Source organism: Bidens hawaiensis, unplaced genomic scaffold, assembly GCF_021521415.1.
Source record: "Bidens hawaiensis isolate Kalapana, Puna unplaced genomic scaffold, B.hawaiensis_p1.1 tig00001575_1, whole genome shotgun sequence".
NCBI classification, from domain to species: domain Eukaryota; kingdom Viridiplantae; phylum Streptophyta; class Magnoliopsida; order Asterales; family Asteraceae; genus Bidens; species Bidens hawaiensis.
The window spans coordinates 332535-399810 of record NW_027491088.1 but is presented as its reverse complement, the minus strand read 5'-3'; the positions used below and the strand labels follow the sequence as shown (position 1 = coordinate 399810).

At 37.7% G+C, this 67276-nt stretch overlaps 3 protein-coding genes and 1 pseudogene across 3 annotated transcripts in view; 1 reads left to right on the top strand and 3 right to left on the bottom strand.

Moving 5' to 3' along the window:
• Positions 1 to 35709: 35709 nt before the first annotated feature.
• LOC143585217 (3-ketoacyl-CoA synthase 4 pseudogene) lies at positions 35710 to 37529 on the bottom strand (annotated as a pseudogene).
• A 15431-nt stretch (positions 37530 to 52960) lies between these two features.
• Positions 52961 to 54527, top strand: LOC143585206 (uncharacterized). Its single transcript, XM_077067048.1, has 3 exons — positions 52961 to 53132; positions 53835 to 54055; positions 54325 to 54527. The coding sequence occupies exons 2-3, from the start codon at positions 53927 to 53929 to the stop codon at positions 54415 to 54417; spliced, it is 222 nt and encodes a 73-aa protein (XP_076923163.1). The 5' UTR covers positions 52961 to 53132; positions 53835 to 53926; the 3' UTR covers positions 54418 to 54527.
• A 2640-nt stretch (positions 54528 to 57167) lies between these two features.
• On the bottom strand, positions 57168 to 58231 carry LOC143585196 (protein RADIALIS-like 1). The gene is made up of 2 exons (XM_077067040.1): positions 57481 to 58231; positions 57168 to 57372 (listed from the first exon to the last, which is right to left on the bottom strand). The coding sequence occupies exon 1, from the start codon at positions 57732 to 57734 to the stop codon at positions 57492 to 57494; it is 243 nt and encodes an 80-aa protein (XP_076923155.1). The 5' UTR covers positions 57735 to 58231; the 3' UTR covers positions 57168 to 57372; positions 57481 to 57491.
• An 8208-nt stretch (positions 58232 to 66439) lies between these two features.
• The window catches only part of LOC143585186 (glycine-rich RNA-binding protein GRP1A-like), a 13476-nt gene continuing 12639 nt past the window's right edge, over positions 66440 to 67276 (bottom strand). Inside the window, exon 2 of the mRNA XM_077067033.1 lies at positions 66440 to 66949. Within this exon, the coding sequence (XP_076923148.1) occupies positions 66611 to 66949 (339 nt within the window). The 3' untranslated portion in view covers positions 66440 to 66610. The remainder of the gene's footprint in view (positions 66950 to 67276) is intronic.

The following is a 67276-nucleotide window of genomic DNA, read 5'->3' as shown; positions in this document are numbered from 1 at the left end:
CCATACAAACTGTGTTGGAAACTCAGCATATGATAGCTTCCTTGCATGCTCGTAGTTTCTATTTGCTTTCATCCAACCAGTAAACATTGAAACTGAATTGGAAGTCTTGGTAAGAACGTCTTCAATATCGTCCTTAGGACCATAAATTACTTGTTGTTGACCAGGTAAATGAAAAGGAAGTCTCGTAACAGTCGGGACCCTGTAATGAACATCAAAAGTAAATATTCTCCAAGCAGCCTCACATGCAGAAAGATATCTACAATCGTAAAAAGCTTTAATCTCATCTACTTTAGGATCTTCATTGTCGGCGGTGTTATTTTGGACAAGGGAAATTGTAGCTCGATCTGGACCCTTATTTATATATTTAAACAAATACTTGATTGCACTACTCGACATTTATATGGGCTTGATACTTTCATAAAAGAATTTTGTTGTAAGGCACAACACTTATATTATCTAGATTTATACCTTTTTTAACGACGTAACGCCCATTGTCTCTTCTTTTATAAAGCGGAAAACTGTTGGAATCTATACTTGTCTCATTTTGAAATCGTTTTGGGAAATTTTTTGAACATTCTCTATCAATCATGTAGCTACAGCTCGGATTAGCCTCACCACAAGGACCATGAAGCATATGATCTGACACAAGTTGGTATAGGTCTGGTTCAGTAACCTTGTCAGGAATTTCACTTGAAATAAAATTATCTATATGTGACGGATTGTGAATTCTATTCTCTGGAGCAATGAATAGGCAAATATGGGCATGAGGCAGACCACGTTTCTGAAACTCAATTGTGTAAACGGCTGCATTTGGAATCAAACAAATAAATTAGCAAAAATTAAATAAAATAAATATCTTTAACAAACAGTAAACAAAATATATAAAAAAACATAGGAAACCGAACCTGCTTTAATTTTTCCAAACAAAGCCTTATCCTTCAACAACTTAATCATTGAATCAAGCTTCATTTTGAAAATCCGACATAGTATATCTGGCCTGTCTTCAGAATTTAAATTGGTATCCTTTAAAAAACGTTTTACTTCTGGCCAACAGGGATTGCACGTAACGGTTAAGAAAAAATCTGGATAACCGTACCATCTACAAAGACACATAGCGTCCAAGTAATTTTGCATCATATATCTACTTCCACCAGTAAAAGATGACGGAAGAATTACACGCTGCTCAGATGTTGAAAAATCTGACTTTCCTGCCGTCTTAAGGTTTCGAAGGCTTTCATAGGTGTCAGACCTAAGTTCACTCTGTTTTCCACGTATAAAATGCAACCTTTGACTCTCAACCATGGTATATTTGTCAACCAAAAGCTGCTGAAAAAGCCTTCGTCCATTTAAGGGTAGTGAGAATTGGTTCGGCCTATCTTGTAACCTATATGCAAAGAACTCTCACATCGTGCACTTCTTACGGGCAGCCGTAGACGAAGGAGCGACATTCCTATGAGGAATGTCTACTTTATAACCATCCTCACCAAAAGGATAAAGCAAAATAAATTGTAAAGGAGTATAAGAAGGACGAAGTTCACTAATTCGTCGAAGACCACCAAACCTGGAATTAACTATAATATCTCTCTTGTCCATTGCCTCACCAAAATCTCCAACAATAAGAGCGGCAACCTCAGAGGCAGTTGGTAAGTTATAAGTCCTACCATCGTTGTATCGGCAGTTCTTTTTTCCTCTCCTAGATTCAACTTCCCACAAGCAGGTGTTGCAAGACTGACATTTGAAACTTTGATCACCATGATCAACGTAATCTATACAATAAATGAGACATATAAGTTTAAGACCAATATTTGTAATATTTAATGTAAAATTATATAATGTATTAAATAATAACCTGTTGATATGCCTTTAAAAACATCAACAAACTCAAAATCGTTTAACTGCTGCATAGGTATATGAGTAGTATTGGTTGTTTTCCTTGGTCATCCAACACGCCTTTTTGATGACGTACTTCCAGAGTTTATGTAGTTAGAAACAGAACCGCTCAAATTTGATGTTTTATTAGGGATGATGTTAGAGGAAATAACACAACCTGTTAAAAACAATATTTTATAACTAATAAAAAAATAGATTAATATTACAAATGTATGACTAAAAGGAAAAAGGTTTTACTTGAAGAAGACGACATTGTTTGAGAAGCTTGGTTTAAGGAGTGATTTAATTTATCATGTTTAGTATCAACAATTTGCTTTCTTTGTTTTCGATTTGAAGAATAAAAACTACCAAGTTGCGTAGAGGTATCATCTGGAAATGTATTTATAATATAAATATAATGAAAAATGAATAATGACTATAACAGTAGTTAGAGAATTAGAATACTTATGAATGATAAAAAGAGAAACGAACGTTGGTAGTTTGGGGAATTATTGTTTACGCTTGGTAGAGTTGACGGAGATAAGTTTTCCTTCCCTTTGTGAATTGTAGTAACACAACTCCTTTGAACTGCATACTGCGTACGGGTTCTAATGTTTGAATCTACGTTTATAATTTTTAAATAAGTCCAATAATGTAGTATAGATAAATTTACAAATATATTATAAATATAATATATATAAAACTTACTTGAACCGTGTTTTGATGAATAGTATTTGATGTGTAATTTTGAGATATACTAACTGGTGTATTGCTTAAAACGTTACCTAAATGGCCGATTTGAGGTTGACCTTTATTTCAACAAACATAGGATACGAAAATAGATTAATTTAAAGTAAATGAAAACATTAATATTACAAAACAACCAAATTAAAGATTGTTAAAATTAATATTAAAAGGTTGACGCCTTGAGGTTTTACCGTATTGATTGGAATGTAGCATTCTCGTTTAAATAACGTTCAAAGAACTCATCTTGTGAACAAGGGGCATGGGTGGCTTTAGGGGAAAGGGTTCGGTCGAATCCGTACAACATTTTGTTTTAGTTTTATATATTAGTATATTTTGACATTGAACTTGTAGAAATTTCAACATCGAACCCGTAGAAAACCCAAATCTAAGTGATAAACAATCGGTCGTTCGTCCCTCGAAATTTTCCGAACCCATAGGAAAAAAGAGTCTGGCTACGCCATTGTTGTGAACCCTCATCATCAATCAATAGGCCGTAGCCACTTTATCCCAACTTGTGTGAGCCAAACGAACTCATACTACTTGCGGTGGTGTTCTATCTCATCTTTTGAACCCCCAGACCCATTTCTCCTTATTTTCCTCTCATCTAGAGCGGGTTTGTACTCAGAAGAGATATCGAAATGACCCCATCGAATATGATGGTGGCAGTTGTGGCGGGTCTCCCGACTTCTCACTCAATCCTTTCAACCCTAAACTTCATCTAGTGAATGCCCCGTTTCCCCTACCTTTTTTTTTGACTCTTTTAATCTAAGTTAAAATTTTACTCTCTTGATATTTTAATGTATAGTATTATGTATAAATTCGACTATGCCCTTATAAAACTACAGCCAAGTGGTACCATCTAGGGATGGATATCGAGACCGTACCGGTAGCGACCGGTCCCGGTCCCGGTCCCGAAAATCCCGGTTCCAAAAATCAAGAATTCTTGGTACCCTACCGGTACCGAAATATTCGGTTCGGTATCGGTACGGGACCCTGATTGAAGGTAAAATACAGGTCCCGTACTGTACCGTGTAAGGCCCCGTTACCAGTAACCCTACTTTCGTGTTGGATTTACTCATAAACACAGTTCTAAATATCAGAGTTAATTAAAACATTTATGTGGAATATAAAACTTTTATAAAACATTACATAATTCATAACTTGTCTCAAAACATTCATTGTCTTTCACATTAAAGCATTAAAATTAACACATCATAAGTCTTCAGATGCCAGATTTTTATTCAGTGCCATGTGTCTCCTCAAGCGAGCTGCCTCATCCTACTCACCTGCGTGCATACTAAAAGTCAGCTACGCTGAGTGAGTTCTAGTTAATCACATAATCATACAATACATTCTTACCTTTCATACTTAATCTCTTAACTTTCTTTCATATACACCTAAGTGCTTTTACTTTCATTTTTACTTTCATACTTTCTTTACATACATAATCATACGTTCATTTTTACCTTCATACTTTCCTTACATACATAATCATACTTTCTAAAGAGCCTTTTGCCCTATAACCTCACAGATATTATAAGGGTCTGGTCCCTAGTTTTCGAATATTAGAAGGGTTCGATTCCCTAACATCACAGATATTATAAGGGTCTGGTCCATATCATCACAGATATTATAAGGGTCTGGTCCCTAGTTTTCGAATATTAGAAGGGTTCGATTCCCTAACATCACAGATATTATAAGGGTCTGGTCCCTATCATCACAGATATTATAAGGGTCTGGTCCCTAGTTTTCGAATATTAGAAGGGTTCGATTCCCTAACATCACAGATATTATAAGGGTGTGGTCCCTATCATCACAGATATTATAAGGGTCTGGTCCCTAGTTTTCGAATATTAGAAGGGTTCGATTCCCTCTTCGTTACCATTCAACCATACATCATACATCGAGTCTTATTAGGGCTCGGTACCCTTTTCGTAACCATACAACCATACATCATTATTTCCTTCCTTTATTAACTTTATCACATTTATACGCATGAGCATACATATCATACTTACCTTATACTTAACATTACAACCTGACAGTACGCGCCATATCCGAAGACCGTTCACGTACCATCAAGCAATCATTCATACATGTCACATATATCACATAGGGCATACACTTATCACTTAGGATGAATGTATTAACAACACATCAAGTATGCACACAGCCCCGAAAGCATAACAAGGAATGGGGCTAGAAACTCACCTGAACACGGTTACATTCACCGTTGATCGTAATCCCTTTCTTCAGTTGTGCACGGCTGACTGTATAACAAGTATACGTATCAATTAACTATCACTTCTCATAATGTATTTCTATGTTTATATGACCCACAACGAACGGGGGTCCGGGGGCAGCGCCCCTGGCAGCGGGGTCTAGGGGCGGCAGCCCCTAGCAGGGTCCAAGGGGCAGAGCCCCTGGCTGGGGTCGAGCTACCAGGTCAGCTTGAAAAAATTTTATTTTCTAAACGAACTTGGCTTTAGGCGAAGTTACCATTTAGGCGAACTTGGCTTTAGGCGAAGTTACCATTTAGGCGAACTTGGCTTTAGGCGAAGTTACCATTTAGGCGAACTTGGCTTTAGGCGAAGTTAAACCTCAGGCGAACTTAGCTCTAGGCGAAGTTATCAGGCGAACTTAGCTTTACAGCGAAGTTGTCATCAGGCGAACTTAGCTTCAGGCGAAGTTGCCAGTTAGGCGAACTTAGCTTTACAGCGAAGTTGCCATCAGGCGAACTTAGCTTGCAGGCGAAGTTCATCAGGCGAACTTGGCTTGCAGGCGAAGTTCATCGCTTTGAAGGCGAAGTTGCCCAGATGAAGGCGAAGTTGCCCAGATAGCCGCAGTTTCGGTTTCTGTCCAACATTTCGAGCGATTTTAACACCCTTGTTACGGTTCAACATCACCCACTACGCTTCCCGACCATTTTCGGTCGTTTATACACTAAAAGCTCTGATCTTTAAACTTCAAAGATCAAGAATCATACCTTTTTGGGCTTGTTTGGATCTCGTTTACTTGCTTAATCACAACCAACCGCTCTCTCTCTCTCGGACCTCGCTCTCCCTCTCCTCGGCTGCCGCCGGCGGTTGTAGGTGGTGTGTATGTTTTGGAGTGTTTTTAGGAAAATGATGGAAATGAAGATACTTTGGGGTTTTGGGGGTATTTATATCCCTGAAATCCCATTCTCATTTAACCCATCTCAATTAATCCAAGTCCAAGACCCGCTCCTTACCCGATATTAATTAATTACGCGAAATCACTAGACATACCTTCCTTTATTCATCATTAAAATTTTAGGATGTTACATACCGGTACTGAAACTCAAAACTTTGGTATCGATTTCAGTACCGATACCGGTTAACAGTATCGATTTTATTCATCCCTAATACCATCAACATATTTTATATCGGATACGTCTTGTTTTGTAAAAAAAAACGGAAAGTTTATATCAAGTTATAGATAAAAATAAGGTATCACAACTATCCAAAATGATATTAGGAATGTATTAATCTCATTAAAAATTTACTAGCAATACTGAAAAGGACATTCATGCATATCGTTATATTATATCAAAATGATAGTTTTAGCATAAAATATATACCCTTTTTTAAGGTTGAGGTTCGAATCTCATGATAGATATTTGTATTAGTATTATTTAGATATAAATATCCCTATCTTAAAGGTCAAGTGTTCGAGTAATCGACTTTTATAGTGAACATTGATGTAGTATTAATATCTTGAGTGAATTAGCTTGTCGTTTGAAAATGAAAAAAATTTATAATAGCTATTTATATAAAAAGATATTATAACAAAAAGAAATAATTAAGCAATCCATCAAAAAGACCCGTAAACTAGTTTATAATATAAGTTAATAATAAGTTAATATATCCGGTAAGTGAAGTGAAAGTTGTGGGGAAGTGGGGTCCATAAAGGATGGCGGGTGGCTCCGGTTCCTCAACGTCCATGGGTCACCCGGAGCATGGGGGACGAGGGTTAATGTACACGTGGCAGAAGGATATTGGTGTGTGATGCTAAATTAATTACATGGTATCTGATGAATGATCTTTAAGAAGAAAGATGCCATCCTTTGCGGCTTCTTCCACCACGCGCATCCATGCTTGGATGCTATCTCCTAGAATACTAAAGATGCATATGTAGTTCATATGATATCAGTCAAATATTATATAAAAAACCTAACTCTATTTCACAACAAACATACACAAATCTTATAAATAATTATTAAAACTATATATGCATATGTGTGGTGTATATGAGTATGTGAGAGGGAATGACTTTGGGGCCATTATTGAGGTTTGAATTAAGTTTGTAGAAGCAAACTTTAACTCACAGACTTTGTTCCATAATGGGTGGAGTCTACGAGCATCAAGTTTTCCTCATGTTACATCATTTAAATCTTAGAGAATGTAGCTTGTTGTGTGTGCTCTTATGCCAATGTGCTAGAATGGTTCACTAACCGTGTTAACTTAAGTTGCCTATTTTCATTTTAACCCAAGTCAAAAGAGCACATGTAGTGTCGCGAAACCAGACCCTATATCACCGCCACCGCCCACCTTTCTCCTCCTTTTTTATTTATTTATGTCACTTCCTTTCTCTCTCATTCCAGTCACACCAGTCGGATGAAGAAGCTTGCTATGTCGGATTTCAATCTCTCTCTCTCTCTCTCTTCCAACAAGGCGCCACTTAATTAGGCCACGAAAGAACAACTGAAGCCTCGTTGTAGGTGCTTTATATGGCCCGTCGGAAACCTTTTAGACGGTTCATCTAAACTAAAAGTTGCCTATTTTCAATTTAAACCATGGACTTTAACTTTAGCATAATTACCAATTGGCCCTCCAACTTTTAAAGTTGTCATAATTGGCACTTAATTTTCAGGCTTTTACACCTCTTCATAGTTAAACAAAGGTAATCACGACATTGAAATAATCAAAGGATCATAAAATTTTCATGTGTTAATACTTTTAAATAAACTATAAAAATAAGTATTTAAAAATTAACATGTTACGTGATTCTGAGGGTGAACGTGTGTACATCATATCACGTGGTATTTATACATGTACAACTATTTATGTTCGTCTAGTTTCAAACTTCTTTTCTCAATAATGTCCCAACAATTGCATGATAAAAATCGTGGATGGTAAAAATATAGATTTGATATGTTGGATATGATGTGTTATGAGTAATCATTTAGATTCTCATTCTCCAGCATAATCATTCAGATTCTCATTTATATTCTCGGTATTTGATTTTAACCAAATGTTTCTGTAGTACATATATAGATTATAATTTCGGTTATATTTCATCAGGTCAAAAAACTAAATTTTAAGCACTTAAAAAGGCATGCAATTTTTAAGTAGTTGTAGTCTTTACATTTTAAAGTGGTTTTATATTTATTATATCTACTTTATAATATTTTTTTTTAAATAATAAAAAAAACCATTTTCATGAATACTATTCTTGATGTATTAAAAAAGTGCTTGTTTAGTTACCATCCCCATCTTTATGGCTCACCTCGAAAAAGAAAAGGCCAAAGGACCTTCTAAGCATAATCCTGACCGGAACCGTTCAAGACCTAACTAGTATAATCTACACCGGGTCCGGTTTTTGACTTAGGAACACCCCTAAAATCTAGTGTGAAAAAAGGTAAGAACTACAAAAATCTATACATATATTAAAAAATAACTTTAAAAATATGATGTGAACTAAGACTATGTATGCGGTGTGGTTCATGGGATGTGAAACGTACTACCACGTACGTAGGCGCCTAATCGTTTCTACACCACTCACATACGGAGCCAAGGGGGGCCAGGGGCATGGTTCTACTCGCACACGCACATTGGAGCAGTGTTCCATGCCACATCAGCTATGCTTAGGTTCCACACACACACACATCGGTCTATGTAAATAAGTAATACTATGTACTTAACACATAAACTGATAAACATGACCCTTAACCATTATTAATCAATATCTTTCTTTCCTTAAATCCCGTTAATTATGTATGAACTTTGTGTTTTATCTAATCATTTTTTCTTTCAAAATGGTCAAGAATAAAGATTTGAACAATGAAGTGATGAATGTGAATTTGAATCAAGGATGTAATCATAGAATTGTAACAATAATAGTGAAACAAAATGAATGGTAGGTGATTGGATAGTCAAAATCTCAATGACATGCTGACATCCTTAGGTTCATGGGGGCCAAATTCTATGCAACTCTAGCGACCCCCCTTCTTTACTTGCAAATTAAATTCATATCATGACCACACATACAAGCCGTTCATTTCCATTTTTCTTATAGGGCAAAAATTTTCATTTACCTTGCACTTATAAGGATTTAAACTATCTCATATTTATTAAGAGATGTCATTTACAAATTTAATATACGGTTTGATGTATATAAGCTATGTGTACTCTTGTATTATTTATTCACAACAATAACCAACGTATGATATATGCATTATTAGGAGTGGAATCAAACAAACATGACATTTCAGATAATCTTATTCATTGAGAATATAATCAAGAAGCGTATCTTTAACAGGTTAGATGTACTTGTGTCATTTAGTGTACGCTGGTATGACACCGTCTAAAATGGTAACAACACCTTGTAAGTATTTAAGTGATCAAACCACGTTTAAGAGTCCGGCACACATCTTCACCGTAACAATTCGTTAAGACACATATATGATATGACTGGTAAGCATAAATGTCATAAACACATAAAATGATATGGGCATGTTTTTGCCCACTTTTGAATTAAAATGATCAAGAATTGCTTTTTAAAACGAATCATGTTTATGTTAATTGCCATGATCCAAGTCTTTCGAATTAGCGACCAAGCCTTAGCCAATGCTACCTCTGCTTGCTTGATTCACAGTTTTGTCTTTTGTCTCGCTTGTTGTTGTTATGGAGACACTTTTGGTGACTAGCTTGTTGTATTATTTGTTCTCTTGAGTGATTATTGTCGGATCATCTGGGCATTGGTAGTATTTGGTGTATTGTGGGTTTTGGTTTCGAAATGGGTCACACGTGAGGTCACTAAAGAAATCGAGAAATCTAGTAGGTTGGGTAGGGAATTGTCGGTATTGTTGTGGCGGAATTTGTTAGTGTTGAGATGGGAAATGTTGGTATTGTGACGGAAATGGAACGTTGTGGGCATGATTGCGAAAACCACCTGTGGTAAAAATAAAAAATAAAAATAAAAATTCTTTTCTTTGACTCGAACTTGACTATTTGCGAGGGTAACGATTCATTTCTAAAGTGTTAAAAAGTGGAGGGTAATAATGAGAGTAAAAAAAAATAGAGAGAGTTGGAGAAAGTGGGCGAATTGTGTGAAAAAAATATTTAAATTGTTAAAAAAAAACTAACCGTAGGGTGATAAAGAAATCACATGCATATTATATACCACTTAAAACTACTACATAAAGCATAAAATCTGAAAAATAATGTGATATAAAAAATAATATAGTTGATAAAGAAGTCACTTCCATATACTAAAAATATGACATCAATTATGTAAGATAAGAAATGGACATAACAAAAAGAAGTTAAAATATGCATGTGAGTTGTCCTTCAAACCGGAACAAAAAAAACTTTCTCCATAACTCAAGCCCAAAAAAAACTTTCTCCATAACTCAAGCCCTAAATCAATAAGTAAAATTTTCAATGAACTTAACAAAAATATAAAATTGGAGCTAACATACGCATATTGATTTTGTTTAACTTGATTGAAAGATGAAGTTTATAACATTATTACAGGCACATTGGTTATTGAATTTAAATGCTATCAGTTTTCATGCTTGGGCTGACAATAATCTCAACTAAAGAAAAGTTACACGCCATTCTTAACCTTCACCTTATTTTCTTCTGTCACGCCCAAACCAACACTCCTTATTTTCTTTATAACTTTCACTGATGTCACGTGATCAATAAGTTAGTGTCCTGTTAGTTTGGGAGTAGCAAAAGAAAATAAGGTGAAAGTTGAGAGTAGCGTGTAACGTTTCTTCAATTGGGAGGGTTGATGGACAAAGAGTGAAGTTGAGAATATTTGAATCCAATAACCCTATGTTCATTAGCATGCCATTAAGAATAAACACATAATCATATAGTACTTAGTAGGGTGCCGAAGTTTTAACATGTTATGATAGTTTATCGTGCATGGGTTGGGAATCCCACCTTGCACCATTTTAACCTAAAACTCCTGATCGAACAACTTTCAAAGTATTGTATTACCTCAAATTGGTGTGCAATTAAACTTATTTCTAGTGCAATGTGTATGGGTATGAGGAGAGTGGTCTCGGGGTACGTAGCTTAGTAAGGTCTCGGGATTTTCCGGAACACTGCCTCGTGTCTCTTTGGCCCGACAAAAAACACTCCGAATTGGGTTCGCCACGCTGATTATCCCAAACCATTATTTGAATTCCAACGATAATTTGACACTTCAATGGTCCAACTTTAAAAACATAAAAAATAAAAAAAAAATGTTTTTAACCTTTATGTTTAACCATTCATTTAATACTTTTTCACAAAAAAAAAAAATCCATCTAATCTTTTGTAGTCATTCAATACACCTATATCTCTCATTCAAAATTGCATTCGATCTTTCTTTCTACACACTTATGTTTTTTGGTATTTTTATTTTTTTCTAAATGATGTAATTTTTATTTAATTAATGAATATTTAATTTTTAAAATAATTTTAATTTAGATTTTTTTTTTGTAATTTTAATCATTTAAAATGGGTGAATGATGGATTGGGATAAGAAGAAGATCATTTCCGCATTTGAAAGATGAATTAGATGAGATTGTGGTAATCTGACGTGATACTGATGTGGAGAAAAAATAGGTGAAAGATGGATTGGGATGAGATGACAACTTCCCCACACTCAATAATGAACCGTTCCTTATTCGACATATTAATCATAATGTGCGCAAAAATCACATTTTAATGTTAAGAAACTAAAACTCTTACACACGCATACAAAATGTATAACCACCGTAATCATAACAATATTGCTCCTTAAGGAATGATCAAAAGTTACCAACATAAGAGCAATCACATGGAATCTCAAATCAAATGACCAATTTAGGTGGATAGGTGTCTGGCCGCACAACTTTATGTATCTTGTCTAGCCAGTAGTATTACCATTTGATTTTATCATCCAATGTATACCAAAGGGATTAATTCTAATTAAAGAATTGACATTTTGTATGCAGTAACTTGGAACAATTTGGTAAATTATACGTAACTATAACAAAGCCAGCTTATTGTGTATCATACGTGATCTTAACATACAAATATTACCGCGTATACATTCAACGTAAGTAACCATATGATAGTTGTCTAACTACACATAAACTATAACATTATAATATTAGTCTACCTTATTATATATGTTGTAAATGTTGGAAAAAAATAATCATGTTACCATATTTCAGAGTGTAGTTCAGTTTATGGAGAAGTATAGGTATGAGATATGTAGACATGGATGGGGATACCTCATGAACCATGAATGAATGCAGCAGATCCAATGTCAATTATTTCTTTATTCCTCTCAACTCATTTTATTTATAAAATATAAATCGTTAATAGTTTGCTATTATGAGTCATAGGGAGATATGATAAGAGATTCTTATGTTGAAAAATACATTTAATACACATTATGTTATCCCATGTTTTAGTTTTATATTTATGAGTAGTGTTATTTTAGTAAATGTGGTTTGTTCAACTACGAAACTTTAATACCGTTTTTTGAATTTTTCGCAACCGGCTACTCTATGTTTTAAAAACTGGCTATTTTACTTTTTTCTAGCCTAATTTAATTTGTCCGTTAAGTTAGGGGCATAATAGTAACTTAAGTTATTTTATTTATTTATTTTTTTCTTTTAAACTCCTAACAAAAAACTCATTTTATATCATCCAAGCCCTAATAATCAAATCATAACACATCCCCTTTATCTATCATCCAAGTCAACACCCGTCATCCCTTCTTTCTCCTCAGACGATCTACATTTTGTTCAATTCCCTTCATCAATCAGCCATGGTGGTTTGCTCATGCGGTTCGCCAAACATTATTCGAACCTCCTGGACATTGTATAGCCCCGACGGATGATTTTATTGTTGCACGAGACCGGTATGTTATTATATTCCCAAATGTATTGTTTCTAACCAAATTATTGTTCATGTATGTGTTGTTGCTACAATATCTAACCTAATTATTATGAAATTGGAAGGAACAAAATCGTGGGTTTGTTCTATGGCTTGATCCTCTAATGTGCCAAAGAAAGAGCGAGTATTATTATATTGGGCCTTTTGAAGTCAATAAAATAGGTTTATTATTAGGAGTTTAAAACAAAAAAGAAAATAAATAAAATAACTTAAGTTATCATTATGCCCCTGACTTAATGGACAAATTAAACGAGATTAGAAAAAAAGTACTAAAATAGCCAGTTTTTTAAACATGGAGTAGCCAGTTACGAAAAATTGAAAAACGGTACTATAGCTGTGTTGTTAGACAAATCATATGTACTAAAATGACAATTAACTCTTTTAATAAATTTATTAAATTAAATATCTTTTTAAAATGTAAAAAGTATTGGTTTCACTCAATATCATTTATCATGTGCCTTCAATAATTTCCATCAAAAAAATATCCGTAACGGATATTTTCTATCTTAAAGTATATCTCTCTCCTTTATTTTAACTAAACATATTCTCTATCTTAAATTTTATATTAATACGATTTAAACATTTTTATTTTTTTTACTATTTTTTTTTATTATCATTATTATTTATATAAAAGTTCTTTTTCTTAAAGAGTTCTTTTTCTTTAATTTCTATACTATAAGATATTTTTTTATTTTTTTTAAATATCAAAAAATAATTTATGTAAAAAACGTTATTTTATCTTATTTAAAAAGAGTAAAGTGTCATTTTTGTCCTTGTGATTTGGCAAATCATGCGAATTTAGCTCAAAAAGTTTACTTTTTGCATATGGGTCATCCACGTTTCCCAATTCTTGCCAATTACATCCAAATCACTAACCACGTTAAATTTATTCGTTAAGTCAGGGGTAAACATGTCTTTTCACTGTTTCTTTATTATAATACTTATTTCAGTGAACTGCGTTTTTCGTCCTTGTGGTTTGTCCAAATATGCGATTTTAGTCCAATAGTTTCAAGTTTGCAATTTCCGTCCTTATAGTTTCATTTCACTTGCAATTAAACCCGAATTTATTAACATCGTTAAGTCTGGTCGTTAACCCATCTGAGGGGCTGGAGTGTATTTGGGGAAAAAGAAAAAAAGTATGAACAAAATTGTCTCTCATGACGTGAAGGGCATACTGATGGGCTTAACGATCAGACTTAACGAGATTAGGGATTCAGGTTTAATTGCAAGTGAAATGAAACCATAGTTAAGAAAATTGCAAATTTGAAACTATTGGACTAAAACCGCAAATTTGGACAAAACACAGGGACGAACACCGTAGTTCACTGCAATAAGTATTATAATATTATAATAAAGAAAGAGTGAAAAGACATGTCTAACCCTGACTTAACGATTAAATTTAACGGGATTAGTGATTTGGATGTAATTAGAAAGAATTGAGAAATGTGGATGATCCATATGCAAAAAATAAACTTTTTAAACTAAATTCGTATTATTTGTCAAACCACAAAGAAAAATATGACTACTCTTTATAAAAAATTAATGTTTTTTCTTAAAGTTTTTTTTAACATTTTTTTGAGTGTGTGTATGTATGTGTTTTAATATTTTTTTCCGAGCTAGCTTACCTTTAAAAAAATCGTATTGGCTTTTAGTAAATAAAAAAAAAATTAAATAACATAGACTTGTCAACAAGTTGGTTCTTTAAATACGTTTTATAATGTATTTAATAATAAATACTATGATCAAGAATAATAAACATAAAAAGAGAGAGAAAAAAAAAAGAAACTGCATTGTTTTTAATTTGAGTTTTTTTATAGAGAATCTGAAATGACAAAAAATTTTAGAGTGGAGTATTATGTCAAATAAAAGTGTTAAAGAAGTACGTTTAACCAAACCCAATATTACATAACCTCAACTTTTAGACACGTAATCACAACTAAAGAGTAGGGATGAGCAAATGGTACCGAGTACTAGTACCAGTACCAAGTTTTAAAAAAAATCATGATCGATACCAGTATGGTAACAAGATTATCCCTGTTTAAGGGTAGATGATTGAAGAAACACTAAGTGACCCCTGGCAGATTATGGGTAATCTGGGGGCTAAGTAATGTTTCCCACGAAGGTTAGGTCCAGCAGAGTAAGTTGTACTTCAAGGAACCTGCAAAACAGACACCGTAAGCTCGTCACTGAGAAGGGGGGGGTTCCTCCTTGTGACCACCCTCCGGCGTGAGAATCAGTCTATATTGCTCTTTAAATATAAAAGTATATGAATACTATTAGAGCAATTATCAAGTAAGTTATACGAGATAGTAGATGATGAAATGATAATACCATTTGCTGTCTTTTATAGCCGAATGTGGGTTTCCAAGGGGTTTAGCCGGCCCAACACGCTACCAACTGTAACCTATGCACGTGCCCTACCTGTGAGTGGTGGATAGGTAGCGGCTGACACAGAGCAGGCGTGCCGTGCACTCTTCGTCTTCTACCCACTGCAGGCTAGGCACGTGGTCTGGCAGGAGTTGGTGGGCAGGCGGCGGCTATTGGTCACAGTGCTGTGGCGTGCTGTCTGCCACGCTGCTGTCAGTGAGCTGTCGCATTCTTGGTCAGATCTTTTGTCTTTACCTCGTCAGGTATCACGCAAAAGATCCTCCATCATACAGACTGGCCCATTTTGGCGGGAGTTTTCCCCCTCCCGCCTCTGCTCATTCTTTCAGGTGACACTGAATATTTGTAAGTGTTAAGCCTTATGCGTGTAGCTATGCTGTGCGGGTAGCCTTCCCTGATGGCTTGTATCCGCAACTGCGGGAACAGGCGGGTTACTTTACCATTGGGAGGTTTTTCCCTGCGTATGCAGCTTGCATACTGCGCGTAGGCTTCTCTGAGCATGGTGGGTCCTGCGGGAGTAGATGGTCTTTGCGCAGACATCCCTGTTCAAGGTGAGTCATGCGGGACCAACTGAGCCCTGCTGGGACCTACCTCTTCAAGCCCCCCCAGTCCAATGTTCTTTTCACGAATGTCTAATAAAGTGAGGTGAACTTTTGGACTTATAAGCAAAGGGTTTTGAAAAGGGGTTTTTGTAAGGTTTTCCATGGGGGTTCTTCCCGCGGAAGTCCTTGTCACTTGCAGAAATTCCCGAGTTTCCTGCTTGGTCTTTGGGTATGATGCGGGTAGGTCTGTAACCTCCTCGCAAGTCAGGAGCATTGAGTCTTAGTTGTGCGGATTCTCCCTGTGGTTCTGGTAGTTTTTTGAACATAGTGATCAATTATGTTTAAACCACCAATTCCATCTTGGAGCCTCAAACAACGTAGTACTCGATGTTCCCGCTATGCGGGGATATTATTTCCGTTTTCACAAGCATTGCCCAGAAGATCCTTCCTGGTTTCAATTCTCAGCGGGTGCTAGGTATGTGAAGGGTTTTGCCTTTACACTGTACCTGCATCCGTCTTATGGTTACTTTACTTCCAAGGTATTCCTGGCGTCCATTCCCTGCGGGTGCTAGGTATGTGAAGGGTTTTGCCTTTACACTGTACCCGCACCCGTCTTATGGTTACTTGGTTGCCAAATATTTTGGCTTCAATTCCCTGCGGGTGTTAGGTATGTGAAGGGTTTTGCCTTTACACTGTACCCACACCCGGCTTATGGTTACTTGTTTGCCAAGGTAAGGGGTATTTTCCCGCTTACTTTTTTGAACCTTAGTCTTCAAAAAATTTTTTAAATTTTGAAATTTGAAGAGTTGGTGGATGGATAACAACCCAATACCTCAAACGTCGTGCGACGGTTTCTTCTGACTGTGTCAGGACGTGCCAGAAGTTATGGCGACATGACATTATGTGGTCATTCCAGTTGCTTTTTCAGGCGCGTGGGCACGGGATTCCGGGCGCGTAGCCGCGAAATCTCTGGCACACGTCCTTTTGACAGCTGTTGCCAGCTTGCCTTTGCCACGTGTCATAGTTTCATTGCACCTTTGACTTCTCTCTCTTCCGTATTAATTTCATCGCATTAATTGCGATTACTATATAAAGGGGGAGAGGGTTATTTGCGATTCACACTTTCCACTTTCATCTCTTCTTCTCCAGTAATTTCCGGCGAATTTCTCTTTTCAGTAAAGCATTACTCTGAAATCTCTTCTTTCTTCCACCATGCCTTCTCATGATGCTGATGACCAGAAGACTGCTGGCGAATGCCAGTGCTCTCTTCCTGTCGATCTGTACCAGTATATTGTCAGGAAGTTCATGCTCGAGTCTCTCGAGCCTGAGTTTCCTGAACCCCACCATACTGTGTACGATGCCCCTAGTGGCAAGATCGGGGTTTATGCTGCATTCTTTGTCTACGGAAACCTTAGGTTTCCGTTGACAAAGTTTGTGTACCGTGTTCTGGAGAGGCACGGTGTGCACCTGACAGAGGTGCACCCCATGGCCATTGCCAAGGTCCGGCACTTTGAGTGGGTGTGCCGGATACTGGGCCTTGAGCCCCTCGTTGACCGTCTGATGACCTTCTACACTTGGAGGTGCATCCAGGGGTGGTACACTCTTACAACCCGTATCAAGGGTTTAAAGATTTGTACCACCGAGCGGAGTCTTCGCTCGTGGAGAAGAGAGTTCTTCTTCATATCCGCTCGCGCCATCCCCATCGCCATGAAGTTCAAGAATGGCCAGGCGCTTCCGAACCTTCCCGCCCTCAACTACGAGGAGGCGGAATGGTTCTCGAAGATATCCCGGGTCCAGTCCCCGGTTTTCCGTTTTCCGGAGTCGGCGATGGTGATGCTGGGGATGAGCCGGGTGTGGAAGGCGGCGAATGCGGATAAGGTTCCGATCGTCCTTGAATATGGTTCGAACTCTGTCCCTTATGGTACGTCTTGTTTCATTTTGCTGACTTCGATTTTTTCTAACTTTCTTGTTGATTTCAGAGGGGAACGATCTTCAGTCGCTCCTGAACCCGCGGGAGGAAGATGGTCCCGCGCGGATGGGTACTCGTGCTCTGGACGAGAACGAGTTGCCCATCTTAGAGCAGACCGCGGGTCGGTTCGTGGAGGTTTACCCGCCAGGCCAAGAGATCCTGAGCCACCGACGGCCAGGTAAGCCTATCTTCTACCCTGAACCTCTCAATGCTGTGCCTGCTGCTGGAGTTGACATTTCTTCTTCTGAGGAATCCGCAGAAGGTCCTCCACTGGTGCGGAAGAAAAAGGCTGCCGTCGGGAAAGGCAAGGAGAAGGTGGCCTCTACGGCCGACCCGGTAGTCCTATCTGACTCGGAGTCAGATAGTGCAGAGGTGGCGGGGGAGCCCGGTGGTGAGGAGACCACCGCTCCGGAGGCTGTAGCTGTTACCTCCGGGGAGGCAGCGACGACGACGGTTACCGGTGTCAAGAGGCCGGCTCCATCGGGTTCGCCCCCGCTCGTCCGTACGTTCAATCTCAAGAAACCCCGTAAGTGCCCCCATAATTCTTGTCTAGATTTGTTGTTTCAAATAAATTTTTCTAACACTTTTGCTTGTGCAGGTGTGGATGTTGACGCATTCCAGGGTGGAGTTGGAGCAAGTATTCCCCCGCCAATGAGGGAAGGCTCGGTCAGCCTTCCCGAGGCGTCGACCCAGGCGTCTGTGCCTGCTTCCGCTGGTTCCAGCCTTCCTGAGGCTGTTCCAGCTGAGAAGTTGTCTCCGCCGGCCGTGAGTGCAATTTTTACAGCATCTTTCACGGAGCCGGCGGTTACTGTTGCTGAGGAGGTGGCGCCAACAATGGCTACCACAGCGGTTGCCACTATACCTGCGCCACCGGCACCGATGGCCGGACCATCAGGTACGCGCCGGGCTTCCCGCCGATCTATGCCACCTTCCCGTCTACCTGACCTGTTGGATGGATTTCCTTTAGGTTCAGGTGATGGGTTTGGCGGCTATCGGCCTGTTATTGACCCTACAGGTACGTAGGGTTCTTTTTCCTTTGTATATTTTTATCATCTTTTCCTAACTGCCTTTGTTTCTTTTGCAGTGTCGGATTCCAATGAAGTGTATGTTCCAAGATGGAACATACGCCGAGGAACAACCCTTCGTACCCCTGTGGAGTGCGTGGACTGGGCTCGCCACGCTGCTCCTCATGGTGCGTTGGGGGAAGCCATGGCTAGCTACCAAGAGGGTAGGCTAACCAATGAGCTTCGGGTTCTCCAGGCCCGGACGCAGCCCCGCGTCGAGCTGCTTTGTCGTGAAAACGACAAGTTAAAAGCAGCTCGCGCCAAAGATGTATCTGAAGCGCGGGCTCTTCGGGAGGAGAACCGGCAGTTGGCCGCTGCCGCAGCCGAGAAGGAGAAGGCATTCAAGGCCCTCGAGGTTGAGGTCCAGGCGCGACTCGAGGCCCGCTCCAAGGCTGCCCAAGCTGTGAATGAACAGCTTCGGCTGGCTAAGGAGACTGCGCGAAACTCAACTGAGAGGGCTGCCAAGGCTGAAGCTGTTGCTGAGCCGCTTCGCGAAGAGAATGAGCAGCTTAAATGCAAATTAAAGGTTCTTCAGCATTCTCATGACGCCTTGGCAATGGAAGATGCCAAGAAGCTGCAGGAGATCCTTGACCAGAGGGGGGTGCTTGACCGCACTGAAAGGAAACTCAAAAGCGTCGAAGAGGCTGCCGCCAAGGAAGTTCAACTTGCCAACCTTAATAAAAGCGGAGCCGAACGTGCTTACAAAGAAAGTCAAGCTACCCTCCAATGGCTGCTTCGAGAAGCGTTGCCTCAGGTATCTTTATCTTTTTCTTTACGCTTTCCGCTCGTAATTAGAAAATGTTCTAACTTGTATTCTTTTGTAGGTTGTGCGTCGGGTCCTTTCAGAGACCTCTTATGACGATGCGATGAGCGCAGCCCTCAACGCTTCTCATGAGGATGGGGAGAAGACTGGCTTCCTGCTTGGTCTAGGGTTTGCTGAGAGAGGCTTTCCGCCCTCCAACTTCCCTTTATTCAATGTTAATACTGAAGCTGCTTATGACCAAGCTGTGAACCAGTACGCTTCCTTCCCGCATCCAGTGGTGGAAAAGGTGAATGAAGCTGCTGCTGCTGATGATGGGCTAAACATCCTTAAGGCTTTCCTTGGGCAGCCGCGCTCTGACGGTGCTGGTCCAAGCGGAGGTGGCCCTGAAGCCTGATCCTGAAGATCTTTTCCCACTGCTAGGATAGACTTGGCTTTGTATAGATTTCTTTTAGGCGGGTAGTTACCCAGCCATTCTTGTAATAGATTGTGAAATATTAATCTTTTTGCGTATAAGATTGTTATTTCCTTCCTTGGGTTCCTTGCTTTATAAACTTATGACTTGCATACTTAGTTTGAATTAGCAATTTTCCAAGTGTTTAGAATAAGGACCTTTGAACGTGGTTGATGATGGGTTAAAGTTTTGCCTCCTCCTTCGTGATTGTGCGGTTAAAACCATCACTTGCACTTGGTAGGATGGCTAATCTTTACCCTCTATCTGACCTGCGTGTAGGTTTTCCTTTTCGAAATTTCTAAGGCATTAAGTTAAACCTTTGAACGTGGTTGATAATGGACTAAAGTTTTCGCTTCCTCTTTCGTGATTGTGCGGGTGCAACCGTCACTTGCACTTAGTAGGATGGCTTTAACTTTAGACCTATATCTGACCTGCGTGTAGGTTTTTCTTATCCTTTTTTAAGTGTTCATAAGTTAACCTTTTAACGTGGTAGATGGTAAGTTAAGTTTGGCTTCCTTGTTTGTGATTGTGCGGGTAAGACCGTCACTTGCACTTACAAGGATGGCTAAACTTTACCTACATCTGACCTGCGTGTAGGTTTTCCTTAGAACTTTTTAACATTTTGGCGTTGTGTTTATGCGGGTATTGCCGCCTTCCACACGCAACTACTTCTTCCCGTAAGGGAAGTTCATAGGTTACAAGCTATCAATACATCATGAAAGGAGAATCATTTCCATTAGAAGTGGCTCTAGGCCTTTTCTTTACAAGTTGGAATTGATCTACATATAACATTTGCGTAATTGAGCTCCATTCCATGTTCTAGGGATGGGAGTGCCATCGAGCCTTTCGAGCCGGTATGCGCCCTTTCCCAGAACTTCTTTGATAACGTATGGCCCTTCCCAAATCGGGGCCAACTTTCCTGGGCGTTGTTGGTTCGAAGCCTCGTTGTTACGCAGTATGTAGTCTCCTTTATTGAAATTGCAGAGTTTTACCCGCGTGTTGTAGTATTTTTGCATTTGTCGTTTGTAGTTTTCTTCACGCACGGCGGCTAAGTCTCTGCGCTCTTCGGTTAGCATAAGGTCTAACCGTCTTTCCGCATCATTGTCTTCTGGTTGGATTAAGACCCTTGGTGAGGGTAAACCGATTTCGACTGGGATCATGGCTTCAGTGCCATAAGTGAGACTGAACGGGGTTTCTCCCGTACTGGTCTTCTTCAGCGTTCTGTTTGCCCAAAGGACGTGTGGAAGCTCGTCCACCCAACCGGATCTATGTTCCAAGAGTCTTCTCTTTATGCCTTCGACGATGCTCTTATTTGCTCTTTCCACCTCACCGTTACCTTGCGGGTGTGCCACTGAGGTAAAGGTGTGGGTGATTTGAAGTTCTTTCAGCCACTGCTGTAGCTTCTTGTCAGCAAAGTTGGTGCCATTATCGCTTACCAAATTCTGTGGAAGTCCAAAACGACAAATAATAAATTCCCAAATAAATTTTTTGATATGCTTTGCGGTTGTTTGGGCTAAAGGTTTCGCTTCTATCCATTTGGTGAAGTAGTCAATGGCTACCACTAGGAACTGAACATTCCCAGCTGCTGTAGGAAATGGGCCTGTCACGTCAATGGCCCACTTCTGAAATGGCCACGAGGAAGTGACAGGAACAAGTTCATTTTTCGGGCGATGCGTGTTGGGTGCGTAAAGCTGGCAAGATCTGCATTTTCTGATGTATGCCAACGCGTCCATATGCATCCCCGGCCAGAAGTATCCCGCGTTGTTTAGCTTGGCTACCACAGCGCGGGGGCCTGCGTGTACTCCACAGATGCCTTCGTGAACCTCCCTTAGGAGGTAGTCGGCATCTTGGTTGTCCACGCATCTTAACAATGGGCCAAGAAAGTTACGTCTGTAAAGGATGTCATTGACCAGCTGATAATTCAGTGCTTTACAGCGTAGTTTTCTTGCCTGTGACTTCGACTCTGGTAACGTTCCTGCTTCAAGGTATTTTATTATTGGGGTCATCCATGTTTCTGTACCGGTTTGGATGACACAGATTTCCTTGTGCGGGACTGATGGTGTTTCGAGGAGTTCCACGCGGATGTCCTTTCCCAAGTGGGTGAAGGCCAGTGATGCAAGCTTGCTTAACGCATCCGCAGATTTGTTTTCGCTGCGCTTGACGTGTATCACTTTACAATCATTAAAATCGCGCATGATGGCTTTGGCCTGGGCAAGGTACAGGGCCATTGTGTCGTTCACAGCCGTGTACGTCCCGTTTATTTGGTTTGCCACTAGCATGGAATCTACATGGGCTTCCAAATTTTTTACACCCATTTTACGCGCAATCCTCAATCCGGCCAGGAATGCTTCATATTCAGCCTCGTTATTCGTACTTGGAAAATCCAGCCGAATAGCATAAGTATATTCCTGGCCTGCTGGATTTGTTAATTTTAACCCTGCGCCTGAACCCTCGTTACTAGCTGCTCCATCAGTGTAGAGTCGCCAGACCTCATTGATTTCGTGTGCTGGGGAGGGTTGAACCTCCTCCTGGCACTCTTTCTCCCGTGAAGCGGGGACTTCTGCAATAAAATCAGCCAGGACCTGGCCTTTAATGGCTGGTCTCGGCTTGTATTGAATCGCATATTCTCCCAATTCAATTGCCCACTTGGCTAGACGTCCCGATAACTCGGGTTTGCCTAGAACATTTGAGAGTTTGAAGTTGGTGAGAATAGTGATTGGGTGACCCTGGAAATATCGTCTCAACCTGCGTGAAGCGTGAATAAGTGCCAAGACCAGTTTTTCCAGGGTAGAGTACCGGGTTTCCGCGTCTGCCAGCACGCGGCTAACATAATAGATTGGCATCTGGATGCCTTTTCGTTCTACAAGCAGGACTGCCCCGGTTGCTCTATCTGTTGCGGAGAGGTATAGGATTAACTCCTCCCCCGCTTGTGGTGCTGTGAGTGTTGGGAGTTCGATCAGGCGTGATCGAATCTCTTGAAAAGCTGCTTCCGCTTCTGGTGTCCAGCGGAAGTGCGTTTTCTTTAAACAATTTCTTAGCGTTGACACAAATGGGAACGACCTATCCGCATGGTTTGCCAAAAAGCGGTTAAGCGCGACTAGTCGTCCATTCAGTGTTTGAGCCTGTTTTATGGTGGTAGGTGATTCCATTTTGACAATGGCTTCGACCTTTTCAGGGTTCGCTCTGAAGCCATCTTTAGTAATAATGACTCCCAAGAACTTCCCTTCTTCCACCCCAAATGAACACTTGCTCGGGTTGAGCTTCATGTTTATCTTTCTAAGTGTGTTGAAAGTTTCCTCAATGTCTTTCAACATCGCCTCTGGCTCGGGGCTTTTGATGACCAAATCATCCATATAGACTTCCAAGTTTCTCCCAATTTGGGCGTGAAACTCTTTGTCCATTAGTCGTTGGTACGTGGATCCCGCGTTCTTAAGTCCGAATGGCATCATTTTATAACAAAATGTGCCATCGGGCGTCCGAAAGGCGGTTTTGTCCTGGTCATCTACAGCCATGTGGATTTGATGGTACCCCTTATACGCATCCAAGAAGCATTTAAGGCGAAATGGTGCCACCGAATCCACCTTGAGATCAATTTCTGGCAACGGATAACAATCTTTGGGGCATGCTTTATTCAAATCTTTGAAATCTATGCACATGCGCCATTGTTTGTTATTCTTCGGTACCATTACGGGATTTGCAACCCACGTTTGATATTTGCTAACGCGCACGATGCCCGCATCAAGGAGTTCCTTGACTTGGGTTCTGCACGCGTTGGTTTGCTCGGGCCCCATTACTCTGCGCTTTTGTACGATCGGCGTAACGGCCGGATCGCATTTGAGCTTATGCTCTGCCTTACCCCGGGGTACACCAGTCATGTCGGCTGGTGTCCACGCGAAGATGTCTGCGTTTCGCTGCAGTAAGCGCTTGAGTAAGGTGAGTGTTGGATCAACAATTGTCGGGCCAATGGTAACGGCCTGATCGGGATATTTCCCATTGAATGCCCACTGTTCAGGTTCAGTGATGGTTTGTTTGGCCATCTTCGGTTTGGGTTTAGAGGAGACAGATGCGATGCATACCTGGGGAATGCCCGTGATCATCGCTACGCCTTCAGTTGTTGGCCATCCCATCATGCCGTGGACTGAGGATACCACGGCGTTGAATCTTGCCATCCCGTCTCTCCCGAATAGGATGTCATACGTATGATGTGGTTTTTTCATTACAACAAAATCCACATCCTCCGTGCGTGAATAATTCCCATCGGTGAGAGTGACGGGGAAAGATAGGATGCCCAAGGGAGTGTTCATGCTGCCGTCAAACCCTTCCATTGAAGCGTAGACCGTCTCCAGGCGTTCCTTGTCTTCATCGTCGAGCTTGTCGAAGAACTGCCTGTACATCACTGTCGACGATGCGCCATTGTCAACGAGGGTGCGGGAGGTGATGTAGTGCCCCAGCTGGCTTTTAATGACAATGGGGCCTTCTTTGTTTGGGCCTCCCGGCACTCGCGGGAAGCGCACTTCTGCTTCCTTCCATGCGCATGGTTCGGTTATCGGTCTCTTTCTTCCTCTGACCTTACCCTGGACCATGTTGATGCTAATGTCGACGGGCTTTCGTCCGTTACCCCTGTACCTGTTGTCGTTCCTTCCTCCCTTCTTGATAGATGCCACGAGGTGTGCGAGCCTCCCATCCTTGACAAATGTCTCGACGATGTCCCTCAAGGATGTGCACTCCTCAGTGCTATGGCCCTTTGTCCCATGGAAGTCACAAGACTTGCTTTGATCCGCATTGGGTTTCTGTCGGATCGCTGGGGCTTTTGGCCATGGCAGTTTTTCCGTGGCAAATATCTCCGTGACGCTCTTGGTGAGTGGCGTCCAACGGTTTTTCCGGTTCGAAGGGTGCGTGTTGTCCCTTCCGCCAACCAGAGGGCGAGAGCTTGAGGGGGTGTCAAAGTTTATCCTTGACTGCCAAATACCTTGCCGCCTCTTTTTGTTTAGCCGGGCGGTTCTCACATTGTTCTCCCTTGTCCTCTGCGTGTAGAGGTTTGTATTCTGGGGGAGATCTCTTCCCAGCTGTTTCTCCGTTTCGGCAAAGCGTTTGGCTGCCGTCATTATGGCATCCCACGTGGATGGCATGCCGTCTTTACCCGTCAGAGTGCGGATGAGTTCTGGGTATTCAGCGCCCTGAATGAAAGCGGCGCGAACGAGGTCTTCACTGATGTTGCCCAGACTCAGCTTCTTGGAGTTGAAGCGGGTGATGAAGTCCAGTAAGGATTCATCCTCTTCTCTCACACAGTTGAGGATCGTCCACTGCTCCTCAGTGTGCTTCCTCTGTTGACTAAACTGTTGACTGAACTTGTTCTGGAAGTCTGCCCAGTCATAAATGTGGTGGACCGGTAAACGGTCGAACCATGCTCTGGCTGCTCCTACCAGAGTCATCTGGAACATGTAGCACCACGTGGGTTCCGTCCAGTTACTGACGGTTGCCCCCGCAATGAACCTGTTCAGATGGTCATCTGGGTCGGATATACCATCGTATGTGCCAATATTGGACATTTGTTTGGCACTCCTCGGGGCGATTGCTTCTGCAATGTCCCTTGCAAATTTTGACCTTCCTGCGTTTGTGGCAGTAGGTCTAAAGGCCTTGGAGAAGTCACGCGAGCTTTTTTCCGTGACTGGTTGGAATGCTTCCCCAAAATTCCTTTTTGGCTGGGGATCCGTTTCCTTACGCTTCCCTTTCGCCCTATGGCGAGGGTTCGCGTCGGTGTCGGAGTCTTCCCTCTCGGCGTCTGAGTACTCGTACTCACTACTCATGTTGAGGTGCTGGCGAGTACTACCGAATTCCTCAGCTTGTTGGACTGAACGCAAGCGTTCGTCCAACTCAGCCTGAAATTCTCTTTGACGTGCCTCGGCCCATGCCTTCACTTGATCAAGTGTTTGGCGAGGGGCTCGAGTTCGTTTTTCCAGCTGGGCATCAGTGAATCCCAGTGGAATATTTACTCCACTTGCCCCTACATGAGTGACTGGGGTAGTGTTCGTAAAATGTACTTCACTTGCCCCAGCTTGGGTGGCTGGGGTAGTGTTTGTAAACATTGTGTTGCCGGTGTTTACCCCAGTGGCTGGGGTTGTGGTTACCGGAATTTCTCTAGTCATCTTGGAAGTTTTGAAAAACTGGAGAAAGATGTAGTTCTAGCTTTATGCACGGATGGCGCCAATAGAGGAGGTGTGTTGATTCTTCAGTTATCTAAAGCTGAATGTTTTAACCTTCAAAGGTAGCCACTGTAGTTTGGTGGTTTATGCAGGAGACATTGATTACCAAGCTATCTGCATTCATACATAGAAACCGTGATTTTCAAATATTGCAACAAAACTTTAAGCTCTATAAAATCCCATGTCTCTTTCAGCTCCACTTGTATTCCACCATAGGCCCATTTTTCTTTCGGAAAATTCCCAAAATAGTCCCATTGAGGAGAGTGATTCCAATAATAGTCCAAAAGTTTTGAAATTCCCAAAATAGTCCTTCGAAATCTATCTCCCCCGTGAAATTGGGAATCGTGACGTGAGATTTGGTTATCGTATCACAGAGTGACACGTGTCAACTTAAAGATAAAGTTTTCGTGAAATTTGTCTTGGCCGATAGTTTTGTAGTCAAAATACTTTTCTGAAAAACCATTGTTTTGGAATGAAGGTTGTCAGTCACGTGAGGTTTTAAACTCATCGGTATCCGTGGTATTTTGAAATTCGTCTTGTCCGACACATTTCATTTGAATTTCGTCTTTTTTTGCATAAAAAGACGTGTTGTCAGAGTAGATACATTTTGTTAGAAAGTTTGTATATCCGATAGATTTTTCATGAAAATAATCGGTTTTTGCCTAAAAAGAATAGAATTTAGAAAAAGATAAATTTTGATATGAAACTCATGTTTTTTTGCGTTGAAATTCGAGTTGTCAGAAGAATCCCATGAGTTTTGATATGAAACTCATCATTTTCGATGGTTTTAGTTTCAAAGTTTGGTTTGATTGTTGGTAATTAAATCATGGATTTGAGTTAACTGAGATGTGTCTGTATCCATTTGTATTTGTTGTTGTAGGTATTTGAATAGATACAATGTGCTTGAATAGATACAATGTGCGTACTTGCATCTATATGATATGTAATGATCTCTCATATAGTCATATGTATGTATATATTTCTAGCCGAAACACGTATCACCGACGAACCCAGCACCCAGATCAATAACTTTAATTTGATCACCTCTCTTGAATTTCGTTGTTCTACAACAAAATTTTGTTGAAGTGGGAGAACATTTAAGGAAAATACAAATTTTTCGGATTTTATAAAACTTTAATGAAAATCAACTGAGCAGATAAGATTCAGAGTTAAATTATCGTTTGTTTTAAACTTTTTTGTAAATTAATCGGTTTTCTTTTTACTTTATTGAAAATCATTGGACAAAGACTATGTTCACTGAAAACGTATCGTTTTTTTTCCAACTTTTTTGAAATTTCACGTAGTTGACGAAATTCATTTGAAATGCATCCGAGAAGATGAATTTCAAAAAAACGTGAAAAACATCTTTTTTGAAACCTCACGTGATGGACAACTTTCATTCCAAAACAATGGTTTTTTAGAAAACTATTTTGACTACAAAACTATCGGCTGAGACAAATTTCTCTGAAACTTTATCTTTAAAGTGACACATGTCAGTCTGTGATACGTCAACCAAATCTCACGTCACGAATCCCAATCTCACGTGGGAGATAGATTTCGGAGGACTATTTTGGGAATGTAAAAGTTTTGGACTATTTTGAGAATATCTCTCCTCAATTGGACTATTTTGAGAATTTTCTCTTTTTCTTTTTCTTTCACTCACTTTGCATAGTTTATTTGTTTCTGATTTGAAAAGAGACAGGTATTTCTGCATTGCCTGTTTCGTTCCTACCCAGCTAGGACTACCCAGTAATCAATCCAAAAGCATATGTACATACCCTTTCCCACCTCACTTGTCTCACCCGGCTTTTATCAGCCTAAAAGTATGATAAATAGACGGTACCTTCTTTTTTCGAGTAATACGTTACGAAAATATTGTTTATTTAAAACAGTGTAATATTGATTTAGACAGTACTTTATAAAATAGGAGACTTAAATACCCTTAATTTGAAAATTGTTTAACATTTCTTTAAATTTTACACATGGATTTCAAAGTTGTCTGAGCTATCAGATTTGTCTATTGTGACTCGCAATAGAACATTGGTCCTCATAACCTAACAAATGGTTTTGAAAATACATCAATAAAACATTGGTGAATGACGTTCTTGTACTCAAAATAATTTTATAAATATTTGAATAATTAGACACATAATCTAATAGTTCTAAATCCCAATAGGAATATGCGATCCTAAATTGTTATCTACCATTTGATCATGGCTCCCCCATATTCTTTATAAGCATAAGTATAACCAGGCTTCTTCATAACATTACAACTGATAGCATTGTAATATATTAGTTCTAGATTCAAAGTTAATGGGTTCTAGTGTTCTGAGTATTTTTCAAATAAACTCCTTGTGTGTCCAAATAATTTAAGGATTTATTTATCCTTTTTATAAGATTAAACGACATTCCAAACTTTTTGAAAATTGTCTGACCTCTTTGAAAGAGTTTAAAAGGGTAAACGTATTCACCTTCACCTTGTATAATATTACTATGAATTAACAGTCCTTTCTGCCAACCGTTTACGTTCTTTGACCTATTGATAAACCACAGTTCATATCAGATATCTAGATTATCGTAGGACCAAGCTCCATACCTTCACATGATTTGGTTTTCCAATTTCAAAACTTATTTAAAGACGACTCATTTAACAGGTTCGAAATCTTATAAACATTATAATGTTACTTTTTAGCTTTTAGAAGGGTTGTCACACTGATTAGACCGTTCGTAAAATATTCATTGCCTATTTATAGAATTCACTATAATAAATAAAACAAAAATAATATCACTCGACTCATTCAATCACTCTGAAATATAACAATATATAGTGTTTCCTTACTATATATAGAAACAATATCGATTTTATAAAGCCCTCATTCTTCCACCATACTAAAATTCGTCAAAAAAAAAAAAGCTTATAACCACATAGTGACATCATATACAAGTATATTTTGAAGAAATTTGCGCATTATTTATATAAGAGATGTACACGTAATGTACACAAAATGATTAATAAGGTCATGAGTCATCGCGTTTGTTGGTGTCTTAGGAACATAAGACGTATGTTTTTTTTCTAATAGAAGAACAATGCAAAAATACAATAAATTTTATTAGATCATGAACGTAACTTTTGTCAAATGTTTTGAAACAAGCTGCGGAAAATATGAAGAAACCTATGCTAAGTAATTTATGGATTCATATTGTTGACTCAAGTTCTCCTTTGCTCTTCATTAATGACGGTAATATTTTTATAAGAGTGCACGGAGTGGACTCGAGATGTGTTGGGGTGAGTTTGGTACCAACGAAAAAAAACCCTGTCCGTCTAGCTAGGTACTGAACAAATTGTTCCCGACTGAACAAATTGTTCCCGACTGGGATGGCCATGCAAATCACACTAAAGTTAAGCAACGATCACATGGCCGTTGTACACTTTAAAAAGAAAAATAATTAATTAGAATTCTATTTTCCTTGTGTATACCCAACCCAGATTTACATTATTTTAACCTAATACACCACCTATTTCTAAATCTCATCATCTCGAAGTTTAATTTTCACAAAAAAATAGCACTTAGAATACCATAAAGAATATGGAGCGATGACGAAGAAGTGGTCTTAGTAACGGCTTGTATGAATGTCTCGGATAACAGCCCAGTCGTAAACAAAATTTTGATAAAGCCAATTACACGATGCACCAGATCAATTCAAAGTGGAGGGATTTGAAATCCAAGGTTATCAAATTCAACCAACTCTAAAATCATGCACTAGACGAACGGAAATTATTAAAAAAATAATAATGAAAAATTATTTATTAAAACTTTTAACTTTAAATTTTGATAATCCTTTTATGTGTAATTTATTCTTTTAATAATACCTTTTCTTTACGTTTGCATGTTGGGCTCCGAGTTGCTGTTCTTTGATGGGCCTCATGTCCAATTCATTTTCAATTATTTACAAAACCAAGGAGCGAGCGAGTTTGTATTTATCTTGAACGGGGATTTTAACTCTCTCGGTTGAAGCTTTTGATTGCGTTTATCTTAAAACAAGCTTTGGCCACTTTTTCTAGCATAATTACTTAGTAATGGACTGTAAAACTTGGTGTTATATTAGCTTGAAGGACCTAAATGATTAATACAAAAAGTATGAGGGTGGTACGAAAGATCTCAAAGTAGTTATTGGAGGGGATCTACGTTCAAGGGTTAATCTAGTTTTCTAACATCAAAAGTTTATTTTATATTTATCATAGGAGCATAGCAACGCTGGACATCGACATTCCACAAATCGTCACATATATTTCAAACTTTTCTCATAAACTTTTACTTTTTTTCACAACATCAAAATTTCACAAACCTCATTAAAAGAATATTAAAACAATATATATATAATATGTGTGTGCGTATGTATGAGAGAGAGAAAGAATGGGGCCATCACTTCGTCAATGGACGTGTCTGCCTTTGCAGACTTCATTTGGTGGACTATGCCTTACAATTGTGAAAGTTTGTTGTCTTGGGTTTGCCCTCTCGCCACATCTGGACCTTGGGCTTTGGAGCCTTTTGTAAATACTCTAATGTTTAAGATAAGGATTGTGTATTGTTTTATTAAATAATTAACTATTTCATAGTTTATGTATGATTAATATTGTGAGTGTTATATAAACCCATCAATAGTTTTCATTTAGTTTGTATTCCGTTCATTACTACTCAAATCGAGTTTTTAATGAGTTGATCTCAAGTATCTCAGACGTCTTGACTTGTTTACACCCCTTGATCGGACAAAACAATTTGTGAAACACCCCCGCCCACCTCCTCAATGTTGAAACAAGGAAGAAGAGAAAATAGTTAATACTCTTACGAGGAATAAGAAAGTATAGATGAAAATAATAACCAAACTCGAAAATTACTTTGGATAATTTCCCAATTTCTTCTAAGTCTCACTTGATCTACATGCTATCAAGGGTTTCGATGTATTAATTTAAACCTACTTACATCAAAATAACAACAAACACAATTTTGATTGTGCAATCTACGGTAATTACCATATAGATATAAGGGTCCTTTGTTATGCATTTGTAAGTTGTACACTACAATGAACTAATTATTAACTCGAGTTTAAGTACACATTAATTGTTGATGTGGGTGTAGAATAATGTCTCCATTTTTATACAAAGACAGCAATGGCGTTGTAGCAATTGATCCTAGCATGTGACAAACACAACATTTTAGATAATGTGGCAATCAATTCTAGCAAGAGGAATGCATGTGATAATCATTATACATGTGTTATTCGCTCTGTCGTACTTTTAATATTGAGAAAATTGTTACGAAATTTGGTCGAATTTTTTTATGGTGTTATTGTATATTTTTTTTTGACAGTCAATAATGGTATTTGGGTTTTTTTTTACATGATGTATGATTTCCTTAGTAATATTAGACATTCTTCGAAGCAAATCAAGACACGTAATATGCATATAGCAAAACAGATTAATCATTTTATTCGCAAGTCGCAATAGTAAGCAAATGTTGTAACTGCTCTCGGTAATTTCCTTATTTATTCTAAATCTCACTTTATTCATGTGTTTTCGAGATGAGGTTCAACATATAGAGTTCGATATACTTGAAATAAGAGCAAACTGGATTTCAATTGTCTAATTAACCGTAGTTACTATATAAATATAAGACTTGCTTTGTTACGCGTTAGTAAGTTGTAAGTTGCTACGAATTAATAATCAACTTGGTGGTTTAAGAAGTATTAAATGTTGATGTGAGTCTAGATGTCTCACCACTTATACAAAAAGACAACAATGGCATTGTAGCAATTTATCCAAACCAGTGGATACGAGTGACTAACACGACATTTAAGATCATGTGACAAATCAATTAATGTTACATGTGATGATCAAGCCTTAAGACAGCCACTATGAATTTAGATCAGATTTTGACATTTTGTTCTAGTGTTACTCTAAATGTTTTATTTTTATGGTTCATCTTCTTTATTTAGATGTGTCAAAAATTGGGTTCCAATATGTAGAAACATAGATATTACATCAATATAGCAGGTAGGCGGGCAACAAGCTGCGCCGCCACCCCTTTATTGCAATTTCAATTTAATTATAAACTGTGAGTTTTTCCTTTTTTTCTTTTTTGCGTAATGTAAGAATTCCTTAGTAATGTTCTACATTGATCGATTCGTGGGTGACTTGTCAGTGACAACTGGCAAGTGTCCTACTAAGATTTTTAACTTTTTGTTTCTAGCTCGAAAATATCACCTAACTAGTAATCTTAATATGTATACGTGACACATTTGTTTAAACTAACTAGCATGTATTATGTGTATAGTTTCTCATCTTGTACAATAATATTTGATTTGAGATGTAAGTAAAAATGTTAGTTAAGTTTATCTTTCTACTTATCATATATAGGAGTGAGTTACGGTACAAATAAAATTAACATACTAAACATACAAATAACTAGAGTAATTATAGTTTCAAAGTAGAGTAATTGTGTTGTAAAAAATAAAATAGTGTAATAATAATTACTCTATTGATTTCATAATTCATTTAGTTATTTGTACATTTCTCATTCTCATGATAAACTCAATCACAATATAAGCTTTAAAACATATATTATACAAAACATTTTTTTTTATCAAAAATCACTACTTATATTTAAAAAATGAACTTTAAGTCAACAACATAACGTTAATGAAATAAAGTACAATAGATTCACCAATGAAGAAACGTGGATCGACTCACTGGTAGACGATCTACTTTCCTCGGGTGTGATTATACTATTTCACCGATGGTTTTCTTGGATCTGTGTTCTTCCACCTACAAAATGAACAGCACCGTCAACTTACCCCTCAGAAAGGGACAGAGGGGTCCTCTTTGGGGTAACCCTCCGGTGTGAGAATAAGTATTTGTGGGAGAAGATAATAATGTGTGAGAGTAAGGAATTTAGAGTGTATTGCTTAATAGCTGAATACTCTGTGATTGTATGTTGTCAGGTGATATCTGATGATCCTTCCTTGTGGAGTTGATGCTGTATTTATAGTGCTAGGGTTTCCACTGATTGGGCTCAGCCTTGTTGGCCTCCTCCAATTGCTCTGCGCCACGTGTCCTCTGGGACACCTGGTGCTTTCTCATTGGTTGTAATCACGTGGTAGCACATGTGTCATGCTGAGTTGTCCACCTTTCATTTGGCAGCTGTCAACATCAGCATATTCTTATTCCTTAAAAAGATACCTTCTGGAAGGTTGTCTGACGTGCACAATCAAGGTTGCCCTAATCCTGATTTGGATAAGGATGAGGTTGATTATGTGCATGTGTGATATGCGCCAATCCTGAGGATGCGCGAGGTTTTCTCTTTATTCTCACGCGCAGATGTTTCATGCGCAGATGTGATATGCGCCGCGCGCTGATGCGCCACACGCATATGTGATATGCGTGAGCATATGTGATGCGCGAGCATATGTGTGCCTGGGCATATGATGCCTGAGCATGTGTGGTGCCTGGGCATATGATGCCTGAGCATGTGTGGTGTCTGGGCATATGATGCCTGAGCATGTGATACATGAACATATGTGATATACGTGAGCATATGTGATATGCGCCATGCGCGTAGGTTTTGGCTTTGTGCCTTCATAATGTCTTGATTTCAAGCTTCTTGTCTATATCTTGTGGGTTGACCCGCCTTGCTCGATGTTGAGGCGGGTACATACCTCTTCAACCAAGAACTGTTTGTTCAGTCCTAAAAAAACAACACATCGAAAGTTGACTCTTAATACAAACGAGATGCTTATATATTGATCTTCCCCGCGAAGCAAGTTTGTTAATTAGGCGAGTATTGAAAATGATGGTAATTAAAGAGAGAAGTAGATTGACGAGGAAGTGCAGTTTCAAATTTAATAAAATTTATAAAACTAACCAATCATACTATACACACTTAAGCCATTCAGCTAGTTGAACCCGGTTTTAAAATCTGAACAACGAAGCTGACGACGGATGCCATGCCAAACAGAGGGTACCCGAGTTGGCAGGTGGCACCCCTAACACCTTAAAAAAAATTATAAATCTACTTGTGATAGCGTTTCTCTCATAATATTATACCTTTTTGTATGGAATGATCACCGAAATAATTTTTTAATAAATTTAAATTAACAACACTAGACTTTTTTATTTGAACAAAACCATCCAAGATTTGGATATTCTAGAATACATGTTATGAGAGGGGAAAAAGGGGGCAATCTAAAAGGCGAATTGAGACACGTAAGCGATAATGTGGCAAATAGGTTTTCCTTTCACACAAACTTAAGAGTGTTATGGAAGATGTGAGTGAAAAGGTTAAAGTAATTACCATAAGAAGTGAGTTGGAAACATGTTATTATCTTAATAACTAATTGAATGTAAGCAAAAAATTAATAATTTAAAAAGAACACACAAAAAAAGGCATCGTCTGTTACTGGTATAGCGATGAAGAGGGCACCACCCTTTCACTCACATGGTGTTTGGCGGAGGGGTGATTCCATGTGTGTTTGATGTCTTGACATATTTTTAGTTAAGGACTTAAGGGTCTTATCGTGACATGGTATTCCTCGTATAATAATTTTAGCATTAAAATATATTTATACAAGTTAAGGTTAAGTGCTTTTAAAAAATGTTTTAATAACCAGCTTTTTGAAAAAATTGAATTATAAAAGTTATATAATGTTATTAAACTAAGTTTTTATATATTATTGAATTTTAAATCTGAATATTTTTTTCTAAAATTTTCATACAAGTTGGGCCAAGTAGAATCAGTGATTCAAATGGCTGCTAAAAAATTAAACACTAAATTTGACGATTTTAAGTTTTTAAAAAATATAAGTCTTTAAACTAGATGAAACGTATATATTATTATTATTATTATTAAAGTTTTTATTTTTCATAAAATAAGTTGGTTTAGTATTCGCGTAATCTTAAAAGGAAATTGTTTTATTTTTCTAAACTTCATGCAAGATTCATTCACCTTGAAAGGGGGGCGAGACGTTTGCCAAATGGGGTTTAGGGTTAAAAATGTTAGGTAGAAACACCACCGCAACTTCCTCCATCATTCTCGATAGGATCATTTATGGATCACTTTCAGGTTCACGAAGCCCCACCAGATGAGAGGAAAATAAGAAGAAATGAGGGTAGTTGATTTGTTGGGAAACGTCCGCGAAGAGGGGGGGGGGGGTGTTTAAATGATGTAGCTAGAACACCGTCGCAAGTGGTTTGGATTCACACCGACTGGGATAAGATGATTACATGCCATTGGGTAGTTTCATGTATTCAAGAAGATTCACATTTAAACATCACATCCCCCGAACGACGTGACCGATGATTTATCGTTTTGGACCCTTGTTAGATGAACCATCATGTGAAAATTTGACTCAGTGAGTTGTCCAAGTTCTCTTACCACCTTGTCGTGTTGGATTGGGAAGAATACAACATGCTTAATTCAAGGACACTCGTATTCATGTTACAATTTCCCCTTTGCAAAAACCTTATGATCGGAAACATGCTCAAACACACATGGAGATAGAGCAAATAGCGTAAACTAAAAAACAAAAATAAACAATAGACCAGTTATTTTACTCTCAAATGAGAATGCGTCAATACATGAATGCAAAAATACATGAAATCTTTTCGCGTACTTTATCGTCACATAAACAAAAGGTTTAATAACCTACCACCACAGCTTATAAACACATCTAAAATTTTATTTCAACAGGATACCTATCAATGCAATCATCCCAAGGATTATGACCCGCGGGCTTAACTGCCCGAACCGCCTCCCAAACCGCACTATTACACTTCAACCCGCTCCCAAACGCAATTTGCCAAACCCGGTTCCCTTTCCTCATCCTCCCTTTAGCCTCAGTATATGCCAACTCATACCAAATCGAACTCGACGACGTGTTCCCAAACCGGTGCAACGTCATTCGCGACGGCTCAACGTGCCGTTCGGTCAACCGCAAATTCTTCTCCATCTCATCAATAACCGCCCGCCCACCCGCGTGTATGCAAAAGTGATCAAACGCGAGTTTAAAATCCGGTAAGTACGGTTTAATCTTCGGGTTAATCACCTTTCTCGCAACGAGATTAACAAAAAACAAAATCTGTTCACTGATCGGAAGCACTAACGGACCTAAGGCTGTGATGTTTGACTTCAACGCGCCGGCGACCACCGTCATTAAATCTTTTGAAAGAGCCATGCCGGTGTTACCTCCGGCGTCTTGCTCTTGGTACACGCATTTAAACGCGGTGTCGTTGAAGCCGTAGTGTGTACGAACGACGTGTAAGAGTTTGTACTTTGAGCGCCGGAGATCCATTGATTTGTTTGATAATAATACCGCAGCGCCACCGACTCTGAATAGACAGTTTGGTATTAACATTGACTTTTTATTACCGAAGTACCAGTTTTGTGTAATGTTTTCGGTACTAATGACTACTGCATAAGTATTACGGTGAACTTGTAACATGTCTTTAGCTAAATCAACGGCGATTACACCGGCGCTGCATCCCATATCGGATAAGTTAAATGTTTTAATATTTGTTCTAAGCTTGTATTTGTTAACGATCATGGAGGATAACGAAGGTGTTGGATTAAACAAGCTGCAATTCACCACCAATATTCCGATGTCTTTCGGGTTAATATTCGTCGATTTGAAGAGATTATCCAGCGCTCCAAACATCACTTGTTCCGCTTCTTCTCTTGCCGTACCCATCGACGGCACTGCGGGTATCGCGTGCAGTGCCGCCGGGAGGTACGTTTCCTCTCCAAGCCCGGAGCGTTCGAGAATCTTGCGTTGGAAGTCCAACGAAGATTCGTTGAACGCTCCGTGAAGTTTGGAGTGGTCCATGAACACTTGGTATGGGACTTTGAGTTGGTTTGGTGGACGGTAGCATGAAAAGTCAACGAGGTAAACGGGTCGGGTCGGGTCGTGAGGTAGGTGGTGAACCCGATGACGGTTATGATAATAACGCCCGTGACGGTGATGAGGTGGTATTGGAGGTGGTTGTAGAGGTTGTAAACGTCGTTAGTGTTCAGTTGAGTGACGTGAACCGCGGTGATGGAAATGAGTGGGAGGAGGCATAGGGTTAAAAGATGTGTTATTAAGAAATCGTAGACTAATTTAACGTACTTTAGATTGATATTTGATTTAAAATCAGGAAATGGTGGTGGTGGTTTTTGGATCTCGATCGTGGCGGTGGAAGGGCGGGCGGTAGCGGCCATACGGCGGAGATAGAAAAGAGTTTCAAGATAACGGTGATGGAAGCAAAAGATTATAGCATGGAAGACTTAAAAAGAGGTTTGATATGTTGGTACTTTACATCATATAGTAATTGAGTATTAAATCATATGTGTGGCCAAATGGGTAAAAATATTTAAGCACACAATGAACCAACTTTTTATTATTTTATACTTTTTTATAAAATAGTATTTATGTGTTGGAAACGATCTGTTATAAATTTTTAGATAACATGTTAGTTGGCTTTTTGTCATTTTTGCAAATTAAAAGAATCATTTTACAACTAAAAGGAATATTTTCATTTATTTTTCTAGATAGTGAAAATAAATAAAATAGGTAGAATCCACTTGTGACAGGTCTGTTCTTGTCCGGTTATGAATAAAGTGGATTTTAATTATATTTTAGATGCTCCATGTTCTTTCACATAAAGTAATTTATTCGCATCCATGCTTTTACATAAATTTTCCATACATATTTTATTTTAGTCAAACTACAAAATTAAGGTACTTCAGATTTAATTCACCTTTGAATTTTCAGCTGTGTTTGGTTTGAGCCATAAATTAAAGAACATCTACCAAGTCAACTTTATACGTTTTACTACTACAGGCATTGGACCTATAAAGTTACTAACAATATGTTTAAGTTTCAATTTGTTCTTGTTATATGTAAATAATGATTTTTTTTCATCATATAATTTTATTTGAAGTCACGTCTATACAAGAGCATCTTTTCTATAACTCCCTCTTTCACAACCTTTTTCAATGACATTCGTCTCCAACAAAACTCCACACTGGATTTGGGCGGAAGATAGATGGCCCATTGAAAACGCCTTAAGTGGTCATGTTCATTATATATAACATTAAGCGTATCACAACAAAATTTAGATGGGTGTAAAAAAGAAGCAATAAAAAACCAATGTCTCATACAGTCATGCATTGTTGAAGCCGAAAGATTACTTATATATCATTAGTGAATTAACCAACCGTATGTGAAAATCCGTAGAGCGCACATGAGTAAATATATCTATCGAAAAATATAAATGTGTGGTGTTGTTTTATAAAAGTATATTTTATAGTAGTTATAAGTTATGACTAAAAAAACTTTGTAATTAATTTTTTTACACAACACATAAACATGTATTTCATTTAAGTAAGTTTAGTGTAGATTTTCTTTATATGGGATAAACTAATTACCATTATAATAATAAGTATTTGTTCAGCAATACGTCATGGAACCCACCAATTATCTAGAAGAAAATTTAACTATTATTGAATAATAAGTATGTTCATATTACTTATTACTAGCTTATATATTTGTAATAAATATGTTAAAATACTTTGTCTATTAACATGTGTATCCCACTTATACGGAAATATATGTTTAGACGGGATTATTATTGAACGACCAAAATAAATAATATAATAACTTTGAGAATATGACGTTTAAGTAATTAAGATCTTTGAATTTGCTTTCATCTGTGTACTTATAATAATCATTAACAAACAATAAAGATATTATATTTCATGTAGATTAACTTTAATAAAACATATTTCAGATGCATTTTTAATGAACAATACAAGTGTGTATTATATTACAAATTGACGGAAATGCAACAGTCACATAAGCACATGTACATAACGTATGAAATGATGAACTATTACTATGAAAGAATTATCACAAGTTAAAAAACTATGTATTGTGTTTAACTGTGACAAGGAATTTCTCATGCATATACTACAAATTGCCTCATAGACAATTTACCCTTTTTAACTTTAGTTAGTGTCAAGTACCAAAAGTTTTACCACTTGCTTAACAATTAAGATTATGCATGTAATTTCAGAATGATTGGGATCAAAACTATGAAATGACTTTACCAATAACAGCATCTCTATTCATACAGGATAGAGGTAAGGCTGTCTACATCTTACACTCCTCAGACCCTACTGTACCTTTGATATTGGTGGGATTTAGATGATATCACGATCGATGTAATTAGTTCTAAGATAAGTTTGTTGTTTTTTGTTTACATATTACGTAAATTTTCATTGAAGTTACAAATTAACATCCATCAACACACAAATTTTAGGTTGTTTTGTCACAAATTTTCATGTTATAACGTGAAAAACATAATTTGTAAACGAAACTTAAACCGAAATATACATAAAAATATTCTCGTTGCAATGTATATTTGAAATTTTATTAAAATATATAAAAATGTGATATAAATACACTCAATAGGAAACTACTACAGACAAATTTCCTATTGTTATATGTAGTGTAATAGATGGACGATATGTATAAAAAGGTGATTTTCAATTATTTTATACTTGTTAGCTAAGGCCACCCGGGGCACCGCGTGAGGAAGGCCCATCACGCGTGATGGCTTCACCCCACATCGCCGCCGGTGGTTTAACACGCAAGTGATGGGTAGGTTGAGTGATGGTTGTTTTCCAAAAAAAATGACCGTTGGGGGAAGGAGCCACACCACCATCACACCACACCACCACCCCTACTAAAAATCCATCACATGTGATGGATTTGTGGTTGGTGATGTGACACCATTTAATTGGGTGGGGTGTATTCCACCACCCCTCTCCCCTAAGGCTATACGGTGTGAAACCATTTTGCCGTTAGAATTGCTGAGGTGGCGAGCGGTGCCGCCGGCAAACACCACCCCGTTGTTGCCGGGGCCGCCCAAGTTCACTAATCGGTAAGATTTTGGTGGATATTTCACCGATGAAATTGCCGCTCACCTCTTTTAAATGGAGTGTTAATTTGTTGAATCCACATAGAGAAGAAGATGAAAAATTGGAATTTGAGGTTGGCACTTGAGATGATCGAAAGTTGCAGGTAGGTTAGGTTATGGGTGTGGAGTTCTGCAAAAGAAAGTGTACCTTTTTCATGTGATGGTTTTTAATTTAATATTTTAGTTGTAATTTTTTAAAAAAAATAACTTTTATGATTATTTAAGTAGGATAAATAGTTTTAGTTAATAACTTACGTTTGTACTCAGATTTTAATATTTTTATTTAAGTTATATTAAATTAATTTTACTTATATCAATATTGTTATTTTATTTGAAAAGAGAGTGAAATGGTGAATTGGTGACCATTTCATGGTATTGTGAAAGATTGTAGAGTGGAGTAAGGGATGATGAGGCGCTGACTTGGCCATATAAAGTGGAAAGCAAAATGACATCCACACTGGTGTCCCTTCTCGTTGTCATTCTATGTAATTCTTATCACACAACTCTTTTTCAGAATATTTACTGTCACGTCAGATTTTCTTTATTCATCCTTTTCATTTCAAGACCACATAAGTATACATCCTTTTTCGTCTCATTCAGCTTTAAACCATGTTTCAACTATTTAATTCAGATAAATTTGTTTGATAATGATAAATAGTAATTATTAAATCTTCGGAACAATCACCAATTCACTACTTTGATCGTGATAGCCTGATAGGCACGTAAATTTTTCGGCACCGGCATGAGCGACCCGTGTTCCCGTCAATATTGGCTAACACTTCAACCCATCCAGTGATCCAACTGTTCTGTTTTCTTTTTTCTATTTTTTTTTTACTATTGTTCTTTTGTGAAATCATGAAATAAAATACAAGTAAATGTGAAAATAAATTACTTAGCACGTTTTAGCTTTATGCACATGGGATGTTGCTTATTCACGGCCTTTCAATAAATGGTTGACTGTATTTCAAAATAAATATTAATTAGTGGGAAAAGGTCTTTATTTTATGTCTTCAAAATATTGTAGCAAAGATTTAAAATGGGTCGCAAACTGCATTTTGATGTTGATTAGAAGGATGCAAATCAAGTTACCTCTATTTTTTAACCTTTGCATTTGACCAAGCGCAAACACTTCCCCCCCCCCCCCCCCAAACCCGCGACACACACACTAGATCTTCTGACAATAGATACCAAAAGAAAATGTGGATTAGAATTTTGAGAATAATAATAATAATATATACCAAAGAAATTTGAGATCTGCTGATAATAGATACCAAAAGAAAATGTGGATTAGAAATTTGAGAATAATAATAATAATAATAACCTTACTGCCACAACTTTGAAGTCGAGGATGAATGGAGTTGCATATGTGGGAATAATGTGACATTGATTGAAGTAGACGGAACGACAATTTGTGGCGATGAAAATGGAAAAGGTATGAATTGCATTGACAATCAATTAAAAATGTCTATTCAAGAATATAGTATTATTTCAGGCAAAAGTTGTGAAATTATATATTCTTAAAACAATCCCTCACACAATGTTTGAAGTAATGGTAGGTGGTTTGGGTTATTTAATGAAAACTCAAGTTCGAATTTCACTTGTGTCACTTTGGGTAGATATTGACAATAAAATATTTGAGCTAGACCTCGTCCAGTCGTGTGTTACACCAGAGAGTTCTGCTCATGTTGTGGCACAACGACTGATAAGTGGCAGCCGATTGTATGGTTTTCCGGGGAACGCTCATGCTAAATTCTCAAAGTCAACGTGAGTCGGTTAAGACAACATAGTTTGACCAAAGCGATAGCCTAAATACAAAAAAGTCGATGGTTCAGAAAAATAAAAACAAATAATATAAATATTCCAAAAAAACAAGTTATGAAATTATATATCACTACTAGAAAACTGATAGTGATGTGACGCCAAATTGCGTCGGAAACGTGTCACAAACGACCGATTGCTACGCATTTCTGACGCAATGTGCGTGTCAGAAAAACCCTCGTCGGAAATTCCTTTGTGACACAGTTCTGACGCAAATTATGACACAATTCCGACGCATTATTTCGTCGCAAATTTACGACACCTTTCCGACACATTTTAACAACTTTTAATAATTATAATTAACGTATTAATAATACCGTGTATATATATAAATACCGTATTTCTTTTAGTTTTGCGATGTAGTTTCTACATATGTATAAATTGTATTCCGACGCAATTCTGACTCATATATAATTTACTTTCCGACGTATTTCCGACACATGTATAAGTTGCTTTCTGACACAATTCTGACAACTTTTTTAATTTGGCTACACAATTATGACACATTTTTTTTTTAATTTTCAATAATATATTTTGAAAATCAATAATCCAGATTTTTCCATGCTTAAAAATGCATAAAAAAGCCACAAAACATCCACAAATTCACTCACAAAACAACTTTTATCATTTAAACTCATAATAAAAAGTCATTACAAATCCACTACAAACTAACATATGTGTAAAATTGTATATAAAAAACTACTACCGAGAGTTATGGCCTCTCTACACCTCCTTGGATCACTTCGTCCACTTTTGTTGTATTCTTTGATCTCCTTTCAACTTCCATTTGAATTTGAACTTGAATCTACAAATTACTTAAAATAAATGTATATAATTAGTAAAAAAGCAACAACAACAACAACAATAATAATAATAATAACTAGCTACCTTAAGATAGCACTCAACCAAATATACTTACATACTTCAGCATGTGGTCTTTTTTACATTTTGCCTATACTGATGTGTGAATCTCTATTTTCTGTAAAATCAAGACCTGAAACATAAATTGTTCACAAATGAGTAAACCGAGACATTGAAATATAAATTAGAAAAAGCTGTCTACTTTGACTTTTATTGTCAAATGACAAATGTTGACATTTTCTCCAGCTAAATGCAAATGCAAAAGTTCTTATATAAATTCAATAGCTGAAGCTCGAACCATCAATTAAAGGTAACCTTACATGGTAACATGATGTAGGAATAACGCTATCAAGATTACATTATGCTATTGCTTAACTATGACTTCGAGAAATAACTAAACCCCATAATTAAACAACTTTGACGACAAAGTCACTCAAAAGTTAAAACCAAAACATTAAATTATAGTATGATAAACTAAAACACCATAACCAAGCACACAGTCATGTTCAAATTCAATGGTTATATTAAATGTGTGATGCCGAACATGACACATTCTATCACCTCTATCTACATGTTACATGTACATAAGTTACCTCATACCACCCATTTAGCCAACAATTTAAAATCAATAATTTATATGAACACTCTTAGACAACTGTAAGTCAATAACATACATCAAATGCAAAAGTTTGTATTCAACTATTATCTATGAAACATACCTTTTAACTGCAAACACTGAAATTTCTCACAAATTCAAAGCTGAAATGAAACCTACAAAACACAACACAAAGAAACGAATAAAGAAAAAATTAAAGGAAAACAAAAGTTAGGCGCAAACATCAAACAATTAACCAAACATTTAGTATAAGAGGGTCAAATGGCCAACTACTCAAAAAAACCATAATGCTATTATTCTTGTCTATGTTACTAAAAGTAAAAAAAAACGGCGAGCTGCGACTAGATAAGAAAACATTTTTTTTCTAACAACACGATAGTTTATACGTTAAAGTAGCCCATTCTTCCCTTCTATGTTCAGTTTAAACCCACCTAACCCGACTTTGGCTTAGCATCATGTAGAGCCATATCAACACAATACTTAAACTGAATATAAGATAAGAACAACATAAAGACCCATGCTTCCATTCTATGCGCAATTTTAAGTTTTAACCCACTTTACCCAACCCTTTACAAACAACATACACCATTCTTTAGCTACATTGCAGGATAATAGAGCTGTAAAATCCTAAAACTAAACAATAATTAAATACAAGTTGTTTGGAAAATTCAAGGACTGATACAACTTGTTTGTTAAACACAGTAATGGAATTATTTCTAAAGAGCAATTCCCTTGGATTTGCCGTCATGAATCAAATCTTTAAAAAATTGAACTTAATGATATTATCAAAAAAGTAGCAATCTATTGAAGGAGAAATTGACAGTTAGCAATCAAACTCAACATGGATTCAGATCTAAGTTAATAATATACAAAAAAAAAAACATTAAACCTAACACTACCTTCTTTAAAATTGAAATCTGCCAGCGAGCAATTAATGGTGAGAGGGACGAGCGTGAACGAAGCGCCGACGAGAAGAAACCGGCGATGAGAATAGACACCGGCCAAAGCTGACGGCGAGAAGAGGATGGGTCGTCGAGAGGCAGAGGCGATGCTTTATATTTGAACCTAGGGTTTTGTTTATAATTTGAAAGCCAAGTGTATAAAGGGGGAAATGAACGTGGCCTCAACCTTACTCAAAGTGGTTCAATTAAGCACTTTGATTCGATTAATCGGTTCACTTATTTTGTTTTCAAAGTGGTGTTTGGTATTTTTTATTTTACCTTTTTATAACTTATATCTTATAGGTTATAAGTTATAAGATGTTTGAAAAATTAGGTTTTGTAAGTGTATAAGTTATAAGTTACAACTCTGTAACTTATCACTTATATAAGTCATAAAGAGGTAAAATAAGAAATTCCAAACACCCCCCTAAATATATGGTTACCAAAAACCAATCAAAATAAATCATTAAATAAATAAAAACGTGTGTCATTTGATCGGCTTGTTTTTTATTCGGTTAATCGGTTTGGTTATTTCATTTCAAATGTTGTACATTTGCGTTATAATTTTAAAAGCATATACATATTACACATTTGCGTACATGTGTATTAGCAGAACATATAACTTAAAACATCATTTTATAAGTATATAAGTATACTTGTGATGTTACACGAGTTTGATATTGTTATTCGTTTTTCGAGGTTCGTATATTGTTTTTCTTATTCCATTTTTTACACAACTTCATCATACAAGGAATACAATTACTTCAAAAACTTATACATATTATACGTTCACATGTGTATGAGTGTACCGTTAAAAACTTATTTCTTAAAACAACCTCTTATAATTCTGTAAGTAATACTGTAATGCTAAACAAGTATGTACGTAATTGTATAATATGTATGAGTTAGGAAAATGAAAGTATTCCCCCTATGGTGAAGTTATACATAATATGGATAAAAAAACAAACACTGGACCTCATTAAACAAAAATTAAATTTAAGTCGTCGGAAATGTGTAGCAAAAGTGTAGTGACTTACTACACATTTGCTACGCATTTTCTAAAAAAAAGCGATGCGTTGGAAATGCGTCAGTACTTACATTAGTAATATTATAAATGTATTAATATAATACAAATTAAAATGTTGCGTCGGAATTGTGTTGGAAAATTCCGACACATTTCTGACGCCATTTTTATTATAATTTACTAACTGTATTAATAATAAACAAAATAAAAAGGTTAAATGTTGCGTCGGAAATGCGTCAAAAATTCTGACACGTTTCCGACACAATTCATATTATTATTTAGACCGACATATTTAAAGTAATAAAATTACGAAATTAATTGTTTGTGTCGGAATTTCTGACGTATTTGTGACGCAACATGTTTTATCTTACATAATATACAAAATTAAATTGTTGCGTCGGACTTGTGTCGGAAATTTTGACACATTTGCGACACAATTTAGTTTTTGTCGGAAATGTGTAGGAAACTACAACGAAAAGTTTGAGCTTCACTTTTTGTTGGAAATGTGTCGGAAATGCGTGACAAATTCCGACGCAAAATTTTGCGTCACAAATTTTTGTAGCAATCATACCCATTTTCTAGTAGTGTATGTTCATTAAATTTGCCAACCTGTCAAAACATAATGAAAATGTTGTTTATAATATTATAAATAAATAAGTCTATAAAAACATTTCCGATAACTTTTTTATCGATATCTCAATAATTATACTAAAAACAACATATTTTCTCTCTCTCATAAATAATTAAATAAAATTTCATCTCACACAATTATAAAGAAGCTGATGAGAATGCTCTAACTCGTCAATTCAGATTATGAAAAACTCAATTAGTAATTTAATAATTAATCTTATATAATGGGTTGTTTATAACGCTTTTTAATTTTGTTAAAATAAGGTCTTCACTCATTAACTCGCTCTTTAATACGTTTATCCGTCCATAAACTATATGTCTAACAACAACTTGTCTCTCCTTACAACTTACAAATCATTTTTTTGGTTTTCCAATGTATGTCAAATTCAATTATTTATAGGCAAAGACTTCAAAAAGAGAGGTTTCAGTTCAAGTTCTCTGATAAAAATAAAATTTGTTTTTGTTCAGGCCATATAAATAAATAAATCATTTATATTTCTTTCTGAGGGTGAAATATAAATGATCAGATTTACATCAGTAATTCAATTGACAATTCAAATTATTTTTTTACAACCAATGAGTTTTAGCTCAACTAGCATTGAACCTAACATTGTCTGCGATCGAGGGCGTATAGTTTTGTTTTTTACCATTGAGGTTACTTTAGGTAGCCGGGCTTTTATTCGAAACTAGGTTATAAACCCGTGTGATACACGGGTTGGATACAATAAATCTGCACTTAAGAAAATCAATTATGCTTAACATACATTTCCCAAAAAAAACCAAGAAATAACAGGACTGACGAACACGTTAGGAATGAGCAAATTCGGTACTTGTATCGATTAGTAGTACCAATTTCAGTGTTTCGGTATCAAGCTTTGAGTTTTTGGTACCGGTACCATAACAGTAATTCTCGAACTTTGCATGAAATATCGGTACTGTACAATATCGGTACCAAACCGAACATTTCGGTACCAGTACTGCCGCGAGCTCATTTCTAGAACACCAAAAACTTAAGAACTTCAACAACAAACTGTTTTTTTAAAAAAATTTTATATATAATTATTGTTATAAAGTAGTTTTAACGTTTTTTATATAGAAGTTTTTGATTACATATATGACTCACAAGTTTACATGTGTGTAAAAAAAATTAGATATGTGTAAAAACTAATTATCGTAATTGCAACCGTAAATATACATATTAGAAGTGACAAAACTATCATTAAATAGTATTAAAATATTGGTTTTAATGGTTCCTTAAAATTATTAAGTAATTTAAGAGTTTTGAAATGAAACTCATCCCATATAATATAAGCCATTTAATAACATGGAGAAGTAAATTTACATATGTTTTTAGTGTTTACTTCAATTTCAATTTAATTTTGACCACACTTCAAATCATCATATGGGTTAGGCGTAACCTTCAAATATTTACAAATTTTTAACAATTCAATCCTCTTGCAAATATTCTTAAATACTATTGACCCGTAACAGAAAACAAACTGAACCGTAACAGGAAAACCTGAAACTTGATCCGTTATCAAAATTCCATCCCTTGAAGCTTAAATCTGACCTGAACCTGCAGTCCACTTCGGCCCATTAGGAAAATCTATCAAAGGTTGACCCGTTTACAAATCAATATCATCAGCAAGTAGTAAAATTTCAAAACAGCCCTTGTTCACTAATATCAACTTTATGACATGCACATTAGAAACAGATCGATTTGGGTTATGTTATATCTCTAACATGTCAAACGGTTAAATATCTAATTAAAAATGATATGAAAGTAGATTCCTCTGAAAGAATATACATAATATGTTGTTTTTGTTAAATAAATCACAGTTGTAATTTTTAAAGCATGACAACAAATTCAGAATTTGTAAAATAACACAAACTAACAGAGTAGTCATACCTTAGGAGTTAGGATTATGTCCTTGTTCCTAAATCTTTGCAAACACACGTATTCTTAAAGAACAACTGAATAAAAAAGCATAAAAAGGACCAAACCAAACATTAAGAAATTAAAAATAAATTTTGGTTGAAAAAAAAGATTATAAATCTTTAGACGGTTTTCAAGTTTTCATTGAAATAGATGCTACACAAAAAAATAAAAAATAAAAAAAATAGCATATTAAATAAGCTTGCCATTTTGACCCGTCAAAAGAAAGAGCAAAATACATGATTCGAAAAACATTTTCTAAACGAAACCATCTATTATACGCATACTGAAACAGTTGTTTGTAAGAAAACATACTATTTTTTAAAATTGATTCAGAAAACATCATACAAACAAACCAAACTTTATTTTGGAATCATTGAATCAGGAAAAGAAAACTACAAAATTTGTTTAGACTTTCAATAACTATAATTGATTAGCCTTTAAATAAACATCCATGAATGCATTTCAAACATAGTAACAAAGTTTATTAAGGAAGAATTAGGGTAAAATGAATTACCTTTAAGACTTCAGTCAATTAGGACTTAGGAGAAACTATTTTTGTAGCTATAATCTGCAATATACTCCACACCTAGCAGCAAACCTCCCGGTCTTAACAGTCCCATCAAAAAAACCACCGCCACTGCATCAACCGCTTCCACTTGCACTAATGAAGAACACTATTTAAAAGGGATTACAAAGGTTTGATTGAATCTGCTACTGCTAGGGTTAGAAGGAGTGAATTGAATTTCAAACCATTGTATAGACTAAAAAATTGATAAACAATCCAAAAAATGTAATCAATCAATTGAAAAATTAAAAAATTTATACAACCAAAATCATATTACATACTTTGTAGAAGATATCGATTGAACGTTATGATTGATTATTGCATAATCGAAGCACTGAACATAGGGGTAGTGATTACAAAGGTTTGATTGAATAAGCTATTGCTAGGTGTAGGGGTATGGTACTAAAACCCGGTTCTACGACCCTAAATCTATTATGTTTGGCTTATTTCATTACATGGACTAATACGATGCTATTGGGCCGAGGGGTTTTGTGGAGGTAACCCTAACTGGGCTAGGCCCATTAGGGTACCATGATGGTGGCCATGAGACTCTATATAAGGAGGTCTCCACCTCCTTATCATGGGTCATGCTCAGTAAGAGCCACCACCACTTTTTGTGTCTGTGAACAAGAAATCCTCAGGATATCTTAGCAGTCGCCTCCACACCCCCGAAACCATTGCAGGTCTCGACATTGCAGGTCGCCGGCGCAGCCGCAGAAGAAGAAGAAGATCAAGACTTGGTTCGTTCATCTCGAAAATCCGTGGAAACATCGTCATGGATCAGGTAAGATTCATTTCGTGATTCGACATTGGCGCCATCCGTGGGACGGCAACGAACTGCCCTTCGATCTTCATCTCGGCTGTCAGATCTCTCCCAAGAAAAACGCAGATCTGGAAGTTTACAGAAAAAGGCTTCAAAGCTTGTTCTATTTAAAGCTCAAAAAGATCCATAGATCTAAAAAGAGGCTTCCAGATCTGGGCAAGAAGGAAAATCCGTGATTCGAATGATCAGATCTCCGAATCTGTGAATCTGTGATTCAGGATCTCCGAATCTGTGATGGTTTTAAATCTGCTCCGGGCTTCAGATCTGCCCAGATCTGATTTACAGATCTAGGTCTATATTACAGACCTGGATTTTAGGTCTAAAGTTGCAGATCTGACTCTTAAATTGCAGATCCAGAAGTTACTAGACTTCCGCCGCCATGTACGCACGCCCGGGGGTTCTCACTCCGCAGCCGTGCATGTGCCGCCGCGGAAACCACCATCTGGGTTTTGCGCAAAAGACCTCCGCCATGCACACGCACTTGCGAGTCACCACTCTATCGCCGTGCATGCGCGCATCAGGCTACGCGCCAAACTTCAAGGTTGGGAATCCTCCTAATATCCCATATGGCTACGCGCCAAGGTTGGGAATCCTCCTAATATCCCATATGGCTACGTGCCAAACTTCAAGGTTGGGAATCCTCCTAATATCCCATATGGCTACGCGCCAAGGTTGGGAATCCTCCTAATATCCCATATGGCTACGTGCCAAACTTCAAGGTTGGGAATCCTCCTAATATCCCATACGGCTACGCGCCAAACTTCAAGGTTGGGAATCCTCCTAATATCCCATATGGCTACGCGCCAAGGTTGGGAATCCTCCTAATATCCCATATGGCTACACGCCAAAACTTCAAGGTTGGGAATCCTCCTAATATCCCATATGGCTACGCGCCAAGGTTGGGAATCCTCCTAATATCCCATATGGCTACGCGCCAAAACTTCAAGGTTGGGAATCCTCCTAATATCCCATATGGCTACGCGCCAAGGTTGGGAATCCTCCTAATATCCCATATGGCTACGCGCCAAACTTCGAGGTTGGGAATCCTCCTAATATCTCATATGGCTACGCGCCAAACTGCAAGGTTGGGAATCCTCCTAAGATCCCATATGGCTACACGCCAAACTTAGGGGTTGGGAATCCTCATACCATATGTTCACACATCACATATGCTCACGCAGATTACACATGCTTACGCATCACATGCTTACGCATCACATGCTCGCACATGTCACAGTCTACACGCACGCGCACGCAACATCTGCGCGTGGCGCATAACACAAAACCAAAGTCTACGCGCACGTGCATGCAACATCTGCACGTGGCGCGTGACGTAAAGTAGCTCGTAAGCCGCCTCACGCGCAAGCTCCACTATTATTACAGCTCATAAGACGCCTCGCGCGCAAGCTGTTATTATTCTTACAGCCCGTAAGTCGCCTCACGCGCAGGCTTTACTATTCACAGCTCATAAGACGCCTCGCGCGCAAGCTGTTATTCTTACAGCCCGTAAGTCGCCTCACGCGCAGGCTTTACTATTCACAGCTCATAAGACGCCTCGCGCGCAAGCTGTTATTCTTACAGCCCGTAAGTCGCCTCACGCGCTGGCTTTCATATTCACACAGCTCATAAGACGCCTCGCGCGCAAGCTGTTATTATTCTTATGGCCCGTAAGTCGCCTCACGCGCAGGCCTTTATTATTCACACAGCTCATAAGACGCCTCGCGCGCAAGCTGTTGTTATTCTTAGAGCCCATAAGACGCCTCGCGCGCAGGCATTATTATTCTCAAAGCTCGTAAGACGCCTCTCGCGCGCAGGCTTTTATTATTCTTAGCTCGTAAGTCGCCACTCGCGCAGGCTCTATTATTATAGCTCGTAAGTCGCCTTGCGCGCCAGCTTCATTATTCTACAAGCTCGTAAGTCGCCTTGCGCGCCAGCTTCATTATTCTACAAGCTCGTAAGTCGCCTCACGCGCAGGCTTTTATTATTCACACAGCTCATAAGACGCCTCGCGCGCAAGCTGTTATTCTTACAGCCCGTAAGTCGCCTCACGCGCAGGCTTTTATTATTCACACAGCTCATAAGACGCCTCGCGCGCAAGCTGTTGTTATTCTTACAGCCCATAAGACGCCTCGCGCGCAGGCATTATTATTCTCAAAGCTCGTAAGACGCCTCTCGTGCGCAGGCTTTTATTATTCTTAGCTCGTAAGTCGCCACTCGCGCAGGCTCTATTATTATAGCTCGTAAGTCGCCTTGCGCGCCAGCTTCATTATTTTACAAGCTCGTAAGTCGCCTCGCGCGCCAGCTTCTTTATTATTACGGCTCGTAAGTCGCCGCACGCGCCAATTTTATTACTTTCACAGCTCGTAAGTCGCCTCACGCGCAAGCTCCACTATTATTACAGCTCATAAGACGCCTCGCGCGCAAGCTTTATTACTTTCACAGCTCGTAAGTCGCCTCACGCGCCAGCTCAATTATTATTCTTATAGCTCATAAGACGCCTCTCGCGCGCAAGCTTTATTACTTTCACAGCTCGTAAGTCGCCTCACGCGCCAGCTCAATTATTATTCTCAAAGCTCATAAGACGCCTCTCGCGCGCAGGCTTTTATTATGCTACAGCTCGTAAGACGCCTCTCGCGCGCAGGCATTATTATTATTTTAGCGCGTAAGTCGCTTCTCGCGCCAGCTTCATTATTATTATAGCTCGTAAGTCGCTTCTCGCGCCAGCTCCATTATTATTATAGCTCGTAAGTCGCCTCACGCGCGAGCTTCATTATTATTATAGCTCGTAAGTCGCCTCGCGCGCAGGCTTTATTACAACATGTCACCATCATGAAGAAAACCTCTCAAAACTCAGACAATAAAGACAAGGCTAAAGAAAAGGGAAAAAACCGCCTCACACCTTATAAAGTCCAGCGCTCCACCTAGAAGCTTGCGCGCCCAGGAGCAACACTGGACTTGGGGGGGCTTGTAGGGGTATGGTACTAAAACCCGGTTCTACGACCCTAAATCTATTATGTTTGGCTTATTTCATTACATGGACTAATACGATGCCATTGGGCCGAGGGGTTTTGTGGAGGTAACCCTAACTGGGCTAGGCCCATTAGGGTACCATGATGGTGGCCATGAGACTCTATATAAGGAGGTCTCCACCTCCTTATCATGGGTCATGCTCAGTAAGAGCCACCACCACTTTTTGTGTCTGTGAACAAGAAATCCTCAGGATATCTTAGCAGTCGCCTCCACACCCCCGAAACCATTGCAGGTCTCGACATTGCAGGTCGCCGGCGCAGCCGCAGAAGAAGAAGAAGATCAAGACTTGGTTCGTTCATCTCGAAAATCCGTGGAAACATCGTCATGGATCAGGTAAGATTCATTTCGTGATTCGACACTAGGGTTAGAAGGTTTGATTGAATCTGCCGTCAGATGCTAGATGTGAATTTGAATTTGAAGTATAGTTTGATTTAAGCTATAAAATTGGATTATTAAATTTAATTGAATAAATTTAGGAGTTGCCATGTGACACTTTGATAGGTAGATCATTTACACGAAACATAATAAGATAATGGGCCAGGCCCATCTCGGTCCAATCATGCACCACGCAGCTAAACTGAAAACGCTGTCGTATAGAGGGCATGCTTCACCATTTCTTGAACCAAAAGGAAAACCTAACAAAACTGAAGACTGGTTCACAGTACCAAACGTTGATTTAATTTTCTTGAATAAGGTGTGTAATTATCTATTTCTCTTAACATATGAACTAATTTGGTGTTTCCGGATCATATATTTGTAGGATTTCTAGAAATTGAAGCCAATCGATTCGATCTTAAAAGAGCTCAAGCCCGAGCTTAATTATTAAAATAAGCTTGTTTAATAAACGAGTCTGACATTCACTTATCTTGGATTCTTAGTCAAGGTCGAGCTAGCTCGCAAGCTTAAACGAGCCTATTATTATATAACCTTTGCTTAATATATTAAATATATTTATGCTTATGATAAATATAACTAATAATATATTATACTATATATAAACATTATAACTAAAAGATTTATAATGATAACTGAAAATGTATATGAATTCATTAATAAATAATAAACAAGAACTGAGCTCGAGCTTGAAAAGCAACTCATGAGCCAAACTTGAGCATTAGAAAAAAGAGCTCAAAACGAGCGAGCTCAAGCATTCCTAAGTTAAAACGAGCCTAGCTCAAGCCTATTTGAGTTTGGGCTCGGCTCGGCTCGTTTGCATCTTTAGGATTATTCCAGTGAGTTTGGGCTCGGCTCGGCTCGGCTCATCTCTGCATCACCCTTTTAGGTTTCGTAAGTCATAGAATTTATAAATAACAGTGAGTTTATATACAAATTGAAGTTTTTTACACCTTTTTACATGAATTTTGTGGGTTTTTTTTTTATTTTTTTTGGTCTAAAGAAATTAAGGCAAAAACTGTGTATTGAGCATAAAAGCCAACACTGGCAGCCGAAAAAAGTCAAGAATCTGTTCCTTCTGCTTCTGCTCCAGTCATGACTTCATGTAGAAGGAAGAAATCAGAAGATGCAAGTTTCTTGCAGGATGTGAAAGATCACATTGACGAGTTCATATATGCTTCCATGGCCGAACATAAAACATGCTTCCAAAAGACCATTTCTAAGGTTTGTTTCTCAAATAAACCCTATGTTCAATGCTTAACTTGGTTTAAAATATAACGAGGCTCGTCTATGTACAACCAAATAAACTTTAGTTACAACAATATATCAACCTATTTATCAAGTAAAATTTTCATAGTTTTTATATGGAGACCCTTATTTTGACCCACAACTACATGAGACTTACATGTTTCATGTTTGACCCCCTTATGTGTTTTGCTTAGCGCCTTTTAAAACCAAGATGCTTAATATTTATAGAATGATGTGTATTGTAGATGTTTGGAATGTCTAAGGTTGTTGCACAAAAGAGTGTTGATAGCAAGGGTGTTGAGAGTTCGTTGCCCCTGCAAACGGTTGTTTCTGATTAACGAATTAGCGTATGTTGTTGCAGCATGCACTTCGACCTGATGATTTTGTCACGCATGTTTTATTAAAGGCTATGCATAATAGTGATGTTCATATGGTATGATGTATGTGAGGAGATTTTGGACTAGTATCTGTATCTACAGTTGTGGGAAATTTATGAGATTCTTGATTGACTTCATGCAAACCTTGAACTCAAAAACTGGTATTTGACCTATATTTACTGTCAGCTATCATAATTATGCCAATCGCCTCTTGGCTTAGTGGCACATGGTGTTTATCCCCCATCAAATCAGTGTGCGTTCGAGTCCCACAAAGTGGAAATTAGGTGGATTTTACTATTTTAGGAGAAGATGTTGAGGGGGTGGCTGAGCGGGTGGGTGCACGTTTGCCGTTCAAAAGTGGGCAATGTATTGACCTGCATATATTTGACCATAAGTGATATTTGACTAATATCTGGAAATAATACTTGTTATTGCAACTCCTCTAATTGTTTGAATCTGAAAGTGAGCATGATTCGGTAATATTATTTAGAACACTACCTACTATATAACCTGCAATAATATAAAAAGGAACCGAGTGGGATTTTAAATCATTCTCTTGATGTGTTTAGCAGTATCATAAAATTTATAAACCTATACGGGCTTGTTTTGAAGAAAAATTTCTTTTAATCTCTATCGTTTGTGAAACTTGAACCCAAGACCTCCTCCTCCTCTCAAAACCCAGCCGTTTAAAAGCTGTGCCTTTGCAAATGGTCCGCCCTTCAAAAACTTCTCAAATAAAGGCTTTCTCTAGTCCAAAATTTCTACAAAACACTTTGTAAGCCAACTGTGGGCCTGTACTCAACTTTGGTGGACTTGCAACCAATTATTTGGATTTATTATCACAATAAATTTTTCGTCATCAACCGGGTCTGACTCCTTAACCTGTTTTGTGCCTGATAATTTTTTTTAATAGTGGGCTTCTCAACCGTTCTGGTCTCATTTTGGACACTGGTAGAGACGCAACACGTATCTAGGTATGGAACGAGTGATTGTTGGCAATAATATGGCTCTAAGCATCTCTCATGTCTGTTATTCTGTGATTTCCATATCAACCCACACCTTATTGATCATCATCCCAGAGTTTCTTCTCCTACTCTCGTTTGTCTATTCAGACTTGATAGGTTATACCGGATATCACACACTTCATATGTCGCACCAGCTATACTCTTGTTACAATGCTATGCTACCATCAACTTGCATTTGCTTTGGCACTCCATTCTTCGACACCCATCTCATTGTGTCTTTTCTCGCACTTTTATAATGGTTGTAATCTTTTAAGTAAACCTTTGACAATACAATGCATGCCTGCAGTAATTCCAAATCTAGTATAGCATTATTATTTTGCATATACACTGTGACATAATTTGGGGATCCTCTCCACCATTTCGGCTATAAGTATTTTACTACTTTGATTTCAATTGCTTTGCTTAGCTATAACCTTTAAAACAAATTGCTCTAAGGCACTCACTTCTTTGATCCACCGACAAATACGTCCACGTAGATGGTGCTGTTGAATTAATCCAAGATCAAATGTATCTATGTGTGTTTGATTCTTGTGTTACTCACTTACTTGTAAGATCTCTTGCCTACACACCCCAACAAACGGAGTAAAATCGCCACCTTCCAATAGTAGGATTTCATCACCATTACTTGAGTTAGTAATATGTCCGTATATCGAAAATCACAGGCCATGTGATGATGATTTGGTGTTAAGAAAGTAATGACAAGATAGCTAACTAGTGCTTGATATTCTTTTAACACAATTAGTGATGGTGAACCACAGATGATGTTTTTAAAAACGCTGTTTTTCTTCCATTCTTTTTTATCAAATTTTTTCTTATCCCTTCATTGTTTAACTCTCCGGTCTGAGCGTCTGTTTTTCTTACGTTCTAACCGCGAGGGAGTATTTGATTAGGTTTGTTTTGTAGCTATTCTCGTATATGGATTAGGTTTCCTTTGTAATTATCCTCGTAAGTCGTAATATCTCTCTCTCTCTCTCTATATATATATATATATACACACACATATATGTATGTATATGTATACATGTATATGCATAAAGTATGAACAAATGGAGCAATGATATGCAAGAATTATGCATCAACCTTGAATTTTAAAAACCGGAATAAAACTCAAACGCAAGCAAATGAATTATCCAAAGGAATGCAGATAATACAAAAGAATAGATACGAAGGTGATGGAATCCTCTAACCAAGGTTTATTGTATGCTCGGTTTGCTACACTTGGTTAATTTCAAGCTAAACGTTGCTCAGAACGTTCAGTTTAAGGGGGGCTTACTAACTGAGTTTAATTATCATCTATTATAGTGATGACCATTTGATTTATCATTTATTTCCCTTATTTTTGTTTGTTAGTTATTATTCCACCTCTAATTTGAATTTGATAGTAGCTGTTGACGTTTTATTATTATAATCTAGTTATCTTGTTGTCTGCTTACACCGATCTATATTTAAACAAAAACGTGAATCATGAATTCATGATAGATCAATATATGAGAAACTCCAAATTTATCGATTCTATTATAAACTGAGGTTACTAAAACTGTTTATGACTTATCATCAAGTTTTGTTGTAGTTTTTCAGTTCACTCACGTGCCTCGACCATTCACACGTGAACAAGTCAAATCACATATGAAGCAATCATTAATTTTATTGGCTTAACTTGTTTGAATTGTCACAGATTCATCATCATATTAGCAAATCAAATAGCAAATATTAAATTCCAGAAAATAAGAAAACATTTGCATTACATAAATTGCAAATAAAGCACACAATTGGTATGACTTCACTCCATTACATAAAGAACATCTAGTTACATCTGGCATGCGTCCAGGTGGATAACCGTTGCATCTTTATTATAGCTATTTGTTCACATCAATGCTTGAGATTTGTCACCCTGCATTTCAGACAATGAGCAACATTTATAATATGATTGATATATCTTACACCAACCAATAATGTATGGTGTCTAAACACTCACATTGTATAGTATTGTTGTAATTACCTTATATATGATCATCCAGTGGTTCGGTAGTTGGGATAAGGAACTCGACCGCTTTCAATGCTCTTCAGATCCTCCACAAGGACCTGATAATGCTGCTTCACTTCCTCTGCAGTTTTGCCACCAACTGCTTTGGCGACATTATGCCACCTGTCAGGAGTATCTTTGTCAAACACCGCCAACGCCTTCTCAAACGCCTTGTTCTGAGTAGCAGTCCATGAACCCGACCCACGTGATGACATTGAGCTAGATGCCATATTCACAACACAAAAGTAGATAGCAAAAGGATAGGTAAACTATTAAGTGAACACTTAAAAGAGTTGATATGAGTCAATAGTTGGCAAATGTGGTCTTTTATAGGCTCCAAGAACATAGGGAGGGGAAAGTGGGCCCGTGCTAGTTGGCCCGTTAACATTGCCAACCAAGAAGAATTTCAAATGATTCGCCTCGATAAGCATCATAAAAGCGAGTAGGATTGAAAGTTTCTCTTGTATGAAGAATTAGTATCAGGGCGGTTCAAGGGGGGCCTCTAATTTCTATTTAAATATATGTAGGTAATTTAGACTTTAGAATTGTTGGGAGTAAGGTTTGTGGTCTACAATTATGCATACACAACAAATCATAAGATTGAAAGCACAATAAGTTTTAGGGGCTGTATGGTGACCTCTTAATCTGAATCAATCAACATTAAGTGTGCTTGGTTCACCAAGACACCTCTGGATCGGTCAACAACCTCTTACCTATTAAGCTTCAACATGATGTTGAATTCAAATTTTACCTCCATTCACATGTGTTCATCACCCGTAGTCTACTACTCACGCACCACCTCTTCGACCCACCACCTCCACTAATCACCACCACATCTGCGTACTTAGCATTGACTCAGCACTTACTGGCTCACAGTCTCTTAACCATTCAGACCTTTTACTGGTTTAACACTTGTGCGGAGGTTGCCAAAGAGCCCCTTATGTTTAATTATTTATTTATTTATTTCTTTAATGAAAATGCATAGTTTATTATCCACTTTGCCCCCCCCCCCAAAAAAAAAAAAAAAAAAAGTTAACCGGTCTTGATACGTATCTCCATAAACCATTATTTTGCCTACTTGCGAGTGACATCTTATCGGGTCGGTACAATATCCTTCTGTAACATTTGTCTTGGAGGGTTATATGAAGAAAACTATTCTCTTCACACAGATAACGGGGGCCGGGGACCGGGTTCAAAATCAAAATAAATATAATCTTAAAAGGGGTGTCTACACCCAATATTCCAGTCCTAGATCTCACTAGAAAAGAAATAGCCTCTCATGTGTTATCCTCATATGTACTTTGTCCTCAACAAATGTCCAAGGTTCTAGCTGGCTAGCTGTGTGTTTCTGTACGATGATTTCTACAACCAACGCATGTTGTTTATGTGTACGTATACGCGTATGATACTTAACGGGCCGGGTATACTGACGGAATATTGCTATAAACTAGGATATCTGTGATGATACCATTGTTTGATTATAGGCCATAGGTTCCTTTAAGTGCAGGTTGTGGAGCCAACATTGGCTGTCACTGGCCTAATTAGTTGGCTCTTTACTACATACAAGGATGCATACAAATCTTCTTATTTTTGTATTTGATTTCCTTCTGTTGGTATAGGAATCTTTTTGCTTTTGTACATTTAGTACTATATGCATCCTTTTGTTTTTTTATTGTCTGTTTTGGTGAAGGACTTGCATTAGAATATTATTATGAATCATCGTCTATGATCAACCGATCATGTGGTCAACAATTCAGGTATATGGTCAAGGTCACGCGTATCTGATGTGCTTGTGGATCGTATGTGGACTCGATGAACATGATAAATACTCGTCAAAGAAATGAGAGAATATGTGACTACTTTAATCCTTGTGACAGGTGAATAGAACCATATTCATTTCTAGTGGCAGAATGAATATCTGCATGGGGCTACCATAAATTCCATATATAATGCTGTCATAGTCTTTTTAGGTTCAACCTAGGACAAGAATGTTTCAACATATTACTTGGCCTAGAATAGCTCGGTTGCATTGGATAAGCCGGTGGGTCAGACGGAGTGGGAGACTGGTCAAAAACAGGTTTGGGTCAATAGGGTTTGAGCAAATTGAGTTCACGTCAAAACGGGACGTTTTTAAAAGTGGCAGTTTATTTCTGGTCAAAACGGGTTCTGACCAAAATGGAGTCAAGTTGAAATAAGTTGTTGTAGATAAAAGTATCAAAATAGGTTCATCAGCTATATTTTATGGCTAGCTAGTGACAATGAGTGGGGTTGTGGAGGTGGTGGGTCGGTGGCTAGAGGTGCAAATCCTAACCGGTTAACCAACCTGAAACCGATTTGTAACCTAACCGAGGACCCATTAGGGATTTTCACATAGAAATTCATTAGGAACCGATTAATCGAAAACAGTTTGATGAATTGAAGCTGTTCCATTCTTACTTTTTTTTTAATTGAAAATGTGTAATGGATGAAAACGCAAAATTTAGTTGTATGTCGATCGGTGTTGTAAAGTCTTGTCCCAAATTTAGAAAATTCCATTTAAATATTCGTATACTAACCTTTGTTACACATAAATAGCTCGAGAAATAACTCGAATAATAAAATTCAAGTCCTAGAATATTGCATCTTTGACGGAAAAGTATCGTTATATCATTTACAAAAGTTGTGGTTTGAGGGATTCCTAGGTCCATTCTCGCAAGTTGAATCACTAAACTTTAAATGATCCCCCATATCACATATCCGAAAAATGACTGTTAATAAGTCTTTTCGCGTAGTACTGATGATAAGGAACCCCTCTCATCTAGTGTCAATAGAATAAGAATCTACGGTATTGTTGAAGAATTGGTCCTGCAAAAGCTTGAAATATAGTATCAAATTATTATATATTTAAGTGAACACATTTCAAATATTACACTTTGATATGATAGCATATCGACTTTTAGTATCGGTGATGGAGTTAGTTGTGACTGTTGTTTCGGTGGCAATGGTGGCGATGTCGATGGTGGTGACGGAAATAAGCCAATAACGTTGGTGCCGGTGACGAGTAGATGGTGGAAACAAACAATGGTCATGGGTGGTGGTAATTCATGTGGACCTGTTTTAAGTTACCAAGTTAATAATTTATGTCCATTTTTACCCTTTGTTAATTTTAATAGATCCAATTTGAACCATTGTGTAATTTAAGTTCACCCAAATAAACCCACATACATTTTTTCTTCCCAACCGGTACATTATTGCCACTCAAAATGTTTAGGAGTCAGTTTACCCTACTGATGATGATTCAAAAGTGTTTTAGTTGAAATGCACAGTTAATCTTGTGTGAACTTAACTCTTTAACGTGATGAGCTACTTGAACCGGTCGCTTTCTCATCTTCATCGACATCAACAAGAAAGATTCTTTATGCTATTCATCTCTTGCTCTTTGGTACATTTGGCAAGCAAAAAATGACCTTACAAAATTGTGGACGAAGTTGAAGTTTTAGGTTTCCTTTGGACTATTAGGACCATGTCTTATAGAGATTGGAATAGGTGGTGTCACTTTGACTTCTATAATCTAATACATTTATCGGTTAATAAGTGTTTGGTGTATTCTTTGCGTGGCTACTTGCTAGCATTTGGTGATTAATAAAATTGTTGCGGTTCCAAAAGAAAACTAGTAACAACATGAAAGTCATGAGGTTTTATGAATTAATCAATTGAACATATATTTTTGAAGAATTTCAAGCCGTTCCATTTTTAGATTTTTTTTAATTAAACCCGTTGATTGTAGGTTTAATGTGTGATGGATGAAAATGCTAAACTTTTAGTTTTATGTCTATTGGTGCTGTAAGTGTTGTCCTAGATTTAGAAAATTCCATTTAAAGATTCGTATATCAACCTTTATCACACATAAATAGCTCCAGAGATATAACTCGAATATTAAAATTCAAGTCGTAGAATTTTGTGAATTCTGCAACTTTGACGAAAAAAAGTTATATCATTCACAAAAATTGAGGTTCGTGGATTCCTAGGTCCATTCTCGCAAGTTTAATCACTAGATTTTAAATGATCCCCAACATCACATATCTGAAAATGACTTATAACAAAACATTTTCACATAGTACAAATAATAAGAAGTCCATCTCACCTAGTGTTAATAGAATAAGAATCAACGATGTTGGAGAATTGGTCCTGTAAATATTACACTTTGATGTGATAACATATTTGTGGAACATTTTTTTAAACATTTGTAAATGGGTTTTGGGTTTGGGCATCGGGTGGCCAATTATTGGAATGCACCATATTGGGCTTTGGGTTTAGGGCTCATATGCCTGTTCAACATTAGTTGACACTTATTTTCAGCCATCTGCTCTGCGTACCTTTGATAAACAAGCCCAATTCAGAACGTAATTCAGTCAATTGTTCGGGTTATGACTTATGACTCATTCCAACAAGAGGTGCACAGAATACCGGGTTCCGGACCTGATCCGGAACCGCTTCCTACCCGTACCCGACTCGCGGGTACTCCCTGGTATTGGAATTCTCCCTAAGCCGTACTTAGAACCAGTATCGACCCGGACCCGCTGGCACCGTAGCCGGAAATACCCGGTCAAAACCCGACCCGACCCTACCTAAAACCCAGAAAACCTGGTCAAATACCCTACTATACCGTGAACCGGTTCCTACCCAGTTCCGGTTTATGCACCTATATTACCAACTGGGCACAAAATGTTTTCTTACTTTGAATTATAACTGCAAATGTTGTTATCGCACGAACAAATGGCATCCGAAATGAACAAATGACATCCGTAACGAACAAATTACATCCGAAACGAACAAATGTCATCCGAAACAAACAAGTCCTGTCCAAAACGAACAAATGCCATCTGAAACGAACAAATGACATATGAAACGAACGAATGTCCCCCGAAAAGAACAAATGACATCCTAAACAAACAAATGCCGTCCAAAATTGTAATACTCGAAATTTAAAAACCCAAAAATTTTAAATGTCAAATTATTGTGCTAGAATTTAAACGAGTTAATACGTCTTAAAAACAATTATTAAATTATAAGACATGTGATGGAATGTTTGATTTAGATCAATATTGTAAACAAGGATTGCTTATTTGATTTTTAAAGCATGAGTTTATCAAATCATAATAAAAGATTTAATATGTTTAAATAATTTATATCCTAGGATGCAAATTGAAACTTGAAATTAGAAGCCAACTTCATGATTTTCCACTAGCGAAATCGTCATTCCGTAATGGGATTTCAATGCCATCAATTCTAAAAATTTATAGTAATAATAATAATAACAACAATAGCCATAAAGGAATAAATAAAAAGAAAAAAAAAGAGTTTGAATGTTATCTGATCTTCGCTCACGTGCTTATCCAAACATGCTGCTAACAAACCTTATAGAAATTCTGGATCAAAACTCAAGTTCCTATATCTAATTCGGTCATTTTTAAACCCCGTAAACCCTTGATTACGACTCATTAACCATACCACCAGCTTCTGATTACGCTCTCTGTTCAACTACCGAGCACACACCACCGCCGCTATCGGTTGTTTTCGGAGCTAGCCTTCACCGTTACATCAATTTCCACCACCGAATCGACCTCCCCGTTTTAGTGGAGACAGTTATTGTCACACGTTCACTTACTTCCGCCGCCGCTCTCTTTCATTGATACGTTCGGTTTGTGTTCGGCTATATATTGAGGTGTGAATACAACTTAAGGACGTTGCGACTTTGTTTACTTTTGCTAAACAACTAAGGTACGGTTTCCGTTTACTTTTAGTCATAGTATATTAACTCTATTTCGTTACTTCATAGTACGGTTTCTGGTTTCTTTCACTCATAGTATTAATCATATTATGTTCGTAATACGGTTTTCTGTTCTCGTTTACTCACGGTATTGACTCTATTCCGTTACTTTGTAGTACAGATTTTCGTTACGCGTCGGTTATATTTTGAGTTCAGTTATATTATATAATATATTTTTGTAGCATGCAATAGATTATTTACTTTGTACTCCTTATTGCAAGTTCCGGTTTGAATATGTTTAGTTATATGATTTTAGTTTTTGTACTCTGTTACCCGAGCAATTTCTGACTTGTCGTTGGGGCGTCAACGACATGGCACTTATCGTGACAGTGCGTAATCAAAGTTCACGGCGTCTCTGAAAGTACTCATGTAGTACCTTGGCCATTAGAGGCGTATAGATCGATCTTAGCTCCGACTCCTGACTCCTGACTCCTGACTTCTGTTTGAGATGGAACAATGTGTGCACGCCACCCACACCGTCTCCTTGGTGCATGGACTAGCTAGCTGTGTACCCCTCTGTTTAGGCTCTGGGTGCTTCCGTATTACACGACCTATTTATTTTAACATCATCGTCGTGTATTTTAGTAATTATATTTTGTTTCGCTATATTTCTGGTCCGTTTTGATATGTGTATACGCATTTGGTTAAATTTAAGTATATTCAGATTACGTCCCGATCGTGTATCGGATTATGTTTCGCATCTAATTCTAGTTCGGTCTAAAACGTGGTTTTATATCCGCAATAGTTTCAGTTTTATTTCAGTATGTGTTTTGTCTTATGTATGCCTTTACCTGTACTATTGTTCTCTCCGTTACTGGGCAATTTTTTGCTCAGCCGTATTTTCTTGTTTGTGTCTGTCTTATTTGCTAACAGGTAATTTGGGAAATCGGGGAGATCAGTGATGAGAGTAAAATGAAGCTCAAGAATAAGGACTTGATTTAATTTTCTTTAAGCATTTAATAAATTTGACTTAGAATTTCTTTCAGTGGTTTTAACTCTTTTGGTTGCTATGGATTCTTTTCATTTCATTTAAATGGTTTTTGTTTGGTCTATGATATCTGTAATAGTGACACGTCAGCCTGCTCCTGGTTGGGGTGTTACAAAAATAGAGAAGGGAGGTTGTGGAGAAGGGTGGTTGGGTCTATTCACCAACAAATAATGGGCTAAGAGGCGGTTCTGGTTAATAAAGCCTTCACATGGGCTTGGAAAACATATAAAAGGAGGTGAACAAAATGAGTTTGGCTAGGAAAAAGAGAAAGATATTATCAAAGGTGAGTTATCTTTGCTTCTGGTCAGACTGGTGGGTTGGGAACTAATGGTCGCGTATAATCATGTGTATATATGTGTTATTTCATGTATTTTAATTGTTTATATTTAGCGAACACGATTACTTTGAGTTCCTTTATGATCGTAGGTGTGCGGAGCTTAAATGAGCTAATTCATAGCCATCCAGATAAAGATTAACCGAGTCTCTAGAATACGGAAGCATAGGAAAGCATATATGGATGGTTAAGAAGGATTAGGGAAAGGTTTGGATGAGAAATTTGAAGCCGAAGCGAAAACTGAACAAGACAAGTTAACAGGAAAGTGAGTAAAATGTGCATATCTCGGGTTAGAAAATGAGTTACGTGACCCATAATGTATAAATTTTGGGTTTCTTGATGAGACAAATCTGAATATGAGGTTTTCTTAACTCAAGCTACGTGAAAACATGGTGAGAAGTCCTTCGCGAAACGGGAAAAATATACCCAAGTTGAAATTATAATCAATTTTCAGCCCCAATCTGGCATATCATCTCTTCCATCAGCCATAGACGACCTAGAGGGTGATTTGCATCATCTTGGAGCATCTGGTTCATCAATTCAGTATGTGTTCTCATCCAACCAACGAATAAGCGAGCTAATCATCATGCAGATGCTAGGCTAAACCCATTGTGATCACTTTAGATGTAGGGTTTTGTATGAAACTAAATATAAACTGTCTTCTATTGCATGTGATTGAATTGAAATTTGATTAATGATAATTGATCTTTATTTATGTTAGCTGTGATTGTTTAAACAATTGTTTATCTGGGACTAGAGTTTATCATCAATCGATAGGTTGTGTTCATCAAATGCTAGGATTAAGTTCTTATGATTATTGAGTTGTTACCATCGATCATTAGGTAGACCACGTTCAATTGTGTGATTTAATCAGATTAGGATCAGTGTATCAGAAGGACCGAACTACTGTATTTAGTAATTGCATACCAATCTTAACTGGTTAACTGATGAATTAGCATCATGGAAAGATTGTAGCTGACCATATTCAAATGTGTGTACCATTGGACGTTTGAGAGATTAGAATGCTTAAGTAGTATGATTAAACCAACTCATTCAATATCTATATATACTACAATTCTTAAATGGATTTAAGTCAAACCCAAACTGATTTTAAGATCTAGGTAGTGTTTGTAATAAGTAGAATGAAATGGATTATTGGAGTAATGAAATAAAACAGTATATTTGGTTGTTAAAAGGAATAGAATCACCCTGCCCATTCAAACAACCACTATGCCCACGACCCTTCCACCGCCACCCTTATTGTCACCACCACAAATAGGCGTTTAAGCATATGGGCCCGGATACAGCAAATACGCATTCTATAAATAAAATCACAGTGAGACATCATTTCATATGTACTCGTATTATTTTATCTTAAGATATTTTAACGTCAGTCTCAAATCTCTCAATTTTCTATATTAAATCCACAACTAAACCAATTTTATAAACTTCAGAACTCTTCAAATATTCATGGCCGAACATCCGTAAATACCCGAGTTAACGCCTTGTTCTCGAGTTTTTAAACCAAGAAAAGAAAATGAAAGGAGAGGAAATGATAAGAAACGAAAGAAACTTTTTTAATTAGGCGCTCAAGAACACCTGTTTTTTAACTATCATTAGTTTTCTTTTCCTTTTTCTCCTAAAAAAATCAAGAACAAAGAACATGGCGTACAAGCCAACACAATTAAAATTGAATTAGTCTTTCCCGTGATAACCGACAAAACGTTAAAATTAAGAACATATTAGTCTATTATCATGAGATCATAAATTCATAAAACGACACAGAAATAATGATATTCAGATATACCGTAACCAATTCTTTTGATTAAAAACTACCAGCTTTCTAAAAGCATTCAACACGATGATAATAATAAGAGTAACCGAGAACAGGTCAAAAACAGAACGAGAGCACAAACACTTGCAAACAACCAACCAACAATACGATTACAGATCCCGATAACCTACAAACCCTAACCTACCATTTCCCCTCAGAACCGCCACCCCTAGAGTACCTAGACCCACCATCATTCCCACCGTACCCACCGTCACGTCCACCACCATATCCACCTCCACCACGTCTGTCACCACCACCACCGTATCCACCTTCACGACGACCTCCACCGTATCCACCTTCACGACGTCCACCGCCGTATCCACCACCACCGCCGCGTGACTGCGCCTCGTTCACGGTGATGTCACGGCCGTCCAAACTCTGGCCGTTCATCCATTCGATTGCGTCTTTCAGTGACTTCTCGTCCTTGAAGGTAACGAATCCGAATCCTCTAGATCTACCGGTTTCACGATCGTTGATGATCTGAATAACATAAAAACCTAATTAGTTTGTGATTAATAACAATAATAATAGTAATAATAATAAATTGCAACAAAATGAACATAAGGTGCTGAATCGTTGAAGAAACACTAGGTGACCCGGTACAGATTATAGATAATCTGGGGGTTAAGTAATGTTTCCCACGGATGAGGTCTAACTGAGAAGGCTGTTCTTCAGGAGACCTGCAAAACAAACACCGTAAGCTCGTCACTGAGAAGGGGGGAGTTCCTCCTTGTGACCACCCTCCGGCGTGAGAATCAGACTAGGTTGCTCTGAATATAAGTGTATATTAAGAGATTGCTAGATAAC

Excerpts from the sequence above, each read along its gene's own strand:
- LOC143585206 (XM_077067048.1), top strand. The coding sequence starts at position 53,927 with ATGACTTCATGTAGAAGGAAGAAATCAGAAGATGCAAGTTTCTTGCAG. Across the intron at positions 54,056-54,324 it reads TCCAAAAGACCATTTCTAAG|ATGTTTGGAATGTCTAAGGT; the intron begins GTTTGTTTCTCA and ends TGTGTATTGTAG.
- LOC143585196 (XM_077067040.1), bottom strand. The coding sequence starts at position 57,734 with ATGGCATCTAGCTCAATGTCATCACGTGGGTCGGGTTCATGGACTGCT.